Raw genomic sequence first — 72,089 nt, 5'->3', positions numbered from 1 at the left:
GCTGCAATAGGTCCATGTCGGAGCAAATTAATTCATTGGCCTGACATATCAAACATTGGCCATGACTAATGTTGGGAGCCTTAGGAACAACATTGCAAGGTTGAAGAGAAGAAAGTATTGCTATCATCCTATCAAAGTCTGTTATTACTAAAGAAGACCAAATCAAAGAACAAGTTTCAAGGAGTGAACTTGATGACCAAATGCTCAGGGAGGAACAGTACTAGCATCAACGTGCCCATGTCCATTGGCTTAGGTGTGAGATCGAAAAGAATAAGGGCTGCCTTTTTCTCCTATTTCAAAGACCTTTTCAAGTGAACTAGTCCTCTTATGATCTTTGATTGTGACCTTAGAGCTACTCCAAGCATTGTGGAAGTAGATGAGGAAATGTTAGCTGCTCCTCCATCTGATGAAGAAATAGAAAACATCTTAAGAGTCTAGTGCCTGATTGTGCACTGAGGCTTGATGGTCTTAATGCAAGGTTTATTCAGAGACTGACCTTGAAGAGAGATGTATGCACTACAGTCAACAACTTCTTCACTAGCGATGAAATGGACAATGGATTAAACAATATTATCATTGCATTAATCTCGAAGAAAGATTACTCTACTTAGGTGGGGGACTTTAAGCCAATAAGCCTTAGCAATATGGTCTATTAGGTCATTGTAGAAATGGTTGCTAGGGGATTACAACAAGGCTGCTCCCTCCCTTCCTACCTATTCATTATGAGAGCCAAAATTCTCTCTCTCTTATTAGATCAGGAGTCTTAGATCAAAAGGATCACTGTCATCAAAATTGCTAGAAGAAGTCCACTCATAACTATTTAATGTTTGTGGATGATCTACTTCTGTTTGGCAAAGCCACCCTTAGCGAGGCTACACACTTACGAACCTCAATTGATCTATACTGCTCGCTCTCTAGATAAGACATTAATTATGAAAAAGTGTCATCTTCTTTAGCAATTAGGTTGAGCCAAGCAATAAAAGTCAGATAATCTCCACTCTGAAAGTTCAGCTGCTTGAAGGTTAGGAGAAGTACCCTAGGAACCCTCTCGTGATCCCAAGATAAAAACAAGCAGAACTTACAATTTTGTTGTAGAAAAAAAAAGGTTAGCAGGCTAGAAAGCAAGATACCTTTCTCATGCGAGAAGACTAATTCTGATTAAATTAGTCTTCAATAGTATTCCTATATATTTTCTGTCAAGTGTCTCATTTCCTAGACACTTCTAATAGGGAAGCACTAAAGAAAAGCAAAGGTTGTGCCTCAAGAGATGGAAAGCTCTTTGCGAGCCAATAGAGACGAGTGGGCTTGGCATCAGGAACTCTTTGCTGGTTAACCAAACCTTGCTCCTAAAACTTGCTTGGAGGCTCTTAACAGCGGATGGAAGCATGTGGGCTGATCTACTAAAGCCAAATACTACCCAAAGACTCTCTAGCAACAACCAGAAGAGGTTCAAGTTCTTGGGTGTGGAGCTCGATCATAAAAATTAAGAGCTACTTGAGAAGAGCGGTAAAAGATATGTGATACGGAATAGACATTCGGTGTCAATTTCTGATAATCCTTTGGTTCTAGTTATCAACCTTAGTAATAGCACCATCCCTCAGAACATCCAAAGAGTAGCTGATCTCCTAAACACTTAAGAAGCCTCTTGGAATGAATAGGTATTTCAATAGATTTTATAGCACTTCCAATATCTAAAGGAAAATCTGTCATATATGTGGTGGTAGATGGATTATCCAAATTCTCTCATTTTATACCAATCTCATACATTTACAGCTGCAACCATAGCTCAAGTGTTTTTTGTGATAGAGATGCTATTTTTACAAGTAAATTTTGGAAAGAGCACTTTGAGTTGTAGGAGTCAAAATTTAACTTCTGCTCATCCCATCATCCACAAGTGGATGATCAAACTGAAGTGTTGAATCGAACCGTTGAGATTGTTAGGTTTTTAGTGTTGGCAATTGTGTACAATATATTCTAAGTATTTTTATACATGGATATGAGCATTTATACAAGTCTAGAAAATATTTGGTTTGAAGAATTGCAAGATCAAAAGAGAAAAGTTTTTGAATTCACACCACGTTTACAGCGCATTCAAACTCAAATGTTGGCGTTCGCACAGATAGAGAGCAGCGTTCACAGGTGCGTTCGAACACGAGTACAGATGTTCGCACAGACAGAGAATAATGTTCACAAGCGCATTCAAACGCGAGTGCAGGCATTCGCATAGACAGAGAATGGCATTCACAAGTGTGTTCGAATGCGAGCGTAGGTGTTCGCACATACAGTGGGTGCTGTTTCTGCACGCGTTTGAATACAGTCATGGGCCGTTCGAAAGCACCCTGCTATGTTCACAGTGCATTCACACATCCAAAGGAGTGTACTTGCCCATTCGAACGCAACTTGTGAAAATCAAGCCGCCGCGTTCGAGTGCACTTGGGCCCGTTCAAACGTACCTGAGATTAAGTCAGGTCATTCAAACACACCAGAGATCAAGTTAGGTCGTTCGAACGCACCCGGGCCGCATTCGAACACACTTACAAAGTTTGCAATTTTTGGACTTTCGTGAGTTTGGATAAGACTTGGATTTAACTCTATCTTAGAGATCATATATAAGTATTGTGATGCCCTAACTCTAGGGTGGTTGGTGAAGCAATTTGAAGGAGAATTCTTGAGGCTACATCATTTCTTCAACCAACAAGGTCCGACTCTTCTACAAGGCTTAATCTTTTATCTTAAGAGCTATCTAGATGAAAAATCAATCTCGAGGGCTACTGATGTTGGATATCAATCACGAGAAGCAGTGAATCGTGGGTTCTAGTGAGCAAAATTGAGAGGAACAAAGTCATTGGGATCGACGGGTTATTTTGTGAGTCAGTTTTATAACTGCTACTATTTTAGTGATTGGTTTTGATCCGAGTTTGGATCCGTGGTTTTTTCCGTTTTTGTTTTTCCACGTTAAAATCTTGGCATCCATCTTTATTTTTTTTAATATTTCTTCCATTTTTTACTTAAGCAAAAGATTGATATAATTGCCTAGGGTTTAGATACATACGTATGTCTAGGCGTTATTTCAATTGGTATCAAAGCAAGTTCTCTCACCTTCAGAGAGAGATAAGATATGCATGGATTTTCATAGAGATGGACAATCATCTATCATACCTCCTATTTTAGATTGATCAAATTATGGATATTGGAAAGTTAGGATGAGAGCTTACTTGAAGTCTATAGATGAGCGAGTATGGATTGCCGTAGTAAACGGTTGGAGTGCACCAATGTACATGGTGAATGATAAACTTGTTGAGAAACCGATGGAATAGCAAGGCTATAAATATAATTTTTAGTTGTGTTTCTTTGAAAGAATTTAGAAGAATTTCTACTTGTGAGATAGCAAAAGAAGCTTGGACGATCTTAGAAACTACTCACAAAGGAACCATAGCTGTAAAACTTTCGAAACTTCAAAGGTTGACTACTGGTTTTGAAACTCTACGTATGGAAGAGAATAAAATATTTAATGAGTTCTATGCAAAGCTGAGTGATATAGTCAACTCCAATTTCAACCTAGGAGAAAAAATTCCTGAAAACAGAATTATTCGTAAGATCCTTAGGTCTCTTCTAGAAAGGTTTCAGACAAAAGTTACAGCTATTGAGGAAAGTAAGGACATCGATTCTATGAAGGTTGAATAATTGGTAGGAAATCTACAAACATTTGAGTCCAGCCTTTTAAAACCTAGAAAGTCCAAAAATATGACCCTAACCACTATTGATCATAATTTAGAGGAGTCCGATGATGAAGGTAATTTAGATGTTGAGATGTTGGCCATGTTTGTTAAAATGTTAAATAATTTTTTTGGAAGCCAAACAAGTTAAATGCTGAAAAACTTGAGAAAAATAAAGCCTTTATAAAAAAAAAAGAATCCTGTGAGTTCGAATACTAGGGTGAGCAACAACAATTTGAAATAGAAAAATAAGAATTCTGATAATAAAGTTCGATGTTTTGAATATTCTGGTTTTGGACACATCGCACAAGAATGCCCTAATCATCTTAGGAGGAAGGGTAAAGCTATGAAAGTCACTTGGGATGACTCAGATGAATCTGATGAAGATTCTGAAAAAGACCAAGAGAACTTTGTAGCTTTCGTCTCCTCTCTTTTTAATACTGACTCTATTGTTGATTCTGATAGTACAGATGAACAGAATGTGTTACTAGCTAAAGAAGAAGAATTAGAAATACAAAAGGCCTATAATGTTTTGTATCTAGAGTCATTTAAACTCAAGAAAAGCAATCTTAAACTACTTCAACGACTCAATCGAACTAGAAAAAAATCAATTTAAGAAGAAGTACAAACTGGAACTTGAACGTGTCAAAAACCTTATACAAGAAAGTAAATGCAGCTACCACTAACCGTGTGTTACAATTAGTCCACATGGACTTAATGTGTCCAACAAAAATAAAAAGTCTTAGAGCTAAACGGTATATATTCTTAATGATCGATGATTACTCCAGATATACCTAGGTTATTTTTTTACGTGAGAAGTCTAAAACCTTTGAAGTTTTTAAATCAATATGCTTAAAACTGTAGAATGAAAAATCTACTACCCTAGTTAGGATCCGTTCTGATCATGGTAGAGAATTTGAAAATAAATTTTTTTTCATATTTTGTGATTCTCTTGGTATTCAGCATGAATTTTCAGCTCCTATAACTCCACAACAGAACGAGATTGTGGAGAGAAAGAACCGTGTTGTGTAGAAAATGGCTAGGGTTATGCTTCATGCTAAAATGGTCCTTCAAAGGTTTTGAGCTGAGACAGTCAATACAGCGGTACATGTGTTAAATCGTGTTTATCTAAAATTAGGTACAAAAATGACTGCATATAAAATCTGGAAAGGTAAGAAACTTAGTGTTAAATATTTTTGAGTATTTGGTAGTAAATGCTATATCTTGCGTCATCGAGAACACTTGACTAAATTTGACACTAGGAGTAGTGAGGGCATCTTCTTAGGATATTCTAATAATAGTAGAGCCTATAGAGTATTCAATCTTGACACTTCTACTATTATGGAATTTGCTAATGTTATTATAGATAAAACCACTGCTAATAAAACTAAATTTACTCCTACTTTTGTTCCTACAGATACACATGACAATGACATTGAAAATGAGCTTGGTCTATGAATTGAAAAACAAAACGAGGACAAGGTTGAAAAGAACAAAGATGACTGCAGTATACTAGAACCATCAGCCATGGTAAAACTAAATCATCCACTGTCACAAGTGATCAGAGACGTGAATGAATCAATGAAGATAAGACGACAAATCCAAAGTGAGATATCATTTACTTGTTATACATCTACTTTTAAATCTAAAAATAACAAAGAAGCATTGTTAGATGATTTTTGGGTCAATGGTATGCATGAGGAACTAGAGCAATTTTCTAGGAATGATATTTGGTATTTAATTTGGAGAATAAAAGTGATGAACATTGCAATATAGTTGGTATTTATTATGACAATATGAGTGCTATTAATATATCAAAAAATCATGTTCAACACTTGCGTACAAAACACATTGATATTCGACATCATTTTATACGGGAGCTAGTTGAAGACAAAGTAATAACACTAGAATATGTTGAGACGGAGAAACAGTTGGGAGATTTGTCACAAAATCTTTGGATGTACAAAGATTTGAGTATCTTCGTACTTCTTTAGGAATTTGTGCTTTGGACTGATTCCTTTAGGGATTTGTATTTTGGTTTGCGTGTTTTTATTTCTTTTCATTTTTTTAGGTTTTCTTTTACTCTGAATTTTGTTTTTTTGGTTTCAGTTTTAGATTTGTTGAGAGTTTCTTTTTAAAAAAAATGATGCACTTCTAGATTCAAAAATATATTCTTGACATATAAATATGATTTTTTTTCTTGATTATGAGTTATTATAGTCAATTTTGTCATCTTGTAGTATATTGTGTCATTTCTGATTTATTCACTCTCTCGACTTCTACAATAATTAAATTAGATTTAATGCACTCCTAATGGGTGTATATTCTTGAGTGAGCATGACATCATGAAATATTTTTCTTAGATAGCTCACTATTGACCTTGATTTATATAGTTTGACCTCATGCTTAGTCATAGTAATGTGTTCATAAAAGGTCAATGAAAAGGGCTACAATAAGTTAGTGCGAAAGCCATCTTGTTTAGAATCCAGTTTGACTCAGTACATTGCTTGAAAAATTTTCAAAAAAAAATGGGTGATATATGTGAATATCTATTTGCACATTATTTGATATGTACTACAAGAAAATGACTACCTACTCATGTGCGAAAGTCATCATTGCAACTATATGGTTTTAGTAAAAAAAAAATATACAGAAAAATTTTCTGTCAAGTTCTGGTGAATAAGTCGAAAAGTGCATAATTATATACTAAGTCGGTTTGACTACTGTGTTGCATCATTGTTTCATGTTGTCTATGCTCAACTTGCATATGCATATTGTTATGATCAATCAAGATTAATTTATAATTTGAGTGATGCATTAGAATTGATCATAATATACTCTTAATGATTTGATTGATCTATGCATGACTTATTTCATTTGATTATCATATTCTATGTCTTGAATCTATTTTGAATTTTTAAAAGTGCATCTCCAAAAAAAATTTTAGATTTTTTTACTGATTTAAAAAAAATTGGCGTTCGAACACAGGATTCTTGAGTTCAAACGCGGTGCCTGGCGCGTTCGAATGTGTAGACCGGTGCGTTCGAACACACTCGTGGGTTATTTAAATATTGCGTCCGAAACCAAGGGTTTTCATCTTCCTCCTTTCAAACCCTAGAAACCCTTCATTTCCTCTCTCCCAAATCTTCAAGATCTTCACGTTTTTCATCAAAATTTTCACTCCAAACTCTTTCAAAAGCTATTTCTCCTCCGGATATAAAGTCTTTTGGTCGAATCATCAAGATTTTCATCACTTTTCGCGAGGTATGATCGTGCATACAATTCTTATTTTTTATTCATATTAGCCTCTTGATCTTGGTTGATTTTGTGCGTTTTTGAGTTTTGATCACGATAGAATTTCTATCTTGATGTTTCTTGAGCGATTGAACGTGACAAATTTGCTTTTTCTAGTGGAAGATGATTTCACTTAGGGCTTTTATGGTTTATAGGATTTTTTTTGGCTTTCTTATTATTTTTTGTATGCTTTGGGCATGTGTTGAATTTTGCGATTTGTTTTTCTCTCTAGAATGCCTAAAAATACTGCAGTTTCCAAGAAGCCAAGGCCGCTTTCCTCACCATCTTTGGCTCCCAAGTTCTCATCATCAAATGTTGTACGGAGATGCAAACACAATTTTGGAACTCGTCCGATAATCTGTGAAAGGTCGATTGTTATCTTTGATTTTGTCGCCTTGGGGATAGAAAAGATGTTCACTGAGCGAGGATGGCTTCCAGTGTGTCGAATGGACGGGACAGCGTATGTGGAGGTTGTTTAGGAGTTTTTCAATAATGCCATTCTTTTGGAACAATGTATATAGTCCACCGTCCGAGGGGTATCCATGTACTTGGACTTTGAAGTCATCTGTGCTGAATTCCAACTTCCTGATAGCAAGTTCCAGTATCCCACTTCTGAGCCTCTTCTTGCTGTTCAAGATATTGCTTGTAATGTATTAATACAAGGGGAAGAGTGGATAGATAACATGATACCACATGCGAAACTGACATCGGTGGCTCACATGTTACATCTCATCTGTCTCTACAACATCACTTCGAAGACTCGGCATTCTAGTATCAGTCAAGATCGGGCCTTCCTCCTTCATATGATATTGTTAGGAGTTTCTATTGATTTGGCTGCTATAATATATGATTCTATTTTGACAGCTGCACAAAAAGAAGCTACTCGTGAGGGTTTGCCGTTTGGTATTTTCATCACCAAACTGTGCACGCAGAGTGGTGTGAGAGTGGACACCACAGAAACAGCAATTATTGCCCAAAAACTATTGGATCAGATCATAATTAAGAGGAGTCAAGCTCATGATCCACCGTCTCCTTACAAGCTGACCTACTCTTCCGCCGCTGAACGTCGATCACTCCGAGACAGTTCTGATGATAGCTCTGACGATGACTCATATCACCCTAAGGGAGAATTTCCACAGTTCTTTGAACAGTTTAATCAGTTTAGCACTTAGGTGCAAGACTTACAGTTGGCCGTGAATGACTTACGGCTAAGCAAGCTCGTCAGGGGATAGTGCTAAACTCGGTTTTGTCGATTCTCCATCGTTAGTTTCCTCCTAGTTCTTAGTCTTTGGTAATTTGTGTCAAAAATGGGGAGAGTTAGTTTAGAAGAGATCGTGTGTTTAGGGGGAGTAAGAAGTGAGTTTAGGAGTTTAGGGGGAGTTTATTGTATGATAATTTGCTTGATAACTTGAATTTGCTTGATAACTTGTGTTTTCTTGATAACTTGTGTTTGCTTGATAACTTGACATGCATTATTGTGTTTGAATTGTTTAGTGAATGTATGATCTTTCACTTCATATTATTTTCACTTGATCTTAGATTGATATATTTTTTATTTGCAGGGATTGAAGTGCTAAAACTTTTAGAATTATTGAATGCTCATTTAGGATTCTTTGTAATTATTGTAAACTAGATGTTTTGTGACAAATTGCCAAAGGGGAAGATTGTTAGGTTTTTAGTGTTGGCAATAATATACAAAATATTCTAAGTATTTTTATACATGTATATGAGCATTTATACAAATCTAGAAAGTATTTGGTTTGAAGAATTGCAAAATCAAAGGAGAAAAGTTTTTGAGTTCACAGCGCATTCACACAGACAGTAACTAGTGTTTTTAAGCGCGTTTGAACGCAAACGCTGGCATTCGCACAGATAGAGAACAGCGTTCACAAGCGCGTTCGAACGCGAGCACAGGCGTTCGCACAGATAGAGAATGGCATTCACTAGCGCGTTCAAATGCGAGTGCAAGCGTGTTTGAACGCGAGTGCAGACGTTCACACAGACAGTGAGTGCTGTTTCTACACTCATTCGAATGCAATCATGGGTCGTTTGAACGCACCTACTACGTTCACAACGCGTTCACACATCCAGAGGAGTGTACTTGCCCGTTCAAATGCAACCTGTGAAAATCAAGCCACCGCGTTCGAATGCACTTGGGCCCGTTCGAACGCACCTATGAAGTTTGCAATTTTTGGACTTTCGTGAGTTTGGATAAAACTTAGATTTGGCTCTATCTTAGAGATCATCTATAAGTATTGTGATGCCCTAACTCTAGGATGGTTGGTGAAGCAATTTGAAGGAGAATTCTTGAGGCTACATCATTTCTTCAACCAACAAGGTCCAACTCTTCTACAAGGATTAATCTTTTGTCTTAAGGGCTATCTAGACGAAAGATCAATCTCAAGGGCTACTGAGGTTGGATATCAATCACGAGAAGCGGTGAATCGTGGTTTCTAGCGAACAAGACTGAGAGGAACAAAATCGTTGGGATCGACGGGTTATTTTGTGAGTCAATCTTGTAACTGCTAGTATTCTAGTGATTGGTTTTTATTCGAGTTTGGATCCGTGGTTTTTTCCCGATTGAGTTTTTCCACGTTAAAATCTTGGCGTCCATCTTTGCTTTTAGTTTTTAATATTTCTTTCGCTTTTAACTTAAGTAAAGGAGTGATATCATTGCCTAGGGTTTAGATACATACGTATGTCTAGATATTATTTCAGAAATATATCGTAGATGTTTCACAAGTCACAAACCAAAAGAGTAGGTACGACGAATTTCATGGGCTCAGTATTGCTACAACACTAGCATACACACATCAACAAAAGCAACATTATATGAGATTGTATATGGCAAATCTGCACCAACATTGTTGTACTATATTCTTGGAACAACTCAGTTAGAAGCTATTGACTTGGAGCTGAGGAGCAGAGAGCAAGTTATGAAGCAATTGAAAGAGAACTTGGCTATGGCTCAAGCTTGTATGAAGAAATTTTATGATGCTAAAAGAATACACAAAGGTTTGAAGTATGAGATTTTGTTTTCTTGAGGTTACAACCCTATTGACAAACATCACTGTCATTTAGGAAAAATCTCAAGTTGTCACCAAGAATATATGGGCCATTTGAAATAGAGAAAGGGTGGGGAATGTAGCTCACAAATTGAAGTTACCTAAGGACAGCAAAATTCACCCAATTTTTTCATGTCTCTATGCCTAAGAAGAAGTTGGGATCCACTATGATAGCTTAAGATTCTTTACCTACAGTTTCAACAGAAGAGGGCTCAATTATCCAATTCTCCAAACTATTTTGGATCAGCATACAAGGAACAAAAGAAAAGAAATTTTAGTGCATCAACAAGGTTTATCACTAGTAGATGCAACTTGGGAAAAATATAAAGATTTGCAACTTAGATTTCTTGATATTACCCTTGAGGACAAGGGTGTTTGTTAGGTGAGAGAAATGTTATGTTAGTGGGCAGTTACCAACTTAGCATCTGGTCATGTTATTATAGTGGGTCATTTTATATTGGAATAATTCTTTTTTCACCCTATGAACTATCACCACTTTTTATTATGACCCTATGAACTCTTTTTTTAGTATATAATGACCTCTTGAATTATCAAAAATATTTTACTTAACCATTTTTGTTAGGAGGGTCATTATGTACCAAAAAAAAAGGTTCAAGGGATCATTGTAGAAAAGAGCGATAGTTTAGGAGGTGAAAAGAGAATTATCCCTTTTATATTTGCACATATAGTAGTGGGATATAATGGGTACTTAATTTGTTAAAGTATTGTTATTCTCTAGAAATGTGGGGTCTTAGTTGTAACTTATGAGTCTTGTATATATATTGTTTTAAAAACATGAATGGAGGGGACTGATGTTGGTAATGACTAATTAGGAGAATTACAGTTTCCCTCGAACCAAACCGAAGTTCTTTCAATTACTCTTAGTTTTATCTTATATTTTTCTTCATATTGTTCTTACTATATAATCACAATAGGAAACAAAGGAAGAAAGCCCAACAATCTAATCTCTCATTTATGATCCGTCTTGTTAGAAGGCTACGGCTTGCCTTATTGAAATTTAAAAATAAAAAGGACAAAAGAGAGAAATAAGAAAAGGATGGTGGTAGGGGGACTTAATACTTGTAATGTGGATCAACAAGGATGTCAAAAAGCTCTCAACCTAAGAGGCTACACATGCACATGCATGGACAACTAATTCCTAATTCCCTATAGAGACGGCTCCATAACACAATCGTAATGATAATTCAAACTAAAACCAAATGTTCTTCAATATGCTCCTATGATATATTTGCAAGCTTAGACAGAAAGAAACTAATGAAAATGCCAATATTAGCAAGAGGTGAGTAGTGCAAGTAACATTAACATATGAATTGATGGAATTATATATATATATATAGCTTTAAAATTAATCAAGTAGCTCTTATAGGCTAGCTATTTAACCTCTATTGGTACAAAACTAGACCATCTCATGTGCTTGTCCCTTAAAATTAAAATGAATATCGATCGGTAAATATTTTTTCTCCCAATCTTTTAATTCACCAAATTCACACACAATAAGTTATTTTCTCAGCATCATTTTATTTTACATGATTCAAAAAACAAACATTTTGATTGAATGAATAAGAACTAGAAGAGAATTGGCACATGAAACTGTGATCTCAATCTCCATGCTCCCTTAATCTACACTCATCCTTGCTCATGTCCATATATTTCTCTTCCTCCTCTCGACGACTCTCAGGCCAGCTCCTGCTCCTTCAGGATCGCTCTATCTCACAATCCCTTTCCTTATCCCTATCATGCTCTTTCTCTCACTCCTTACTCTTCTCTCTCTCTCCTTGTTGTCCCAAGAGGACTCCTTGTGCTCCCTCTCGCTCTTATGTTGCTCCTGCTCGCTGCGCTCCAGTGACAGCCGATGCTACAAAGAGCCATGCTCTCATCTTTTGTCACCATCATCCTCCAACCTTGACCACTTTGAGCAGTGGTCATTGTCGCAATTAGACTCGCTCTGATGCTTGGAATCACTTCCCCGTTCCTTCTCCATGATCCTATTAGACCGCGTCTTGGGATCCTCCACCGCCTACTCTAAGTACTTATACTTGTTGATGGATCATCAGAGAGAGTGAGGGAAAGAAATAGGGATGGCGTTGGAGTGTTGGAGTCATAATAGTTGTCAGAGTTGTTGGAGGACAGTGAGGGAAAGAAATGGGGATGAGATTGAGAAGTGGCAACCTGATGGTGAAGAGGGAGAGTTGAAAAATTAGGGTAAGCCAGTGGGAGAGGGTTCTTTGTTAACGGATCAGGTTGGTTTTTAAAGGTAGGATATTTGTTAGTATTGTATAGTATACGGCTAAACAGATATCCGATATCTGAATTTGTATCCAAACAAATATACTATACCCATAAAGGATATGGCCTCTACATCTCGATAGTACTTAGCACATCCTTAGCTAGGATAAAGGGTAGAGGAATTATACTATAGTATTATATAGTTGGCCTAAGCTTAAGGTCTTAGTCTATGGATCTTAAACAATCAAACACGTCGCTCATCGGGTGACGAACGAATATATTATGATTTGACAAGAATCAAACCCCTTAGGGTATTATAGTAGTGGTAAGATGGTGGGATGGTGTAGACTTAGCTGTATCTAATAACGTAGGATTAGGGATCATTAAGCAGTGGTTTATGATTTCTACTTAGGTGGTGTGAATATGTTGAGCCAAGAGCTCAGGTGGGTAACATTGAGATGCAGTGCTAACTCATTGTGATGAACCTACGAATAAGCTTCTTAGTCTGTAGTGCCGAATAATCAGTTAATTGTTTGTCAGGTAATAAGTAGTTGAGTTTGCCACTAGGATTTACTCTTCCTCTTTGGAATGTTAATTCGGGTGTAGTATGGGGTGTCAGTTGATTGCCTTAGTGTTAAAAAAGTCGGGTGAACTCATAAATGTAGTGAAGGTTAGTCTATGCAGGAGTCAAACTGTGTTAACTAAAATATAACTTGATACTTATCTTGTATCGTACATAGAGATGATTAAAAATGAGCACATCATTCATATGTTATTTGTTGAGTTGATTTTTAGCATGACTATACATATAACATAAAAATAAATTTGAGATTGTTTGGCATAATATTCTCTTTAGCTATTTCTGTACTTATCATGTTGGGTGTAAATGTATGAATTTTGCTATGCTATAAATTTTTTTATACATTATTATACACGAGATAATACCACTTGCTGAGTATTAGGCTTATTCATATTTGACATATGTTGCAAATTGGCTAACGTCTTATGAGGGCTTTTGTAGCAGTTCGTTTAGTAAGGCGTTAGGCTTATTTTATTTCTCTTGGTATAGTATTTTGTAAGGGGTTATGTTCTTTTTTCCTTATTGTATTTTGTATTAGGGAACTATACTTTTGTATTAGGGAACTATACTCATTTTTGTCTTAAGATGGACTTATTATGGCCTATGATATGTATATTGTTCTGTTATTTTTATTTTTATTTAATGATAATATGCATGTTGCTATATCTTATAGACTATACATGAGTTTTACATGTGGGCAACCTCACAAGAAGGGCATGTGGTGGCTATTATAGGGGATGTATGTAAAAAATAGTGATAGTTTAGGGAATATAAATATAATTAACCCTTCAAATATTTGCTAAACTGTTATAATTTTGCCATATAAATATCACATCAGTGAGGTAAATTATTATCCACAAAAATTGATTTATGAAAGCACTTTTCGAGACAATAATTTATATAGTAACATATCTCAAAGAGAGTTGCTTTTTGTGAAAGCATGTATTATCTAAAAAAAGAAGTTGCCCTAAGTTATTCAAAGTCATCAATTAGAGTGGCTTTATAAGAAATGAATTACTTGTCTACTTGGCAAAAATTATAATAGCTGGCTAAATTTTTTTTTGTATGTATACCCTTTAAAAATTTCTTATTTACTTATATGCCCCTTTAAAGTTAATATTTTCATGTATATCTCTCAAAATATATGTTATTTGTATAATTACCTAGCTGATTATCTTTTAAATTAAGTCTCAATAATGTGATAAAAAATAGCCATACTAAAAAAATATTATATAAAGTAGAATAAGGATATTTTCATTTTTTATATCTAAATTGTTTAAATTTTAATAATTAGTTATAATTATCCATGCAAAATATAAGAGTTTTAAAAAGTATAGATGATATGTTTTGGGGATGTACACATAAATATCAACTTTAGAGGGGTATATAAGTAAATAAGAGAATTTCAAACAATATTTATGTAAAAATATTTTTGGTAAATAGTTTCAAACCTATAGCAGACGGGAAAGAATGAACTGCGCTGAGCTCGAACACCTTGTTTTGAGAACCGTTTACCCAATTACACCCCCATTTACAACCGTTGGATAGATTGGTTGGGCCCCACGTCAGACTCCAGGTGGGCCCGGCCCAGGTTTCTGCTCGAAAAGCTTGTGTTCGGAACGACATCCGCAATCTCGGGGTCTCCGAACCTTTTCTTTTATTATATATATATATTGCAAAAAAATCATCCACGTCAAAATGGCCAACGAGATAAGGGGAGATAGGAGGAAGAAGCAAAACGGGAAGGTGAGCAGGTCACTGTGTCAGTGCTATCAATGCGATGGCATCCCATAGGTGGTCGCTGTGCCACCCTGGCACTTGCCGCACGACCAAGCCGAGCTCCCCTCCCCTCCGACCGAAGTCAATCCTCTCACCCCCCCCCTCTGTCCTAATCTTAAACCCCATCTCATGTCCTTTTCCTCCTATTTGTAAGGAAAAAAAAAGGAAAAAAAAACAACCCACAGAGAGTGAGAGGGAAAACAGAAAAGAAAGGGTATGGCTAGTTGCAGTGCTTCCCAAGAACATGGGAACTAAAACTGCCACACTCTGCTCCTTTTCTCTTCACTCCAACGCTCTCGGAGATGGAGTCTGGGACCGACGACAGCCGCATCGATCCCAGGTGGTTGATCGACCCGCGGCTGCTCTTCGTCGGCCCGATGGTCGGGGAAGGCGCGCATAGTAAGGTCTACGAGGGCAAGTACGTCGGCTTGATTCCTCATTGTGTAAAAGTTCACTTCTTTTGCCTTTAGTCTCTTCTTATTGTTTGCGTTCTGGCATGAGTAGGTATAAGGATCAGAGTGTTGCTGTTAAAATTGTGAACAGGGGGGAATACCCCGAGGAGGTGGCGAAGAGGGAGGCGATGTTTATGAGGGAGGTGAATATGCTGTCTAGATTCCAGCACAAGAACCTAGTCATGGTGATCCGTTTGGCTTTGCCACCGATTTCTTCTTAATTTCATTGCTGTACAAATGTTGGTTCTTTTGTTTGAATCTGGAGTTCTCATCCATATCTGCAGTTTATTGGGGCTTGTATGGAACCGGTGATGGTTGTGGTTACTGAACTTCTCTCAGGGGGATCCCTGCGAAAGTATATGTTAAGCATTAGGCCGCAGAGCTTGGAACCTCGTATGGCGGTTGGTTTCGCACTCGACATAGCGCAGGCCATGGAATGCTTGCACTCTCATGGAATCATTCATCGCGATCTGAAGCCTGGTAATTTTGCGTATTTATTTTCTTTATTGACATTTGCATACTCTGCAGTTGCTCTGTGTGTTGAAAGTAATGCCTTTTCTTTAAGGTGTGATCATTGTTTACACCTGCATGCAGATTTTCATTTTAGAAGTATAGAATCTGGTAAACATTAGGCGTGTGTCTGCCTGTAAATGGAAAGTAATCTATTATACATTCAAATGTTTGCGCCGGCATATGTGCTGAACAATGATGTTCACGGGGATTGTGCTTAAATATCATCTATGGTTACTCTGGATGATGGTCGCATTTAATAATCGTGTGTTTTTGTTAGTACATAAATGTAATTTGATCTAAGCCTTCATTAAAGTAGAACAGCGACAAACCAAACTCTGAGAGAGATGCAGTTCAGCTGTAAATGTGGTGTATGTAGTTTTATGGATTTTTGTTATTTAAATTGGTCATGCATATTAATGTAATAATATAAAATTGTGAACTTCCAAACAAGCCTTAGTTGATGTGAAAATGATGATTTAATATCATTATGACCACTATGTAGAAGCTATTAGAATCTCTAATTAGTCTGTAAAATCAATTGTGCCGAAGAATTTACAAAGATGCAGCACTTTAGGTGATTCTAGTTAGTCCTGTCAAATTAACATCTACATGTAATAAGCTGATTGACGAAGTTTGGATATACATTGCTTTCTTAATCTGTATGTTTCAGTACATTTAATGTTGAGAACATCCTTGGGGACAATGTCGAGGAGAACTACGAGAACAATAAAGAAATTAAATTTAAATTGACGATGTCAGAAACGACAAAATAGTCCAGATTGTATAAAGAAACAATATACTCGACGTCACATGGAGGATTAAGTGGAAAGTGCCAAGTAGAAGAAGGAAGTCAAGGAATCTCAGAAGAACCTGATAAGGAATGGTTCTACACGAACTTAAGTAGAGCCTGATATAGGGACATCTGATCGTTCTCCTTAAATTCATGTAAAAACATTCCTCAATGTTATCGTATTTCCTAGAAATGTTGTAAGAAGGTATGCCTAATCTTGAGGGCCAAGTTTGCTGATCTGTTCATAAATGCCCGAGTGCCTTAATTTTGCAAAATATGTGAACATCAGAGCTTGTAAAATACCCAATTTTGGGACGGTCCTGTAGCATTAGAATGTACAAATGATCCAAGTAATGAAATAAACTACTTCCAGTTTAATGACCTCAGAAGTTGATCTTTTCTTTGGCACTGTTAGTTTGGTATGTTTGTAGTATATAGTCTTTCTTGGTAATACCCTTAGGCCTTAAATTGGTTAATGAAATTTAGTGGAATAATTGGGCTTGCTTTTGTTATCTCACCAAGTGGTCCTACATTTTGATAGAAAAAGCGAAAAGTAGAGTTGATTCTTTCTTTAAAAAAATATACTAAAAGTGCCACATCACAAGGATATTAGGGGATAGTTCCAGCAATTATTGTGGAGGTATGTTGCCCCATCAGTTATAATTCCTTTATTTCCTAAACAGCAACTTGTATTATACTAGTTTTATTTATCTCTGTAACCATTACCGTTACCCTGATCTCCAATGATCAAAGAGTTCTTTCAAGCATCCTTGTGGCATTTCTATTTGTAGGAAATAAGAATATCAACTGTAGGTATATAATCTACCCCGACATTTATATCACCTGTTTTATAATCTTTCAAAGTCTGAGGCTAGAGTTTATCAGTTGCTGGCTTATAATCTTTGTCTCTGCCAGCTGAGTAGATTTTAATTGTGAGTTTAATTTAGCTTGAATTTGAGCCTTCTACGGTATCTTAAAGCTTTAAGTGTCATCATAAAAAAGTACTAAGCTTAACCTCAATAATATAAGACGCACACTGCACAATATAACTAGTCAGCCTGCTGCTTAGGACACGCTAAAATTTTATTCATTCTGTGTCAATTTGTCCATTCATATATTATTCTGCATTCTAACTGAGATACATCTAATTCAAGTTTCATTATTACAAGCATATGCCGGTCTTTCTTTTTCTGAAGCAAAAGCACATTGAAGCAGATAATGATCTATCATTGTATTTTATCCTTGTTAACATTAAAATCAGACTTGACAAGTTTGGCCTCATGACTTGTATAGGAAGTCAAGTTTGGTTGCAGGAAACTTTGGCAAGGAATCTGTATGCTGTTATTCAGCATTTGTAAAAACATTTGTCCTTCTATTGATTTGCGAACAAAAACTGTGGGCCAATGGTTTCTATCCCTGAAGTATTCTACTATCTTAGGATAATTAGGCACAGCCATTTTGCCATTTGATTTCTGATTTTTGTTCTCTATACCAAAGTAGGTAATTTTTACAAGGAAAATGTGAGTCATATTGTTTGCTGAAATAATGCATAAGTATGTAATATTGGCATGAAATGCCAAAGTTACTTTCCAGTCTTCCATATTTTGAAAGTTCATCTATAAAATATAGATTAAACAATTACAAATTAGTGGCTTTACATGTATATAATTCACTGCGAAGTGGTAATAGTGCAAAAATATGTTTATTATATGTGTTATCTTAATGCATCATATGTAAATATTCTGCGAGAATGCTTTCCTATATGATCCCTCTGAATTCCATCTTTGAAGTTGCAGTGGGAAACATTCGCTGAAAAGAAATGATTCAAATATATATGTGCTTCTACGTCCTACTTAATCCTGGAATTACTTTAAGCAGGTTATACTTGGATAACCAAGTTTCACTAGAAAAATAATACCCACTTGTCTTAACACTTTGGCACAAATAGAGATATGGTTGCTTTACCAATGTCATATCATGAAGAATAATCAGGGTGTCTGATTTACAAATGTTGTTGCTCGAAAGTAACACTCTTGTTCTTGTTATTTTCCTACAGAGAACTTGCTATTAACAGCAGAGCAGCGAACAGTCAAACTTGTAGACTTTGGTTTGGCAAGAGAAGAGACTATCAATGAGATGATGACTGCTGAAACAGGAACATATCGTTGGATGGCCCCAGAGGTGCATTCCTTAACTAATTCAGTGCCCCAAATTCTTAGGTGCAATTTTCCATTTCACAACCTTTAATGTAGGGTTGTTCTGGTTTGAACTGTATCTTTTCACTATTTTAAAATGCATTTCCCTGAAAATGTTCAACAGAAACTGACTATATTCCTTGGTTAACTTGTTCTTTCCCACCAAGGTACTAAATTTGCTGCTTTGACTTGATCGAAATGAAACATTTGACAATCTAACTCAAATCAAACCCAACTCATCATTGAAGCAAGTAGTGGAGTAGTGGTTGCATTTGAGAAATAAAACAGAATTTCCCTTCTTTTACTATTTCTCCTACTATCATTTAATTTAATCTGAAGAATCTTTTTCCCTTTTATGAAGTTATGCAGCTGCGCCGCATTAAAGCATGGAGAAAAGCAGCATTACAATCACAAAGTTGATGTCTATAGCTTTGGTATAGTACTATGGGAACTGCTACGCAATCGACTTCCATTTGAAGGAATGTCTAATCTTCAAGCTGCTTATGCTGCTGCTTTCAAAGTAATCTCTCACCTATGACAAGTTATTTATATAACTTGACATCATCTTTTGACATCTAACAAGATCTCAATTCGCATTTATCTCAGAACATGAGGCCAAGCACTGATGACCTTCCTGAGGAACTGGTCGCAATTTTAACTTCTTGCTGGAAAAAGGACCCCAGTTCCCGTCCAAATTTCAGCGAAATAGTGCAGATGCTTCTTCATTACCTTTCTACTATCTCACCACCTGAAGCCCCCATGGTTCCTCCTCGTGCATTTAGTTCAGAGAACATGGTCTTACAACCTGAATCTCCTGGGAGTAGTTCATTGATGACTATTTGTGATGACAACAGTGGCACCCCGAAGGCCGAGAAGGAAAACAAATCAAGGTGTTTCTGTTTCTGCTCCAACTAATGCTACCAGTGGCCACTCTGAACCTAAGTATATAACTGTTGAAGGGAATGGGAAGCAGTTCACCTTCTAATCTGGTGGTCGTCGGTAATTTTTCCATACAATAAACTTATGTTGAATAAGGAAAGGATCCAATTTTTATAGTTGGGGTTGTTACTTTGATATATAAAGGCTGCATGATACTTGACCAACATCAACATGATCAACATCATAGCTGATATTTGGTACTAATTACTTGCTTAAGGAATGGTGGAAAGGATATTCCAATTATGTTACAATTTGTGTGCATGTTGACAGGCCAGATCTATAGTGGGATTAATCTGATGTTGTTTCAGTTGTATTAGAATTTACCAGAGATAATTTATTTGGTCCTTTTTGTAGCTTGTGCTTTAGGATTTCACAAACTCAAGCTTTAGTATTACCAAGTTCATTCTTCTTCTTTTTTTCCTTATAACACAATTTTCTAAAAATTTTAAGTGGCAATGATTTGAAGAAAGAGAACAACTTGAATTTTCTGGCGATTTGTCTAATCTCTAGATTTCTTATCAATAGAGTAGTAGGAGATTACAAGCTGTAATATATAAGAAAGTGACTTTCCTGATGTTGAGGAAATGTAAGCTATGGGGATTGATACGAAGAAGATTTGCATTTGAAAATTGGTTGGTTTTCTATTTGGAGGCTGGACCATAAGGTGGTTAGGCCAACACTCAAAATGGCTGTTTGGCGACATATAATTTAAATCTATATGGCTATGCCAAAAGTCAAAAGAGCCGTTTGGCTTCTTATATTTGAAAAAAAAAATCGTATCTACTAGTACAAAAAAAAGTTATTTAGTTTATAAATCTCATTAAATATCTTTTCTAAGAACAAAAATATGCTTAGTATCTTGATATCCACTTTGATTTAACTGGATGTCAAAAGCCATTCTTTCAACCTTTAATGTGAATAAAGGATATAAAATGTACGATTGTTTTTATTTACATTGATTTCTTATTTAAAGCTATCAGATGTTGTATCTTAGAGCACATGAAACTAAATGACTCGAAACTTAAACTATAATTTGTGTGACTTAGATCTCTTATAAATTTAAGATTATATGCAATTTCCCCACAGGCATTAGTTTTAATATAAAAAAGACTAAAATTTTTTTTTTTTTTTGTTTCAATCTTTCTCACTTTTACATTTTTGATATGATTCGGACTTGATCGAATTACCATTGGAGACAGGTTCGATGGATTGAATCTATTTTTCTTATTTGACTTGTTTTGCTTATTTATCTGAGTTAGAGTCTTAGTCAATTTAGTTGTTTTCTTATTCGATCTAGTCATTTTTATATTAGCAAGTCGCATTAGGTTCTATAAATATGTGGAAGAGCAACCTAATTGAATTTGTGCAATTATTGATATTATTTTCCCAATTCCTAATCCTCTCTTTCTTCCTCCCCTTTGTTCCTCATAGCCGACGCCTCCTTATCTAAGGTTTTGGCCTCCTATCTCCTTCCACCGCTGACACCTTCTAGTCCCTAGGGCTAGCTGCTTTTTCTTTCCTCTTCACCTATGTTATTCAACCTACACCATCACCAACACACGTCTCCACTGATTAGCTACCAGTAACATCACTCTTTCACTCCCATCGATGATCACCAACTTGCGTCAGTGTGCACTCGAGGGCATCCCCAAGGGCAACTTGTGCTCGATGTGCACCATTCCCAAATCGGTGCACACCCTTTTAAGACAACAACAAGGGATCCTCCTTGATATCTCGAGTTGAACTTGTTGCGATCTTTAGCAACCCCTAAGTCGTGCCATATTAATTTTGGACATTAAAGTGTTTCAAAAGGAGATAATAAAAAAGTCATTTAACAAGTTTAACGGATGAAAAAACTAATAATTTGACATAGGTTAATACTCTAAAAAAGTTAGATGATATAAATGAAAAATTATATAATAGTTTGGATTTTGGCCTAACCATAAAGAGATAAAATTGGAAGTAAATGTATTTTACCAGTAGCTTTATGACATAGTGATAGTCGTCAAAATTATTATATACATTATTGACTAGTTACCTAACAGTTTAATTATTATTTAACAATAGTCAATCTCAAAATATTTGCTTTTTTTTTTTTTACTTTAGTGATAGCTATAGTCAATCTCTATATGATTGTAGCATCCATGACAAGAAAGAGTTTTTGTCCAAATGAGGATAAGCAAGCATGTTGAAAAAATAAACTTATGTGATATTTTTATTTCACTCCCTCTTATAACATTGAATTACTCCCTTTTGATTTCTGCTCCTAAATTTTGAGCCTTTAAAACTATGGTTAATGGAGGGTTCACAAGAATTTTTGTTCTTTTCCATGACTTTGCTCTCAAGCTTGTCGCTCATAGCACTTTTTCATTTCCTCAAAAAAATTTAATTTTTTTCACGGAAGGATCCATAATATCAATGTCTAATTCACAATCCTTATCAGATTCTTTATCTTCATTCCTAATAGTTTTTAAGGAAAGACTTTTAAACTTTTGAGGTTTATGATGAGAAAACTCGTAGTTTTATAAGTTGCTTATAAGTTATTTCACTTTCATTGAGGCTATGTCCTTACTTTCTTCATAGTAATGACTTTGACCTGAAATCTTTCAAGCAAAGACCTATGAATTTTCCTATCAATTTTATTTTCAGAAATTTTTTCACCTAAATTAAAATATGAATTCACAATGTCATTGAGCTTTGCATAAAAATTCATTAATAGACTCATTCTATTTCATGTGGACGATTTCAAAGCTTATCGTTAGCATTTGTAGTTTAGACAGCTTGATGGCAGATGTCTCCTAATGAGCAGTCTTAAATATATCTCATACATCCTTAGCTACTTCGCAAGTAGAAAATCGACAAATTTTATCAAGAGAGACATAATAAAAGATAACGTTTATTGTTTTGCTATTCCAATTAATTTTCTCATAATCAACTTTATTTCATATATCACTTGGTTTTTCAATATTTTTATTTTCTACCTCATAAGTAGCAGGACTCCAACCATTCATTATAAACAACCAAACTCTTTTATTTGCATATTTTAAATATCCACACATCTTAGCCTTATAATAATCATAGTTCCATCTAACATGGAGTGATCTAATGAAAAATGAGGATTGCCCTACAAAAAAATTCATCTCCTAAAAATCTCTCTTTAAGATTAGAGAGTCCCTGATACCAATTTAAAAAAATAAACTTACATGAATTTTTATGTATGCTATGATAGCAATTAAAAAAACATAATAAACGAATTAGGAGATATGATTTATCACATGCTTTCGATAATATTATGTGAAAACTAAAGTGTGAAAAAGAAAATCATAAACACATCTTTTTACGTGAAAAAATCTCAAACTAAGTAAAAAAACTACATATCCAAACTCGGATTGAAACTAGTCATTAAAACTCGTAAGAGTTAACAAAAAGCTTACAGATAACCTTTTGATCTCCATAATTTAATCTATACCAACTTCATTTGCTAGATCACCCGAGGCATTGCTTCCCGCTATAGGTTTCAAAACCTTAATGGCCCTCGAAACATAATTCTTACAGATCTGGTGTAGATGCGTAGAGTTGAGAATTTAGCACATTTTATCTAAAGCAAAAAAAAAAATGATCTCTAATGGCCTCCAAAAGATGATTTCAAAATATGATCAACAAGCTTACTATGATTAGATAGAGATAAGACAAATACTTCTTCAAGCTAAGGTAAGTATCTCTTAGAGATTGGGCAAAAAGATGTCCAAATAATTTTCACAAATTAGTAAATTCTATAAAGATTTGCAATCTCGTTCGAACACAAATCCATCCATCCATCCAGTTCGAACGACTTGACTTTAGTCTATATTTTTGAATGGCTTCGAACGACCGCTAAGATGCATTCGAACGACTAAAAATATTTTTCGTATCTTTAAACATTTTTCAAGTCGTTCAAATGACAGAGTAGATAATTGAATGCATAATGATCATCATGTGCTCTTGGACATATTTTTTTATACTACTTCAACCGACATGACATCATTTGAGCACTTCAACAATAATTTTAAAATCATTCGAACACTTTGACTTAAATTCAACTCTTCCTTAATGTGCTTTATATACTTTTGGGGAATAATTTCTTTAGAATATTAATGTGCTTCAAATACTTGTTGCCGAAAATCATTATTTTTTATTTTTATTAATAAGCTTATACAAATATGCCCTAACTAACTTTTTCTAAGCAATATTATATTACGTAGAAATATCTTAGAATTACAGTAAAATTTAAGGTTAATTACATCTAACCCGAAACTATAGCTCATTTTTTTTCATACACCCTTTTAGATAACAAATATCAAATAATCATTTTATCATCATCATCATTTCTCTTCTTCTTTTTTCTAAATTAAGAATAAAATATATTCTAGAGGGCCTATAATTAATCGTATAACAGTCCCTTGATAATTTTAAAATCAAGGGAGGTCAATATGTCATAAAAAAAAACAGTGTAAAATGTACAATTTATTTAATTACGATCCTTATATTTGCTTTTTTAAGAGTTACTAATAAAAGTCTTACTTAGAAAACCAAAGTGAACTTCTCTTTGTACTACAATTTTGTGATCTTGACTCGACCACTGTCACATAACAACATTTGTATAGTTTAGTAGTAGAGTTGAAAAGAAATTGACAAATATAAAAGTAGATACTCCTCGCTATCTTCGCAGGATAGTTTAAACATTTGAAGATTGGATGTACCCTGCACTATCTAGAGTTCTTGACTATTCTACATTTCCTTAAAAATATTATTTATCTAAATAGGCTACATCTTAAAATTAACACTCACAAAGACACATTTTAGCTACATTAATTGCCTTGCCACGACATTTTATGTTAAAAAAACAATGGATCGAAATATTTAACTATTAAGAAGGCATTAAATAGTTTAGCATTTTATAGAAGAATTATGTTTTATCTTTTTCATGTAGTATATTAACTACTAAGTATTTTTTACTTTAATTGAGTATTTTATATTTCAACTGCTTAATTATTTAAGAGTTTCTATTTTATATAAGTCTGTTGAAGCTGCCCATTTTGGTCAAAAACTCCATTATCTAGCCTAAGAATGCGAGTATATTATTTAACAAATTTATAAGAATGGTTTTTATATTAGAAAAAAGCTACATAGAAAGCATTTTATCGATTGAATCTTATGGTACTTTTTTTTTATTACAAAATTCGTTTTATAAGAAGACAAATTTAACACTTCTTTATGTTACCATCGTAAAAATTAAGTAACCATACTTGTATGAAATAGCAGTTTATATAAGAATTATTTAAAAATCATAAATATAAAAATTAGAAAGGAAGACAATAAATTACGTGACAGAGTAAATCCATATATTTAAGCTCATTGTGGACTTTAAAATTTTTTAAATTACTTCGTCAAATAAGATCAAATATTTTTTTTCCTAACTTTTAGATGTTAAAGTAAGGTAAAATTATATTTTATGCAAATTCATTTGTATCACTTTTAAAAAAGAAAACTATTTCGAGTATGTAAAGATATGAGAATCTTTAAATTCTACGTCTAATTTAATATAAAAAATTATGAATTTTCAAGAGGATAAAGTAACAAAGTAAACTATTAAATAATTTTTTCCTTAGAATTAAAATGTCAAATAGAAATATTTTTATACAAACTGAGGAGTCTTTTCTTTTCTTTTAAAAAAAAAACAAATTTCCTTAAAAAGGAGAGACAGCCAGCGGAGAGTCAGAAAGCCCGACAAAGATGACTTTTCTCCTAAGTAACCAAATTGAAAAGGTAATGGAAGAATGCAGCAGCTAGCTTTTTATCTGACATTCTATTCCGGAATAGAGTCAACTTATTCTACTAATTAATCCATGCACATATAATACTACTATTATATATATAACCCCGTACAACTCCCATTACTGCCGTTGCAGCCGGAACAACATAACTCTCACGTACAAGGAGACCGACGTGACCCCTGCGCTTCTCCTCCTTTCACTCCCCTTTTCCGATCGATTAGTTATTCCTATTCCCATTTTACTTTATCCATTCCTCCTCTGTCCCCCACCCTCTCCCTCTCTCCCTCTCTCCCTCTCCCTCCCCTCTTTAAATGCGACGACATCAACTTCGATTCACCTCTCGTCATTGGAGATCCGGGTGTTGGCCTCCCTTTAGCGTAAGACCAACTTCGGGAATAGTAATAATTCATGCAGAAACCACTAATTAAACAGTGTACAATACTACACTAACAGTTAAAAAAAAAAGAGTTTAAAATTGCAAGCTAGACCCTATCAATAGTGTTCCTAAACAAAGGTGGAAGGTAATTAAACCCTAATATATAGCTATCGATCTCACGCCTTGTTCAACTTGGCGGAGATTATCTCGAAGAAGTCTGGATACTGGATGATGTCCTCCAGTAATCCTTGCGGAACCATGGGGAAGTTATCCGACCCGTTGTAGAAGCTAACCGAGGTGGCGTCGAACGCCGGCGCTTCCGGGGTCACCACGGCTTGGTTGCACTGCTCGGCCGACTCGTCGTCGGCCTTGTCCTTCGCCGGGTAGAACCCGTGGATGATCTCCTCCAGCAAACCGGCACCTGGCGGCTCTGACCGCAGGAAGTCCCAGCTGTCGGTCGCTGTCTCGCACGTGTTGGCGTTAGCCATCGGCTGGTGCGGCTGCTGCAGTAGCTGCGAGGGAGAATAAGAGGACGACGGAGGAGTGGTAGGAAACGTAGCGTCGTTGGGATTGTTACAAGGAGCGAACCATGAAAGGGAAGAGCAGGAGGGGCAATTTGCAAACGATTCGTTGGGGAGAGGGCCGGGTGTGAGTAGGTTGCGGAGGAGGAGAGAGTTGAAGGAGGAGGAGGAGGAGGAGGAGGAGGAGGAGGACGAGGGGGGAGGAGGGGGGATGGGGTTGACGTGGGGATTGATTAGAGCCGGCCAGGGAGGAGGGGGAGGAGAGGAGGTCGGGTAGGGGAAGTTGGTGCGAGCTTTGAGCCCGCGCATGGCGCGGGCGGCGATGTCATAGGCGCAGGCGGCCTGCTCCGCCGTGTCGAACGTGCCGAGCCAGCGCCGCTCCTTCGACTGCGGGTCCCGGATCTCCGCCGCGTAGCGGCCCCATGGGCGCCGCCGCACGCCTCGGTACCGGGTGCCTTCCTTCGCCGGCGGAGCCGCCGATGGTAATGACTTCTTGCCGCCCCCGCTGCTACAGCTACTACTACTATTGTTTATGTTGTTGGTGGTGTTGGTGGTGGTGGTGTACTTCTTCTGGTGGTAGAGATAGGAATTGGCCTCTTCCATAGGGTGGAGATTTCTAGGGTTTTGGGAGAGTGGGGTGGTGGGGGTGAGAGATGAGAAGAGGTGAAGGGTGGGGTAGGGGTATTTATAGAGAGGAGATTTGATTGAGACACTCATGCAAAGGAGGGAGAATTGAATGAGGGTGGGAAAGGGGAAAAGAAGAAAGGAGGGAGTCATAACGGCTCGGCTTTCCCTCTCTCCAAGACTTTTAATTTTAATTTTAGTTTTAATTTTAATTTTTAATTTGGGGGTGTGTAACAGTGTAAAGTGTGTAACTTTATGTTGTACTGCACTCTTGTAGCCCTAGAGAGATAGGCTGGTTCATTTCTATATAGAAAACAAGATGTAACGTCAAGACGTGTAGCCATGTAGGATACCAATTTTTGGGAAAGCACCTTTGTGTGTTTGTTGTTATTATTGTTACTGTTCTACTATTTTGGGTGTTAATCATTAGACTTTGTGTTTTGATTTTATTTGTCTTAAAAAAAATATATTTCGATTAAAATTTAGCCCAACAGATTATTGATAGTAGTTAGCAGATTGTTTAAATATAGTTCATTTTTACTTATTTATATAGTAACTATGAGTTAAATCATTACATAAAAATTTAGGTATTTTCAAGGTAATTAATGTAAAAATATAGCAATCGAGGGAAGGCGATATGAGATATGTGTTAGTAAAATTTATCATAATAAATCAGTGGCGACTGAGTGATAATACCACGTTTCTGACTGTTACGTGTGGTAATAAGGTTATAATTTATTACGGGTGGGGAAGTTGGAGCAAAAGGGAATTAGAAGAGTGGTCTTTATTATTCAAATTACTGTTCCCATATCATCCACATTCTTTCAACTCTCTTCTACATAGTATCTCCACAAAGACAGAGATATATATATATATATATATATATATATATAAATTAATAAATTAATACATCAAACAGTAGTACTGTGGGTGGGGATCGACTTTATTATGAAGGTCCGTGCAAAATAAATAAAAAAGAAAGTAATATAAAAAGAACTACGTAAAATAAAAAATAATAATTGTGGGACAAAGGTATGATCTTGTTGTCGCCCCCTTCGCGTTTCCCCATGCATGGCTTCTTCCTCCCTTTCTCTTCTTCTTCTCCCCTTCTCTTCTTCCTCCTCCTCGCATGTAATAAAAGAACAAGGAGAAGAAGCCAAAATGCGTCATTTATTAGCAGCGACAGCAGCTGATCACCCTCTTAAACCCCCCATGCACGCTTATATGTAGTAGCTATTCTATTCTATTCTATTCTATTCTACTCTTCCTCTGAGGCGTCCGTAGATCGTATAGCCTTAGGTTTGACCTTTAAACCAAACCCCACCCCTCGATCCCATGCAATAATAATAATAATAATGATAATAATAATTTATCAAGAAAAGGAAACATTTGCATTTAACCCACTCGAACTTTTCTTCTCTTTGATAGGGTTGAAAATAGGTCGAGTTTACCGATTCGAGTTGTATGATTTTATCCATATAGAAGAATCCTTTAATTTATATATTTCACTACTTATATCTATATATCTGAAAAATGACTACAGATATACTTTGTGATTATACTTAGCAAATCTAGGTAAGACTAGGAAATGAATCTTGAGTTTTATTCAATTAATTTAATTTTTAAGAACGTATATATATTATGAAAAACTTCAAATAGCCAAATAGTTTGAGCTAGAAGGCAGGTTGTTAAATACAAATTTTTTAATAAATAATTATAGATGTATTTATATTATTAGAGAAATTTGTATTTCACACAGTGCATTTCATCTATAATTGTTTATTAGAAAATTATGTTACCCTATATAATTAAACTTAATAAAATTCATAAAAAAAATTATGAAAATATTCTTACCTAAACAAACCCTTACTCAAGCAATCTCCGAGCTAATTTTGGCTCTTTTTATTGCTTTGGAGTCTTTTATCTAAGGGAGAAGAAACAATCTTTTGCCTTAAAAGAAAGAAGAAAATAAAAGCATTTTAGTCTAACCAGTTCTCTTCTACTTGTATTAAAGTCTCTTGTCTAAGGAAGACGAAGCAATGGGAAAAAAGAGAAAGAAAGAAGAATATGGTGGAGCTAAACAAAAAAAGACAATTTAGAAAGAAAAATGATTCTAGTTGACCGAGTATTCTCTTTTATGTCATCTAATCAATTGTGTTAGTGTCAACCTATAAAAATATATTGTTTTTATTTATAAATATTAAAAATAGAGTGTCTAAACGATAAATAGGTTATAAAAGCTATTGTGAAAAATACAAATTTCCCTATTTTTATTATACACGTACGTACGTACGCAAGTACGTGTGTGGGTGTATACTACGTACTTTGTGTTATATGGTTGTAATGGCAACATAATTGGGGTAATTAAATTAAGCAGTGGAGGCCAGATCAGAGCTCTCACATCGCAGTAAATACCAGTTGGCTATTTCCGAGATTAAATGACGGTTCTCTCTCTCTCTCTCTCTCTCTCTCTCTCTGTTAACTTGGTGGTTGGCATTTGATTGATGGGCTTGGATGTGTGTGTATGGCGTGTGAGCGATGCTAATACCCAATAGACTTCCTCCTCTCATAAAAGAAGCAAGAGAGAAAGTCGATGGAGATGGTATAACATTATATATATATATATATATATATATACTCCAATATATTTGATAGGGGAGGATCTGGATGTCTATCATTTAGAATGATTACACTGGCGGCGATCAGAAGTTGTTCCCCCGGGTTCTCATGCTTTTATTAATTACTATTATTTACATTTTGTTTTATAACTATAAAAATTAATGATCTTTGATGTATATTTTTCTAAAAGCTAATAAAAATACTAGGTGTTCTTTTTCTTTATTTTTTTCATAATTTTTTTTATAATATATATTAAAAAAAAAGAGTAAGGTGGATGGAGTGGTATATACCTGCATGCAGTTTTGAAGGAATATAAAAGATAATGGAGATGAGGAGTGAGGAGTTTGGAACGTTGTTATCAGGAAAGACATTGAATTCGGCTGCTGATGGGTTTAAAGGGAGGGTTTGGAAACCAAGGATTTGTCACATGGACTTGTCTCTCTCTCTCTCTCTCTCTCTCTCTCTCTCTCTCTCTCTCTCTCTCTCTCTCGTAGTAGGTTATAGGTAGGGGAGTATATAGCGTAGGTGTGGATTGGAGAAGAGACGCATTTCTTTTCTTTATTGTACCGCACGAGTGACAGAATAAATTATTATTCTTAATACTGTCTTTTTTTTTGAATTTTTCATATAACACCCTTCCTTTTAATAAATTATAAATTACACCTTATTTAGATTTAAATTAATACTGTAAGAATATTCGATTAAATTAAAATATTTTATTTCTAAAATAATAAAATTACCTTATTATTAAAATTACTAAAATACTCTTAGTATGACTTATATAATATTTTAGTATAGTTATTTTAACTCAGAAGTTTAATTAAGTTTAACTAATAAAATTTAACAGCACATATTCGATAAATTATAGGACACGATTTAGAAATACTAAAAATACTGAGCATAAATAAATGTTTAGTTAAAATAAGATATTGTTTACAAATTTTTATTTTTTTTCCTTGAAGAAACCAAGATGAGTGGAAGTACATTTTCTAGACTTGTTGGTATTAATTAGTTTGTAATAATAGTTTATATATCTATTAGCATAATTTCATGTTAATTATTGCGGATCCTACCATGCAAATGAGGCACAGAAGCTTCAGTGAGAGATGAGATGCTAAAACTCCAGCCAAGTATACTTGTATCCTTAGATTTTTAATTTAGTAGTTTGTTAGCTTTGCGGTAATATATGTGTATATGGTTTGTTTTATAAGAATGGTATTTTCAGAAAAGAGAATGTATATCATTTGCAATTGCTTCAATGGCCTCAAATTATCAACGAGCAGTAGTTGAATATGGATGGCATCATTAGTTTATTGCATCTTTTCCAGATTTGACGATGGACGATGGACGATGGACGATGGATGACCACAACGACCAAGATCAGGCCCTTCGCCGAGCCATGCAAGCCATCAATGACATGAATCCATTGCCCATAGTCTCCTACGTATGCAAATTTGAGAAGGTTTGAACCTTGTAGCAGTAGCAGCAAAGACAAACAATTTTAGCCATTTTCTCCTCCTCGGATGAGGGGTCCAAACTCAATAGGAAACTTTTAATTGATAGTATCTTATAAATTGCACTAAGGTGCGATCCTAGCTATTTTTTTATTCGCACTCCGTCTTTGACAATTTTATAGTCCGATCTTTTATTTTTCTCTATAATTCTCGTTTAATATTTTGACGTTATTTTAACTAACTGATATCGATCAAAGTACTAAAATATACTCACTACTATTTTTTTCCCTCTCTACTTGAAGAAGTCATAGATAATTTATGTATTTATAATTATTTCATATATTATAACAAAATATTCTTTTGCTGGTACTGTTTAAATTAATAAAAGGTGTTAAACAATAATTATAAAGAAAAAAAAAAAGAGGGCCGAGTTATAAAAACCTCAAAGACGTAAGTCACAAAATAGATAAAATATAGAGTGTGATTTATAAAATTCTCTTTAATTAATAGAAAGATGGATGGAATAAGAAATTCTACAAAGAGCAAGCCCGAAAGCATAAAGTGTTTTCTACAGGAGTCATTTTAACACAATTGCGCTTTGGACATGCAATATTTTGGTGGTGTTCATGGCTTAGGACAGAGTGTACAATTTGAAGCATTAGCTTAGATGAGTTTGTTTGAGGTGATTCACACAAAGCAATTAAAGACATGGAAGAGCAGAACTCTTGAGATGGTAAAGTGACTGGAAGAGAAATCAAAGTAAAATGCTTAGATAATAATAACAAATTAGAGTAGAGAGTTCTAGTGAGATATCATATAAAAGCCCTACAAGGAGCTAATGCATTGATAATAGTAAAATGCAATAAGAGATAGCCACATCCCATGGCTGTAGTATGTGAGTTTTTCGTATTGGCTGGTCATATGCATGTGGGTATGTTTCTTGGTTTGATTTATCCGATATATTTTAGAATTAGTGTACTTATATCTTACATTGTGAATTTATTGTTACCCCCCAAATTTTCCTATTGAGAGTATTTTTCACATACATCTTGTGATTGAGCTTATTTTGATAATTTTGTTCTCTTTTGATATTTGTAGAGATTGGATCACATATGAAGTGCAAGAACACTTCAAATAGTTAGTGTTAAGTTATGCATAATAAGTGATATTAAAATGATAGTATAGTAAAATATAAGAAATAGTAGCATAACGAGGGTGGAATGAATCCCATTGATTAAAAAACTTGGATGCTAAATACAAATTTATCTTTTATTTTCTTAGGAAATGTAATATAATATCTTTTTATTAGTGTTTACAAGTATATATACATACACATATGTGCGCGCACATTGAGGTAGTTTTTACGATGAGATTAATTAAAATTGTGTTATTTGCAGAGATTTTAATAATAGTAAGATTGGACTTTTATTTTTTATATTACTAGATGCATATTTTTTTATAATAAAATACACATTTTTTCTAAGATATATCACACAAGAATCAATTTTTACTTCTTTTTTTAAAATAAAAGAATATTTTTTTTTGCAAATGCCCCTAAAAAACCTAAAGAAAAAGAAGGAGAACAGCTTGAGTTGATCTTCCTTCTTCTATTTTGCATAAATCCAAAAAATGCCCCAAATCTTGACTAGTGGAAGTAATTACAATCTCTTTTCCTTGGATCAAGTGATGAAAAAACAAAGAGAATGTAAAGATAAAAACTAAGGGAATAGTAAATTATACGTGGCAGACAGACACACGCTTCTATCAGACAAACAGAGACATCTGTAACAGTGGATGCTGTTTTACCCCTGAAACATTCAATTAATAAAAGCAACCAAGATATTGGCGGCGACCAGTAGACAGACCATCATTTATTTCACCCCATTGGGATGGCAAATGCAATCCCTCCTAAAATTCTTGCAGGAGATCATCATTTATTGATTTATATTCTACCTATACCCATATATATATTATTTTTTTGTGAACCCTAATTTATCTACTGTTTTCTTTTATAATAAAAAAAAAATAGGATTTGTCTTAGCAAAACTGGGTCCTTATGCTGGTAGTTGGGCTAAATCCTGGTTTTGGATTTGAATTTCTTTGCATAAATTAACAAAATTTACCATTAAAATAATTAATTTAAAACTTAAAACCTCAAAAATTTCTATATCATTATTTTCTTTAATATAAAAAACGACGAGGTAGGGTTTGAATCAGAAATAGTTGATAAATGTGTGGGTCCTGTGCACTACCTCCAGATGACTTCACTCGAGAAATTAAAAGGGAAGGGCAATGGGAATTTGCAAGATTTATGATGATGACCTCTCAACTCATCAACATGTCCAATCTCAAATATATTTTAATATATATATATATAGCAATAGAGAGAGAAAGAGAGAGAGAGAGAGAGAGAGAGAGAGAGAGAGAGAGAGAGAGAGAGAGAGAGAGAGATTGTTGGGGGATTCGATGTGGAATGAGGATCTTGATGCCAAGTTTCGTAGATTCAGATTTGACCCCCCATGTCCATCTTGCTCCCCTTTCTTGTCTAAAAGCCTTAAAATGGTAGTTTGCATGCGTTGGAGGAAGAAGAAGATCTTGTGAACCATGCTTAATTCCCTTTGCTTTTAAAAGCCAAACAGTACCTCGCTACCTTTTGTTTCCTAATCCCACTTCAAGTCTCTAAAATTTTAAATCAAATTTGAAATTTAGACATTACGTGGTCAAAAAACCTACATAAATTTTATATTGTCTCTAAGTCAATCTTCTACCTAAATAATCCATAGATAAAATATAAATCCAAATAACCATGGGCCAAAAAGAAAGACCTCAAATAGTATATGATACCAAGAAGGGCCAACATACTCGTCAATGTATGCCCATACATGAAATATAAGAAATTAATAACTAATTACAACAACTCCTACATGATATCAACAACGTTCTTCTCTAGTTTATAAAATATTTAACTGAAAGATGGTAAACATAAAACCCAATAAATATAATTCATGACAATCTAAAAGTAATACAATGCAGAGTAGAATATGAATAAGTGCAAAGGTGATAATATGCTCATAATAATATATAGTAAGTCATACTAAAATAAAGATTACAAATATAATTCATGATCATCAAAATAAGAACTCTGATTGTAAGCTCATACTAATTTCTCACTCATCTTTGCACAATTTTTTAGGTCACAAAGATACAGTTTAAAAAGACACCTTAATTCTACATCATTGGGTCTTGCCAAAGTTGTAATCTCTACCTTCTAGTCATGATTATTATGATTATCACATATCTAATTTTTGTACTTGACAGTGATTACTCAGGTTCATACTTGATGTACATTTTAATTAAGTATCACACAGTCTAAATGATCTCAGATATAATTAATAAATAAATAAAATATTCTGCCACTGATCTTGGTTGAGAGTGCATTAGGCACTGCGAAGAGATCTAATTGCAAGATTTATCATCATAATATCCTGGTGTATGATCAGCAAAATTAAAATCCACAATTGGCATACAACTTGAATACCATCATAGATTAAATAATGAAAGCATAATGCTGACAATATTCTACAAATATCTAAACTACTCCTAGACTACATACAGAGGGCTCACTGCCTAAATAAAATATATTGCTTTTCACGAGATTATCCTTGTGTGATAGTAAATTCGCGAAGAGAACAGCAGGACTGCGTGAGAGAGCCACGGGTTTAATAGAAGAGAAGGGATCTAAGGTTTGACTCGCCTTTGAGATGGTAGAAATCATAAAGATCGCATTAGTCTAGCAATATATACATATATATATATATATATCTTGGATGAAAAAAAACCATAATAGAGGAGAAGAGATGTACAATCTTCTCTTGTGAAACAAGGATATCAGAAGCTGAACAAATTCCAAAGCTCTAAATTCAGACAGTAATGATGTTGAACTGCTTTGTTTAGAATTGGGAAGCTGTGATTTGCAACAGGTACTCACCTGACATGAATTCCTCCTGAAACCTGCTATTAACTGTGGCAATTCCAAAGCTTCTCTCAACATTTTACTCATTGACAAAAACTATATGAATTTGCAAGCTCCTCCCCAACTTACCTCTGAAAACCACTACCTTGTCGGTGGCTTCCATCCGCGATAAAGAGTTAGCTTTCATTATAAGGCAAAGCAGAGGAAGACAGATTCCAAGATGGAAAACAAATTTAAAGCTATATATATATGTGAGAGTTTGGCTAGTTCTTAATACAACAGCACACTAGTATCCAAGTTTAGTTTCTTGGAGCAAAATTCCTACCATATCTAGTTACTTAACATTGATAGATTACTAAACAAGTAAATTTGAGAAGAAGTGCAAAATATTCAATTTCAAGTATATATGAATCCTGCATAAATGTAGTTGTCAGCGGCAAACTTTACTTAACCAAATTTGCTTCCATGTTTCACTATAAAGCTGTTCTTAAAGAGTTCACAAATCTGTTTGAAGGCTAACTCTAAAACCCCAGAGTATTATTTGCTTACAGTGGAGTTCATAGTATAGCCAGTCACTCAGTTCATCAGTCTGGGATTTGTTCAATCATTTGCTACTGTAAGGATTGGTAGTAAAATCTATACTACAACTAATGCAATGCAAATTTTCTACAGCCTTCACTAAATTCCACTCAAATTATATTCATTTATTTTATTTGTAGCAGTTATAATGAAAAACAATCATATAACACAAACAGGATGCAGAAAGCATAGCCGGATCAACATTTCTAGAAGAAAACAAATAATAGACATCTTAATTAGCTAAGTATTTATCTTCTTATTCATAAACCAGAAGCAAATACATATCTGAAATAAAATCTTAAAAAAAATGGTCTACAAACAAACTTTCAGGATCAGCCAATAGGTTATAGATAAAGGATGAATTAACTTAAGCATATGACTATTTCCATTACCAAAAGGTGTAGAATTGATCTCATTAATAATAGGCTTTTACATATAGTAGTTTCAGTAAATAATCAAAAGAAAGAAGAAATGTACCCTATATCCAAGCCCCTGGGAGCTCGGAGATCTGCTCTATTTCATCACTCTGACCAATCCTCACTCCTGATTCTTGAGCCTTGATAACCTAAAAGTACTAATACACTATCTCATCTCTAGGACAAACTCAAATAATTCTAAAAGTTTTATATAAGTGCAAGAGTTCTCTACCTTCTCTCTCTTACAGACATTGTCTCCTCATCTCTAAACAGTGACTAACTTTTGATAATTAGAAGGTACGTATGTGCACAATATTTTCATGGCCCTATTCCTTTCCAGAATTTCTCTTTGTTCTCTTTTATTTTCCTAGTGGCTCTTTTGAATTTTGGTAATTAAAAAACATGAAAATAAACCAGTTGAAGGTGTCAAAATGTCCAATAAGTTTCATCATTTCAGACTTAGATCCTCAGTGAGCACAAAGCAAGGGTACAACAAAGATACATAATGTTTCGAGTCACATTCAGGCCTAACTCTATCTACTCCAACCTAACCTGGATGACTAACTAATCAAAATACTGTAGAATTCAAGCCACCAGACTGTTCTATCGACTATCAAGCTCGACCAAAATGCATGGTTACCAAATATGTGGCCAACATTTTTTGTGATCTATGAAGCATAGACGCAAACATGGCATACGAATACAATACGATATAGATACAACCATAAAATAAACTAATAAAATAGGAAGTGATATGTCTAGGAGACGAGAATATACATAAAAAAATTAAAAGAAATAGAGATTTATCTACTAATGACCACCAATATATGTAGGGATTAAATAAATATCCTTCTATACAATATAAGCAACCCACATCACAACTTTGTTCCCTCTTCTCAACTCTCCTTTAATTGGTTATACACTTTTACACTTCTAAGAGGGGCATTACTATGTGGATTCCTGTCTATAAATATTTTCTGAAAAGAAAAATAACTATGTGGATTCAAATTGTAGCTTATTATGTAATAATACCATTGTCTAATATTAGTTTTACACATGGCTTTTAGTTGCATGCAATAGGGTTCTGGTCAAGAATGATTGTGCCACATGCCTCGTACCGATGACTTATCGGCACTTGGCACAGGTTGTGCCTTCTTGTGCTGGTGCTGCCAAAAATCCCATAACCGTCAATGGCTAGTCAAAGAGATCGGTATCACTTTACTAAAAATAAAAGTGGAAGCGGACATGATCAAACGCCCAGCCCGCCGGTGCCCGGCCCGACCCGACCCAGTTTGGACCGGGCTAAGCCCGGCCCGGATCCGGTTCAGCCCAAGCCTGAACTACCCACGGGCAGCACGGGCCAGCCTTTTGCCCGCCCGTTCTGCTACAGTAAAAACCAACTAAAATTTTGATACTGTACCATTTTACATTTTTTAAGCACGCATTTAAATTTTTTTAATTTATTATTATTTTTTTAAATAGAGGAATATAAATATTTTTTTAAAAATAAGCTAATAATAAATTTTTTTTTAAAATAACTAAAATGTGGGTTGGGCCGAATGATTGGTGGGTCGAGCCGGCCCAGCCCGACCGGCTAGCTCGATCTCTCACGGGTCGATGGGCGGTAACGAACTAGACTATTCTAACCCGACCCGAACCCGGCCCAGCCCGAGTGATTGGTGGGTCGGGCTATGAACAAATACTTAAGCCCGATTAGCCCGAAAAGCCTAGCCCGAACCCAACCCGGCCCGCCCGATGATCATGTCTAAGTGGAAGTGAAAGAAGGTGAAAGGGAGGAGAAAGAGGGGAGATTAAGGAATAATTCAAGATTTCTTCTTCAAATCCCATCAAAAGGTAAATTTTTTTCATTCTCTTTAGTTTTTTCTTGTTTTACATTTTAAAAACTAATTTAGAATGTAGAAATAATAGATCTAGATCAATTGTGCTAGATTACATATTTTTCGTATTTTGGTGCTAGATCTATTAAAAAATACTCTTTAAAACATAGGAATTAAAGCAAAATTTTATTTTCCAAAAAAATTTTCACCAAATTTTAAGGAATCCAAAATTAATATGTCAAATTCATTCGAATTAGGTCAAAATTGCTGCTAAATGAACATATTAGATCGACTCTATATGATTATATTTGAACAAAACTTTTATGCTTCTTGGCTAAAATTTCAACATTTAGTTTTTTTCCAAAATTCTCCACAAATTAAAAAATACGACGCACCTATGATACATATTCACAACTTGCATATGACTACGGTGTGCATGTATCATTCGTTTCTATGCATGTTCAATATGCATATCACATCATATGAGAATTGCAAACTCCATATTTGTATGAAAAATATGTGAAATGTTACAATACACATTAAGTATCAACCATATCTGATGTAAGATTCTCATGTTATTTTTGTGCCGGCAAATGAAGTCTTGATTCTCTTTCTCATTCTACATCCAACTAGGTTGATTTTAATTATTAAACTATTATCAATTGATGAATGTATTAAATCATATAATTTGTTGAATTATATTTCTACTTGACTACTGCTATATTTTTAATAAAATAGGTCATTTATAATATTATCTAAAGATAAAACACTCTACTATAGGTTTTAATATATATATATATATATATATATATGTAAACTAAAAATATGTCTAAATACTCTTAAAAATATATTAGAGGTGTGCTAAAGCATTCCAAGCCAGCACGCCCTATGCTGACCGACACGAAAATCATTGGCCTGGTTATACATTTTATATAATTATGATAAAGCTGATAAAAAAGGTACCCCAAGGAACCTTCTATTGATTAAAAGGAGAAGACAATCTCAAAAAATTTTAAAAGAAACAAAAGAGGACAGATAAAGCTGATATAGGATAGAGAGGGGAGGCATGAGTAGAGAGACAAAAGAGAGCAAAAAATTAAGGATAAGTGACCAAAAGCAAGTTTTTAAAGGACTTTGCTAAGCCACCGCTATCCATCACCAAAGCCACCGTTGGCCAGACTTAGGAAAGAAGAAAGAGCTAGGGAGGAAAAAATAGTAGAGTAAGGGAGGGAAGAAAGGAGAGGAGATGTGTAGTTGCAGACAGAGAAATATATAATGAGAACGAGAATACAAGGAAGAAGCTAGGGAAAAGAGGGAGATTTGTTTGAAACCTTGATTACTACTCACCATCGAAGGATACTATTCTTTTTTCCACTGCCAATTGATCCCCAGTACTCATCTCTGTCCAGTCCCTACTTTCCTTCCACTGATCATCCACGAATTCACAACCAAAAAGATGAAAAGAAAGGAATCTAGGGCAATATGTATAATGCAATACAATGATTTGAAAGGTTGTCACGGATTGTAGGCGATCACCCATCGTATAGCACCAAGATGGAAGGTGAGCGCCAAAACGATCTACGATTTTTAATATATAAAAAATAAGATACAATTATATATGATAAATAATCTTTATTAATATAGAATATATAAATATTTTAATAGTAATTTACAACCATAACAACAAGAAATAATATATGAGCCTTATCTATCAGGAAATTGCCTCAAACTAAAAAATTAAGGAATTAGCTCCCATATCAGTTGGATCAGAAGGCTGATCTTCCGGACTCTCCTAGACAATGTGAAATATCCTAAGACATTTTTCTTTGAGATATCATTTAGAAGAAAATTTGTTCTCTTAGCTGTAAAATTAAATTGCCAAAGGAAAAACCTCCATTTTCTTATGGATCAATAAAGTATTGCCACTGAACTTTATAATCCATTGTGTAATATGCAACACACAAGATATTAAACGACTACATTCAGACATACATCTGGCATTCATCACCCTGAGAAAGTAATGCACTAAATTCAAGCAACACTCTCACCTTTGATAGAACCAAAAAGCTCAGAGATGTCGGCATGCTTACGGATATGATGAGGGCATTTGAAGAGCAAATCTTGGGCCTCTGTATATCTACCTTCATTAAAAAATGATTTGAAGACATTCAGGTATGCTGTTGATGATGGGTAGTTACTCACTGTTAAAGCTTTAAAAAATACTCTAGCATCTTCAATTGTCCCAAACTTGGATATGTAGGGAGGGAAAGGATCAGCATAAGGAGGAAATTTGTGGCTCTTCATCGAACTAAGAAGCTTCAATGCCTCTTCAAGCATTTTTACACTCAGTAACTCTTTAATCAAATACTTATAAGTAGCTTGCCAAGGTCGCAACCCACCTTTCTCGACCATTTCGACAAAAAATGTATAAGCACCATCTGCCTTGTTCGCACCACACAAGCCTTTCACTAAAACATCCAAAACTTCGGCGTCTGCTTCGCAATTTTTCTCAATCATCTTTGCCAAACACTCTAAGGCCTTATCCACCTCTCCAGCTGTACAATGCCCTTGAATCAAAACAGTCCAAGTCTTGAGATCAGGAACACAGCCAGCATCTTCCATTTCATCCAAAACCTTGCAAGCCTCCTCCAGTCTCTTAGCTTTACAGAGCCCATAGACCAACTGGCTGTAAGTGATATTATCTGGTTCATATCCTTCAAGCCTCATCTTTTTCAGGATCTCCTCTGCTTCGTCGAATCTCCCCATGCTCGTCAGAGACCTATGAATACCGTCATACACAACCTTCGACAGAGAATACCCTGTGGCCTCGTACTTCCTAACGACCCTAAAGACCAAATCGAGATCGGGCGTCCCACTGAACGCGATACGCCGAAGAAGAACGCCGCAGTCCTGAATTGCCGGCTTGTAAGGCCCATCCATCATCAGCTCGTAAATTTCCACCGCCTCATTCGTCATCTTACACTTCTGGAACTGCCGGGAGAGCTTGATGTACGTGTCTATATCCATGTCATGCCCCTCCCCTTTCATCTCCTGAATCAAGCTCCAGAATTCCTCTATCGATTCTTTCCGGCCAAGAACGCGAACCATCGCATTGTACGCCACCGAACCGTGCTTATAGCCCGGCCTCCGCCCGGCCCACTGGAAGAAGTTTAAAGCCTTTAATGGGTGATCGCGGACTTCCCGAAGGACCTTAGCGACGACGATCTCCGAAAGCGGTAGCTTTACATCCGCCAACTTCTTCTCAACCCCCTCTTTCCAATCCTCCGAACCAAGAACGACATGTACGGCATCTTGGACGGCGGCATCGGACCCGGCCTTCTCCTTCGACTGGGCATAGAATTGGGAGAGCGCGGCGCACTCGGCGGTCAGCTTCTCCTTCTTGAAATTGGAAAGGAGGGTGAGGAAGGTGCCGTGGTCGACGCCGTGGCCGGTTTCGTCCATGGATTTGAGGAAGGCCCAGAAATCCTTCATCCAGTCCTTGTGGCCGAGGATTCTTAGCATGAGGTTGTAGGTGGGTGAGCCCGGCTCGAAGCTGTGTTGGGTGGTGACACAGTTGAAGAAGGACAAAGCCTTCCGGGGCTTTTGTTCGAGCTTCTTGAGGACGTAGAGGATGGATTCCTGGGTGGGTGGGGAGGTCGGGATTGGGATGTCGGAAGTTTCTGGATTGGGGGAGGAGATGAATGAGAAGGATTTGGGAGGAGGGAGTGGGGTTGAGCGGAGGAGGGAGTTGAGGAGGAGGAGGCGTACGCGGGTGGATGAAGAAGGAAGCATATTTGGTGCCTGTTAAGTGTTCGATCGAGGTTGGGACTGTGAGACTTTCGAAGGTGGAACTTGGAATTGTAGGGTTTTAGGAGGAGTTCTGAGTTCTGCTCTCTGGCTCTTTGTATACCTTAGTAGGGTTTTGGTGGGGGTGGGATGGGATGGGATGGGCCAGAATGTATAGGCTTGGGCTCTGAGCAATTTGGGTACTATGTACAAATTGGGGCCTAGTTGATGAAGCATACGATCTCACCCATACCTAGTTACCTACTACCTAGGGCTTCAACAAGTAATTGATAAGATGAAGACAAACTCGGTATAGATTATCTTTTACATTTTATATTTCACTTGTACATTTTATCTTTTTACTTTTTATTTATGTCAGCAAAGTTAGAAACTTTTATATTTAATTGCTCAGTGTTATTCCAAGTAGAGCTTATCTTTTACCTTTTAATTTGTATTATTATAAGCTACAAATGGGCACTAGTCTCTTAAGGCTTCAAGGTGAGCATAGATATAAGATGATACAAAATGGAGATGATGCTCGCGAGTTGATTTACAGGCACATTGCTACGAGTTCAACATTATTTCATACGGAATGAATTTTACTTCATTTACAAAGTTGAGGATATTTAGATTGATTGGTCACTTACCACTACTCTAATTGAGTGATGACAATGGGAGATGCACACTTATCATAATCACCAATTCGATTCAAGTAGTATTTCTACAAGCTTAATTCAATATTTTCAAACAATTTCGTTGTTTGATGGTAGATGATTTGGCAATCATATTCAACATATTTGATTGTTAGATTGCGCATGATATATTTTACTAATATAGAAATTTGAAGGATGAGACTGACATCAAATGCAACAATTTGGCTTAACGCAGGAAGTCTGAGGGAGTGCAATTAATACTGATGATGCTCTATGGAGTTATAATAGGCATAGTATAACTCATATAAATTGGACCGGACAGCACATGAGATATGTTGACATTTGAAATAGACATCACGAGCATGCCATCGAAGGTCAGCCATATATTTAATCCATGCATTATCGAGATTCATATATTATATGGTATCAAAGCATTACCCTTTTCGTGATATCATAAATAAATGATAGATAACGGTTATGCACAATGTATTATAGATATAACAGTATATTTGTTATACTATTTCTACTAATAATTCAACTACTAATTTGATTATCATTATTATCACACAATTGGTAGTAATAATTCTATTAGTAATTTAATAATAATAATAATAATAATAATAATAATTATTATTATTATTATTGTACTAAAAGTTGGGGCTTTGACACATATTCATGAACCTGCCACAATTCACTTTAATCGACCTTCTCAAAAAACATATTTATATTGAATATATAGTTTAAAATGGAAAAATAAATTTATACCATAGATTCTTATTCTATATTTATCTTGTATTGTAATTAATACAATAAATTTAGAAGCCAAAGAATGATTGATATGCAGATGATGTTTGGATTGTGCATCTTGAGTAGAAAAAATTTGGCGAGTAATCTCGATCTTATTCGTTAGATACCTTTACTTTAATTGGTATATTATGCATGTTTTTATATGCATCTTATTTTATATGATAGTATATAGAAATGTTATAAATGCACATATCATTTATATTTTATTTTCTAGGTTGGTTTTTAACACGAGTGGAGATAATTTAAGAGTGTATAACATCATATTTTCTTTGATTTTCTACCGCTTAAAATTTTAAAATGCTTATATGATCCGTAAGAGTACTAGATAACTGCATAACCTATTTATTTTGTAGAAAATAATTACGAAATCATATCGATAGGATAATTAACAGAAGACATAAATAAGAGTACAGAATATCAATTGCGTCTCCAGACACTACTGAACTTTTATGATGAATTGTAAGATTTAAAATTATATGTGTAGTATTATTTTTATCATCTAAAAGTTGGTACGCAAATCTAAATATTAGGAAATGCATTAATCTTTTTATTTTCACTCATCTAAGATTTCTTTTTTGATTAGCTCTAGTTTCATTGAAACTTAAAATATAATTAATCTTAGAAGAGATTATTCTACAGGTCTATTAGACACTAATTACAATTTAGGAATTCTAACAACTAAACCATCTACCAACAAAATAGCAAGAATCCTACGATCATCTAAACATCAACTAGTTATTTCACCGGCAAAATATCAACACCAGAACAACTATAGAAACAATGACAAACACTGTTAGATTTTTAATTGTTGGCAATTGTGTACAAAATATTCTAAGTGTATTTTTACATGTATATGAGCTTTATACAAGTCTAGAAAATCTCTGGTTTAAGGAATTGCAAGATTATTAGAGAAAAGCTATTGAGTTCACATCGCGTTCACAAACGCGTTCGAACGCGGGTACTGCGTTCACACAGACCGAGAGCTGCGTTCACAAATGCGTTTGAACACGGGTACTGCATTCACACGACCGAGAGCTGCGTTCACAAACGCGTTCGAACGCAACGTGAAGAATTCAAGCTGTCGCGTTCGAACGCACCTGAAATCAAGTCAGGCCGTTCGAACGCATCAACGAAGTTTGAAAATCTTAGACTTTCGTGAGTACAGATAAAACTTAGATTTGACTCTATCTTGGAGATCATATATAAGGATTGTGATGCCCTAACTCTAGGGGAGTTGAAGAAGCATAATTGAAGGAGACTTCTTGAGGCTACATCGGTTCTTCAACTAACAATGTTCCACTCATCTATAAAACTTAATCTTTCATCTTAAAGGCTATCTAGATGAAAAATCAATCTCGAGGGCTACTGAGATTGGACTTCAATCACGAGAAGTAGTGAATCATGGGTTCTAGCGAGCAAGACTAAGAGGAACAAACTCGTTTGGATCGACGGTTTGTTTTGTGAGTCAGTCTTGTAACTGCTACTATCATAGTGATTGATTTTGATTCGAATTTGGATCCGTGGTTTTTTTTTCCATTTGGGTTTTTTCACATTAAAATCTTGGCGTTCATCTCTGCTTTCGTTCTTAATATTTCTACAAACTTGTACTTAAGCGAACGAGTGATATCATTGCCTAGTATTTAGATACATACTTGTGTCTAGGGTTTTTCAATTGGTATAAGAGCAGGTTCTCTCACCCTTTGAAAGAGACCAGATAGGCATGGATTTTCATAGAGATGGACCATCATCTATTATACCTCCTATCCTAGATGGATCAAATTATGGATATTGGAAAGCTAGGATGAGAGCTTACTTGAAATCTATAGATGAACGAGTATGATTTGTCGTTGTGAACGGTTGGAGTCCACCAATGTATATGGTGAATGGAAAACTTATTGAGAAACCGATTGAGTCATGGGATATGACAGACTATGAAAAGGTCTGCTGGAATAGCAAAGCAATAAATACAATATTTAGTTGTGTTTTCTCGGAAGAATTTAGAAGAATTTCTACTTGTGAGATAGCAAAACGATCTTAAAAACTACTCACGAAGGAACTATGATTGTAAAACTTTCAAAACTTCAGAGATTGACTATTAGTTTTGAAACTCTACGTATGGAGGAGAATGAGACATTTGATGAGTTTTATGCAAAGCTGAGTACATGCTACAAGAAATTTCTCATCAACTTATTAATATTTTTTCTCACCCATACTAGCATATTAAAAAAATGCTAAATAATATAAAGGAATTTCACTTAGCATAGAATTAATGAGAGTGATTCTCCCACCTATAGGCATGAATTTACTTTGCCAACTAGCCAATATTTTTTTCACCTTTTCAATAATTGGCATCCAATCTTATTTTTTTAGCTTACTATTATGTAAAGGCAGCCCCAGATATTTAGTATGTAATTCCTCCACTTTGCAAGAAAGGGATCTTGACTATAGCCTTACGTTCACTGTATTACTCCTAAAATAAATCAAAAAACTTTTATCAAAATTAATTTTCAAACCTAATACTACCTCAAAGTAATAAAGTAAGAACTTTAATACCATAACGTATCTTTCCTCAGCCTGCATAGACAATAAAGTATTATTAGCATATTGAAGATTTATCACCCCCATGGGGTATCACATCACAACCCAAACCTCGGATTAAGCCTTCTTGTTTAGCTTTTTGCAATATTCTGGTCAACCCATCAAGAGCCAATACAAATAGATAATTAGATAAAGAGTCCCTCTATTTAGACCTTTTTTGCATTTAAAATACTTATTAGGTTTGCCATTGTAGATAATTAACGAATAACCCGTATTAATTATTTGCATTATTCACTCAGACCATTGTATTGTAAATCCCTTCCAATTCAAAATATCTGTCATATAATCCCCACATAAGCCTTTTCCAAATCAAGATTCAACATGATACCTTTACTTTTCTATTTTTTTATCCCAAAAGTATTGGGAATCAAATATATCATAGTATAGTTAAGCCTATTAATATTACACTTACCATTATAAAAATTATTAAACAAAGTCAATTCCTCTTTCTTTATTACTGGCCAGAAGTAATAAAAGAATCTCATATTGAACCCATCTAGGCCTAAAGCCTTATTCTTACCCATAGAAAACACAATCTTATAAATCTCATCCTCCTCAAAAGGCCTAATTAGCTCATTAGCTTGCTCCCTTGAAATCTTATTCTAGAGCTAAGCTTCCTCATTCATAATCTCCAAGTCCCCATGGAACCAAATAGGTTCTTGTAATATTTAGTTATATGTCTACTGATCTTATTAACCTCCACAATATAATCTCCCTGCATCAGTAAAGAGCAAATGTTATTCCTTCTACTTCTCCAATTTGCAATCTTGTAAAAATAAGTAGTATTCAGAATTCTTAACATTTTTGACTCCAGCCTTTAAGGCTTTTTCTAAGCCTCTTAATCTTCCCAATTCACAGTGCCATAGCAGTCGTACCATTAGTGTTTCTATCCCACCATTTCTTGACTAGAGAATCAAATTCAGGTTTGCAAAACCAAAAATGTTCTAATATTGAACATATTCTTCCTCACTTCTTTTTTACCAGTGTCCATCAATATAGGAATATAATCCGATCCTATGCGAGGCAGGGCCTTAACCATTGTCATTAAAAACTTTCCTTCCCATTCAAAAGTAGCAAGGACATGATCTAATAAAGCAAGAATTGATTTCTCCCTCATAATAGACCAAGTATATTTCCTCTCAGTTATCTTAAACTCTCTAATCTCCAACTCATTTATCACCATATTAAACATTCTCCTATCTATTACTATTTTTTTCCCTTTTTTATCAACCATATAATGGTAGGATTGAAGTCACCTCCAATCAACTAGTAGTCCCTTGCCAGCATTTTAGATCTTTTAACTCCTCCCATAGAAACACTCTTCTATTTCTAAGGATTATAAATATTAGTAATCACCCAATTTATATTGTAACGCCCTCGCCCGGCACGGGCACGTGCACGCCCACGCACCCACACGGCACGCGCGGCGCACGCAACTAGTCGGGCAGGGCCTGTTACGCACAGATACTCTCCTGTGCACATATAATCATGACATCATCAAATAAAACCTGCTAATCTATCTATGATCACATAATTCATCACTAGATAAATCATACTATTAACCAAATAAACCTGTTAACATATGAATATCCTAGTCCACAATAATATACATTAAACCACTAGATAATCTGACATGACCCACACAGGCTACAACAAACCATCAAGATACAACTAAAACAACTAATACAAGAGTACGCCATGATTCGACATGTATCATACGAATCATCTTCTAATACAAAAGAGTACAAATATTAAATACTAGTACAACTCAATTTCTATATAAACTATTATCTATACCGTCTCACATCTATAGCTTACGTCATCTTTGTTCTAAAATATCTCATCAGGGTATCTCAAGGCGGTATCACGTACCATAATATCTGTGGGGGTTAAAAAGAAAGAAAATAAAAATAGTTATGAGCAAAAGGCTTAGTGAATAGACCTTACCTTGAATTAGTGATGTCAAACAGAGAGTAAATTATGTACTGAATAATATGAACCAGCAAGAATATCATGTCATGAATGAGTATATGAATGCATCCTCAATGATATATAAATAAAAAGTAGATAATATGTCATAACTGATAAAAGTATATAATCCTCGATAATGAGTAAATAGATCTCTATGTTAAACTATTATCACAACTCTTTCACAAATATGACACATGATGCAGTCGACATTGACCATGCTATAATATCAAATGCAATCATATATGATGCATATTGATCACTCGATAATCAGGTAACCAAATGATAATGAAATCATATGCATTTCTCAACATCACAATCATCACCGACATCTCGGTATAATATCATCATACTAGACTACTGTGCACAGACAACACTCGGTACCCGATCTCAATATCATGTTCGAAGGCTTAAAGCATACTCCACCATCCGCAAGAGTATCTCAAATATAATCATACTCCGCCACCCGCTAGAGTATCAACATCCATCCAGACCGGGCACCCTTCCTAACTGATAGAAATCTCATGAGGATAACTCGCCACATATGCCCTCGCGAACGGCATGTATCCGAATGTCTATTGCGCACACAGACTAACAACTTTGGACGTAAGGCCAACCGGATCGCGACTATGTCGAGCGATCAATCATCCACCAAGCGCGTCCTAACCCTCGTGCCCACTTGGGTATCCTCACGCTTTCTATCAACTATCATATCAATCACATTTTATATTTTCCTTCTAAATAACAGATTATATGCATATATCTAGTACGATAACAAGTCAATGTATAACAAGAATTTAGGTAGAATAGGAATCAAAAGAAAATGATGCAATGTAGTCTCTAACTGTATCGTCAACACATGCATACTCATGCTAATCTATTACATGCATACTCATGCTATAGATCAACTTAGTATATAATCATAACAGTAGAATCATCTCCAATCATCTCTATATATATCATCAATGTACTTATACCCCAGATCAGCATAATTAAATGTATGATAAAATATGCTCGACTGTAATCATCTTTAGATAAAATTATATAATCATGCTGGAGGCCAAAACATACATGTACATAATATATAACATAACATAATTTGAGAAATACGTCTAGGGGATAAGACTACTCACCCTAATCAGAAGATGCAAACCACGTATCCCTTATATTCGTCAATTAACCGAGTGACACTCATCGCTGGCAAGGTCCACGGGGTCTCAAATAAAGGGTTCGGGATCTGAAAATATTCAAATAACATAAAGTTAGTTGTTTATCCCATCATAATCCGTTCGAGTAAAATATGATAATTTATTAGATTTTAGAATTTCTACTTATTTTTATAACTTGCTAGATTTTAAATTATAAATAAAAATATAAATATAGATAAAAAACCTAATTATAGTTAAATTATATCTTGATTAATTAGGGACTATGTAGTCATTACTTTATAAAATAATAAATAAATATATAAGCTGATTATTTTATTTGTTACAAAATAATAATGTATAATAAATTATTAGAATTATTTAAAATGTATCTCATACAAATATTAGTATATAAATTTGATAATTATAATTTACAAATCTATATATTAATCTAATAAAGATATAAATAAATAAATATGAGTATTACTTATATTTATACCTAATTAATCATTGATTATACAAATTATAATTAATACTAATCATATTGAAGATTATTTATTATTATTAAAATAATAAATGTCTAAATAATCTATTTGCATTAATTAAGAAGGAAAAACCTAAATAAATAACTAAATAATTAATTAAAAAAATTGTCATCAGTGCTGGGCTCAGCCCAGCACTGCCTGCTATAGTGCTGGGTTGAGCCCAGCATTGTGCAGAAAAAGGAGCATAAGCCGAGGAAGGAGAAGAAAAAGAAAGAAAGAAAGAAGAAGAAGAAGAAGAAGAAGAAGAAGAAGAAGAAGAAGAAGGGAGGAGGGGAGGGAGTTGCGTACCCGGGCCAGCGGGGAGGGCACTGGCAGCTGGTGGTCAGCTAGTTGCCGGCCTCTCGCTAGTGGCTCAGCTCCGACGGGCCCGAGCCCAAAGTAAGAAAAAGAGAAAGAGAGAGATAGTGCTAGAGAGAGAGATAGTGATAAAGAGAGAGAGAAGAAAGAAGAGGAAGAAGGAGGAGGCTCACCTGTGGCAGCACGACGATAGCGGCGGCGGGTCGGCAGTGGGAGAGAGAGAGAGAGAGAGAGAGAGAGAGGAGAATAAAAAGATAGAGAGAGAGAGGTGGTGGGGGGGAGGGGTTTGGCGGTGGCTGCGGCGGCACTGGGCCCACCGCAGCTAGTTGGCCGCAGCCGATTGGCTGCGGCGACGCGAGGGGGTGCGTGGCACCTCCCCCACGCTGCCCCATTGCATGGGCATGAGGCCGGCCACACTGTGGCTGGCCACGTCGTGCCCATGCAAAGGTTAATAATAAATTTTTTTTTTTAATTTTTAATTTTTAATTTTTTTTTAGGATAGATTGTTACATATGTCTATCTCTTTATAGTATACAGACTGAGAGAGTATGTACACCTTTTTTTTCCAAGCAACTACCTTTAACTTATCCTCTTTTGTACCTGCTAGAATACCACCAAATAATCCGATAGAAGGAACAGTGAACCACTACTTGATCCTACCCCCTACAATAGCCTATAACATCCTCTCATTTAGAGTATCATGCTTGGTTTTTTGCACACAAAGAAAATCCAAATTATCTTGGATGATAAGATCTTTTATCCCTTTTCTTTTCTTAAGTGCCCCCACACCTCTAATATTCCAAAATAATTATTTCATAACTCATCATGTTGTTCCCTTACATTGTGGATCGTCATCTTTAATGAATCAATGTATTTCTTAGCTCTGTCCCTCTCAAGGGATTTTAAAATCTGGAGATTTTCTTCTATCTCTTGTTGGGATACACCTAATTTTACTCCACAAGTATTAGTACTAGAAATTAATTTAGAATTCAAAATTTTGGAAAAACACAAGCAATTTAGAAAGGGATCTTTACCTTTGTGAGCTCTTTTCTTCCTCTCCAACTCCAAAGTTCTAGCTTGTCTATATTCCACCATCTGCTGCTGGATTGATTTATCTTAGCCTCCCAACTTGATAATGTTCCTTATACTCCTCCTTGTTGATAATTGTGGAGATTTGCTAGTTCTTTTCCTAGTGTACTTCTTAGTTGGCACTCATAGCTTAAGAAAATCATTTGTGGGATATGTAGCATTTGTATGGCTTGGCTGCATTGTATGCATCTTATGCATTACTTATAGCGCTTCTATACACTCATTCATAACATATAATGAATATATAATTTATTTTTTATTTCGCATCATTGATTTGGATAAGATATATTATTAAGTCCTTATCTCATGATTCTATTTATTACATAATCTCATAGATGTGGAACTTGATATCAAACTAAGATATGGTGCTGTTACGAATTAGATCTGGACTGATATGGACGTAAGAAAATTATGAAAATTTAGGTGGAGGTAGCCTTGTAAGTTAGGGTTCTAATGGCTCTAGCTTCACCTAAAGAGAGATGAGCATGAAAAGTTAAAAATAAAATAGTGGAGATAAGTCAGAACATGGCAAAACGGTAAATATCCGACATTGCGGCGGTCGTCAAAGGGTGGCAGACGGCCAAGGGTGGTGGTGGACAACTGTAGGATAGGGTGTCTGCTGGAGGTGATGGTGGCTATGATTTGGAGGTAGAATTAGAGTTTCTAACTTAAATCTACTCCTATAAAAATAAAGACGACCTAACGACTACGATAAAAATAGTATATGCGGTAATAAGAAAATAACTAAACTCAATTAATTCTCAATGCTTAGATTCCTAAACAAAGAAGTCGAGCCCTCTATATATAGAGGTGAGGTACAATGAGTCCTACTTGGACTAGCTCTAAAGGCTTATACAACTCGAACTAGGACTTGCTTTATACTAACCCTAAAGGCTTAAACGACTCGAACTAGGATTTACCTTAGAGGCTTACATGAATTAATTGAACTTGCCTTATTGAGTTATATTACTTAACTAGACTTGCCTTAAGTGGTTACATAATAGATAAACATAACCTAAAGATAAATATGACTTAACTAAATCAGCCTTCCTTATCCTTCTCAGATTGATTCTTTGTTCTGCCATAAATATAGTTCGAATCTGGAGAAACCGTGAATAAGAAAGTTGTAGATCAGCACGTCTTTGATCTTCTCCAAGTAATTGTATAATATTTGATCATCTGTGGGATATCCGGATGAGCATTAGTGCCCACCCGTGTCAGATGTGGGCACGAAGAGTGCAAGTAGCCGATGAGCAGATGTTAATCTTACAGGGTGACAACTACTAATAGAATAGAGAATGTTCTATTAATTTTGAAATAAAAAGAACTCAAACATCTAAATTACTCCTCGACAAAGGTTGTCTACCAAACAGAGCAATGATACTATTGCAGAGGTGAGGGGGGCAAGTTAATTTTGTGCAAGGGTATAATAGCATTATGCATATGTAGTTAATTTAACTCATTTATATAGTAATGGTTATTTCTATATATTTCTTTAAAAATTTATTTAATCTGGAGTTGATAAGTTAAATTTGAGAATACTTTAGCATCTCAAGGTCAAATTTGGTAAGTTGCAGCATATCATGCCTCCATTCAAATTTCTCTTGAATTTGAATTTCTTTATTAATTGACCATCTATAGTATTTCCATATTAGATTTATTTGTTCTACAAAGTGAATGTTTGTACTGCAGTAGTCATCAATAAAAAAACACACAGAAGAAAAAGAAATATAATTTACACCGTGGTGGATAGGTCATAATTTAAAAACTCTTAAAAACTTTCATTTATGCCATTTAAATTTTATGGAAATGTATGACGAACATTAATTTTAATATAAAAAAACTAAAATGCCTTTTCTATTTTATGATAAAAAAATAAGAAAATAATTCTTTCTAACTTTTACATTTAAGCCAATAAAAATCTTTCAAAAATAATTTAATAAATAATGATCAAAACTATAAAGATGTTATTTGATACAAATAAAAATTCGTTGAGAACTTAAAGAGGTAAAATATATTTTCCAAAGAAAAATTGAAAAATAATGATAAAATTAAAATGGTTCTCTATTTTTTTTTCCTTAAAGGAAGTTTTTGTATCTACACACGTATAAGTTGTACCTTTAAAATGACAGTTTTAGCAATTTAAAATTGAATAATATATTATAAGAGTTCATTGCTCTTCACAGTTCATAAGCTAGGAAATCTATTTTATTTACGTCAATAAATAGATCCGCGGTAACAATAATATGATTCAAATAGTGTTAGGAAATCTTATCTCATTTAATGGATCGTTGGCGGTAAATATAAATCTGATTCAAACAATCATAAAGTAATAAAAGTAATTAAATAAATTTACAAATTATAAAATATAATATTTTATATAAATTGAATATAGTATTTGACACTTTTTAATACTAATTCTTTTTTCCACCGATTACTTTTAGAACAGTGGACATCGATCTCTCATGATGTAATGATTATTTTGCACATAAAAGAAAATTACTATTTGAGTGTCTTGTTAAATTAGAACAATATAATACTCTCTCCCAATACAATAGCATAATACTTAAAATGTATGAATGAATTAAAAGTAAACATCCGCGATGAATAAGAAGATGACGCGATCTAGGTCAGATATGATCACATCATAGAGACATTGGGTTCAATGGATTGAGTCTAGTTATCTTCTTTTCTTATTTGGTTTAGTTAGAGACTTACTAGGTTAGGATTTTATTTAATTAGCTAAATCCAACGAGAAAATATTCACAAAATATTCTATAAACGTCAGAATAATGTCAAACTAGTTGGATAAGATTGCCAACATCCATATCTACAACTTTAGTATTCATGAATTCGAAATCTAGGAAGATTGATTTAGCTAGATGATTATCTCTAAGTTATATTTATCTTTAATATAAGCTAATAAGGCAAATAATAATAAAAGTCGATATAAGGTTAACCTCTATAAATATGTGGCCATAATTGATTACCATAGAATGAATATTGAGTTAAATTAAGTTAAATTTATTTACCTTACATTATTTATCGTCTTTATCTTTTATCGTAACCGTTAGATCGTCGTTATCTTTCTAGGAGTATATCATAGTCGCAGAAACTCCAATGCTTTCAAATCCTAGCCATCGTACCATACACTCGCCGCAATGTTGGATATTTATCATTCTGCCGTATTCTGATCTATCTCCACTGTTTTATTTTTAATTTTTCATCTCGACCTCTAATTTAGGTGAAATTAGAGCCATTAAAATTCTAACTCATGAGGCTACTACCACCTAAAGTATTATAATTTTCTTATGTCCGGATTAGTCCAAATTTAATTCGTAACAGAAGAAATGTATTGATTCAATATGAATAAAACTACAGCATTATATTTATATGAAAGCATGCGCGTCTAATAATTGTCCAAAAGAAAAGGGATGAAAGTAAAAGATTACCTATAGTTTTTTTTCTTTTCACAAAAGCCAAAAGTGGCTTTGTTTCATTTAAGATAGATAACGACTTGCTTGAATCTATCTAAGATAGATCCAAGCAAGTCATATAAAGTATTTACATTTGTACATACCAAATTACAAGCAACAACAACAAAATAGTGAGTAATATATCATCAAACAACTAGTACACCATTAACATGCATAAGAGAAAGCTAAAAGACTAATAGTCAACATTAAAAGCTAAAAGACACTTTATTTCCTTCGACTTGTACCAAAAGTATTTCGCTCTTTATACTTTATTTTGTATCATTAAATTACTCTAAACTTTATATTATTTTATTATCTTCGTTAATAATATTAATATCTACAGTTTAGTCAAAAGTACATAGAAGCATAATAATATGAAATAAAGTAAAAGTTTAGTGGGGTAAAATAATTTTGGTAAAAAATAAAATTGAAGGATAAAATGCACATTTTGCACGCTCTTGCATAGTCGCATCTTTCCTCGAATTTGCTTCTCCGCGGGAGGAAATTATTAACCCTGAATACCCCTCGTGAACTCCTTTCCACGTACGATTCGATTAAAAATACCAACCAAGTCGACCCCAAATTCCTCAAATTTGTCTACATAATTCCCTCTGATCGCTACCTATATCTACCCTTCTCTCTCGCTCTATTAATCACAATAATGGCTTCTTCTTCTTCTTCTTCTTCTTCTTCTTCTTCTTCTTCTTCCCTTCTATTCTTTCTCATCACCTCACTATCATTACTCATGATCACTCTTCGACTCCCACAAATCGCCGTCGCCGACTCCTCCCCTTGCAGCTTCCCTGCCATCTTCAACTTCGGGGACTCCAACTCCGACACCGGCGGCCTCTCCGCCGCCTTCGGCCCGGCGCCGCCGCCGAACGGCGAGACCTTCTTCGGCATGCCCGTGGGAAGATACTGCGATGGTCGCCTCGTCATCGACTTCATCGGTACGTGTACTGTAAATTCACCGATTTACGTACGCTATCTTTTAATATTTAGTCGGTAGAGATATGAGAATAATAATTAAATTAAAATATTGTAAAAGATTACAGTAGATGCTCATAGCGTACCATGTGATTGACTGTCTTCTATGTCGGGTTTTTTGTCTTCTATGCAATAATTTTGTTGAATTTAAATGGCGTTTAAGATGAACGTGAGCACCAAGTAGGTCGCATAATCTAAAAGTATTCAAAGGCTTTAATTGGCTTCATTCGATGCGTTTTCTTATTAGTTTTCGCGAGAACTCTTTAAGAAGAAGATATCTATCTTTGGCGAGACATTTGGTACATAATAGCATGTTAAGCTTATGTGTGGCTGAATGTTTAATTACGAAAGGGAAAAGCTTTCATGTCCAAGGTAAAGATCTACACCTAATTGACGTGATATGTTAAAATAGTTAATTACCCACTCACTTTAAAAAAATGTTGTCATATGACGCCTGAGATCTATCCACCATTAAGATTATCTAGAAAAAGCTTTCTGCCGGATGCCATGTACATCATAATGTCTGTTTTGAGTTCAAACTAATTCCTTAATAATAGAGTTTACAGGTGTCATGCATAGGGCGAAAGCAGCTTATTTTGGATAACCAACGATGTTGTTTTGCACACACCATCAATATTGGCCCCATTACCCGTATTAATAGCAGTCTCATAAAAGAGGAACGGAGAGAAGAGTGAGGGAAAAAAAAATGCTTGGAATGATAGTTGGTTAAATTGACATCTTTTAAGAATTAAAACATTAGATGGAAGAAGAGATTGAGAGAATAATAGGTATTAATAAACTAATATTAAGATAAACTATTATTTGATTATTATACTAGTATAAACATGCTTATATTAAAATAAGTTTATGCTTATTCTATGTGTAAACGAGAGTTGCGTTGATGAATGAGTGTCGATATATCAGACTTTTTTAGATTTCATCATTGTATGTGTGCGATAAATACGTTGGTGCACATTGAATAATGCATTCGAATATAAATCATCCAGCATTGAATCCACACTCCATTATGTATATTATGTAGAATGTAAATTACGTGAATGGTAACACCCTTCTCCTTAAATAATTATTATGTGTGCTTAATAAATAATCAAACATCTTATTGGCTGTCATGCTATTTTAGTACAATAATTGCCAGCATCTACCTTCCTCTATGTGAATTTAGCTTGTGATGCTCAATCTTCTTTGTTACTTTCCTTCCCAAAGAAGAGTACATTAATTATAGAAGAGAGTATGTCAGCCACTAGAAATAATTGAACCCCCTTTTAATCGATGGCTCGGAGCTGTCTACAATGAAGTTGTCTTGAACATGCGTGTGAAAAATTTATGATGTACTTCATGCTAAGTGTTTCATCTATAATGAGTAACAATGTTTGTGAATTTAAAAATATCTTTGTCTCAACATTTGTGCCACTATGATGCATGCATATGTATAAATCTACCTATCTACAGCCTAAGTGATCTACATTGAATTGGCCAGTCATCAATTTCTTTTTGTTTTCAATTCTAAATAATGGATTTTTTTTTAAACAGTTTACTTTGGGATATATCCAGTTTCACATACATCTCTCATTTATTTTCATTTAATTAGTTGTCTGTTTAATTTTTTTATTAAAAATAATATGTGATCAATTTTAAGTATTCGAGCTAAGAAAGAGAGAAGTATAGGAATAAAATGATGTCTACCGAGTTTTGCCTATATGATTAAGGGAAGGGAGATCATATAGTTGAGAGGGTCAAAATATCACAAAAAATAAATTATAAATATAATATTTTTACTCCTTATAGTTAGTTCAAATTTTAAATTATCTCTATGAACTTTCATTTGTGTTAGTTATCTCCTTGTAGTCTTAATCCATATTAATCAAACTGTTAGTTTATTCCACCAAAACTAATGGTAAAGATAACTTTCTATTAAAACTGTTAGAGATTTGATCAATTTTCGGTTTATATGATCTTGTTTTTGAGTATTTATAATGTCTAAATATAGAAAGTGAGAAAGATTGAGATTGAAGAAGCATAAGACAAAATAACTTTCACAAATTTTTGTTTTTTTTTAATTAGTTGCTGTAAGATATATAAAAGGAGCATTTTTGTTAGGTCATTGCATATTTGTTAGAATCACAAGAGAGTTAAATGACATAAAACGAAAGTTTAGAGAGACTTTAAATTTGGGCCTAAGCACATGAGTTTTTTTTTTTTATAAAAAAAACCTATTATATTTTCAATATTCTTTTCTTTAGACATTTAGAATCATGAGTAGTTTGAACATTGACTGTCATTTTGGTATGTAAATGGGTCTTCAGCCAATAGCCTCGGACTTCCTTTCCTCAATGCATATCTTGATTCAATTGGGACTAATTTCTCCCACGGAGCCAACTTTGCAACGGCGGGATCAACGATCAGGCGGCAAAACACGACACTGTTCCAGAGCGGATACAGTCCTTTCTCCTTGGATGTGCAATCCTGGCAGTTCTCACAGTTCATCTCTAGATCTCAGTTGGCTTCCCAAAAGGGTGAGAAAAATTAATCTTTTGGTTGGTTAATGAAACTTAAATAGCCATTAATTCCTTCTTTCGCCTGCAGGAGGAGTCTTCAAAGATTTATTGCCGGCGAACGAGACTTTCTCGCAGGCTCTCTACACCTTCGACATCGGCCAAAACGATCTCACTTCTGGCTATTTCAGCGGCCAGACAACTGAGGAAGTCATAGCATATATTCCTGATCTCATGGACAAATTCACTTCAATAGTAAAGGTATTACCACTTACAAGCCACTACGAGCATTAATTATCAAAAGGAAGTCCTCGATCTTCATGGTTGTTGTGCAGGATATATATTGGCTAGGAGGGAGATACTTTTGGATTCACAGCACTGGCCCTTTGGGCTGTCTTGCGTACGTGTTAGAACGCGTTCCAACAATAGCAGCGAAGAAGGATGAGGCCGGTTGCGGAGCCACCTTCAACGACGTCGCGCAGATATACAACATGAAGCTCAAAGAAACCGTGGCTCAGCTCCGAAAGGACCTCCCTCTCGCGGCTTTCACGTACGTCGACGTCTACACTGCCAAGTATGAGCTCTTTCTCCACGCCAAGAAGTATGGTAAGGCATAAAGACTTTAACCGTATATATGAATCAAACACTTGGTGCATGGATATGAATATTATTCATTTAATTGTAGGATTTGAGCATCCACTTGTGGCTTGCTGTGGACATGGAGGCGAGTACAACCACGATGTCGGTTGCGGAGGAAAGATGGTCGTGAACAATACCGAGGTTTTGGTCGGGAAATCCTGCGAAGAGCCATCGAAGAGTATATGCTGGGATGGAGTTCATTATACGGAGGCTGGTAACAAGATTGTGTTTGATCAAATAGCAGCGGGTGCGTTATCTGATCCTCCTGTACCAATAAGAATGGCATGCATGCCAAAGTAAAGCGTAATGAGCTTAGAGAATGTTGGCCTCTAGCATACTAGCATGGCTAATATTGTAAGCCCATATATTCTATGAAAGGCAATAATACACTTGATATGTTATTTCTCCATAGTGTCCTCCTATATCTCCACCTCTATGCCAATTCCTTTTAGCAATCAGGTGAGATCTATCAGAATTGTGGGAAGTTCTTAATTACTCCTCTCATCCATCCTGATCTCCCTTATCCATCGCCTCTAGCATCGCATTGTGAAAGAAATTGATTGATTTTGGAGATGGCTAAAAAGGAATAAAATTCGTAATGGCATTATCTTGTGCATTGATAAGGATGACCTTAAGGTGGAGAGAGAAACTATCAATGCTATATTTGCAAACCTCTTACATAACACATTTGTTTAATATTTTTTTGCCTAGTGGTTGTTTCTAAGGCTTAAATTCATATGGTATATGAGGAGTGAAGATATGTACAGCCTTACTCTCAATTCTGAAGAGGTTATTTCTAAGATTTTTGACAAACAGACCAGCCTTGTTGTTTCTAAGACTTAAACTAATATTGATACGGACATCACTGATAGGACTTGATGGCGTGTGTACCAGCGCAGAAGGCGCCGACAGTTGATGATCCCTCCTATAGGGATTTAGTTATAATTTTTATTTATTTGGGGTGTCTTTTATTTATTTCCTATATAGGGTAGTTTTTGCTTAATTCCATTGTAGGTCTAGACCCGTTATTTTTTTTTTGGAGGTTAATAAAAGTTTATATGATTTTGCTCTCTAGAGAATTTTAGTGTGAATCCATTTCTTAGGGTGGAGGTGTGAAACCCTATTTCTCTCTTTTTTACTTTCCTCTTTCATCTCTCTCTATCACGTTTTTCATCATTTTTGGTATCAAAGCGAAGGATCCTAGTTTATGGACGTCCCTCCTCCCGGGTTATACGCCGCTCCATATTTGTTTTTCGCACGACCAATCGCTCTACGAACACTGGAACGTCAAGAAATTCGATGCACAACAGCAAGAAACTTACTATCGACGAGGAATAAAAAGAATCCATTGTCATAGCGGAATCACCGCCACGTAAGATTCCAAGTCCTTCAAAAAATTAATTATTATTTGATACACTTAGTTATGATATTTTCTTATTGCATTAGGTGTTTATTTTCATTAAAATAAAATTCTTGTAGGTCGCGTTCGAACGCAGGTGGAGTCGCGTTCGAACGCTCTTGTGAACTCCATATGAACGCTTGTGAACGCCTTATGAATGCCTGCGTTCGAACGCCTTGTGAACGCCCGCGTTCAAACGCCTGTGTTGCATTCGCAAATCTAGAAAAGGGGCTTTTTGAGTGTGTTCGAACACGATCGATGCATGCATATTCGGGTATTTTCGCGCTGAGGACGTTACGAGTAGATATACTCGTTAGAAAGCATTGTGTACACATCCTCATCGATTCGGGGAGTACACACAACTTTCTAGATGAGAGGTTAGTGAGGAGATTGGGTTTAGATGCCGAGTAGACCATGGGATTTGACGTTGCTATTGGAGACGGCACGAAGCTTAGGGTTACAGTGGTTGGGTGCAAGGACACGACATCATTATGATACGATTCGGACTTCACCGACGTCGTCTCGAGCATGGATTCACTTTAGGAGTGTTTTATTTCATGTTTTAGTGTTTAATTTCCATTAAAATAAGTTCTCTGTAAGTCGCGTTCGAACGCGGGTGGAGTGAGTTTGAATGCGGTTTGTGAATGGGGTTGTGAACGTGGTGAAGAGAATGTACTGTGCGTTCGAACGCACTGTGCGCGTTCGCAAATACCGACAGACGCGTTCGATTGCGCGTTCGAACGCCTGCATTGCGTTCGCAAATCCAGAAGAGCGAACTCGGTGCGTTCGAACGCGGTCGGGCGAGTTCGAACACGGTCGACGAAAATTGTGTTTTTAGGGTTAATTTGAGTTGTTGGTTAGCCTATAAAAGGATGTGGTAGGCAACCAAATTGATTATTGATTATTGAAATTGAGTTTTGCCTTGCCTCCTTCGTCTTCTTCACTCCCGTTCTCTCAATCCCCGGCGATGCCACTTCTAACCTCCCTCGTCCAGCTAATCATCCTAGTCCCTTAGGGGTGGCCCTCTTCTCCCCCTTCGTCCAATCTATCCCACACTTGCCCTAATCCTTCCATCAACCACAACCCTTCCACCATCACTTTTCACCAGTGCCACCACATTAACGCCGGTACTCCACCAACCATAATTACCTAGGATCTCGTGCCTCCATCCACGAATTCAAAACAGAGCATCCTGATGTTCGTCCACTAAACGGACGGTATCTCGAGATCCACAACTCCGATTCGCCTGAAACTTGATTTGTTGGAAAGCTCTTTTCTAGGGCAAAACATATCAAAATTTCACATCGACCCAACGGCGGAATATTTCGGGATCTTATTTCAAAGTTCCATACCAGATCTAGTCCAAATCAAGAATTGGAAGAGATCGACCCTTTACCAAAAAGGCGTGATCGTATCAAGCTGGTATCAGAGCTCCATAGCCAGAGGCGTGATCGTATCACATTATAGATTTGTATCCGTTGGCGCTGTGAGGAGCGGACATTGTCCTTGGTGCTCAGTGGTTACAGAGTTTGGGACCTGTCACATTTGATTTCCGGAGTATGTGGATGAAATATAAACAAGGAAATAAAGATGTGCGGCTTGATGGTGTTCGGTCTTCGCCGATTCCTACGATGCAGCTTATGGTGGGGCTGCCTTATGCATATGATTTGGCCTATCTTCTTCAGTTAGGACCAGTAGGAGATGAGCCTCAAACGAGTTCAGATATTACCATTGAATTGTCTAATTTATTAGATAACTTTTCTAGACTATTTGAGGAGCCGTAGGAGTTGCCACCGAGGAGAGTGGGAAACCATCGCATAGAGATTGTACCCGTGCCTGCACCGGCAAACGTGAGGCCATATTGGTATCCACATGTGCAAAAAGAAATTATCTCAAAGATAGTAGCTGAGATGTTGGAGCAAAGCCTCATACAACCAAGTCATTGCTCATACTCATCCCTCGTATTTTTGGTGTGAAAAAGGACGGAACATGGCATTTTTGTGTTGACTATCGAGCACTAAATACTATTATCGTCAAGGACCAGTATTCTATTCTGATTATCGAGGAGTTGCTGGATGAGCTTGTAGGGGCGATGTGCACAAAACTGTATTTTAGACTTCGGACGGGTATTACGAATTCCGAGTGATGCCTTTTGGTCTCACCAATGCTCTAGCTACCTTCTAAGGCCTCATGAATGATGTATTTCGACCTATCTTGCGAAGGTATGTCTTGGTATTTTTTGACGATATTTTGGTGTATAGTAGGATTGAATTGGAGCATTGGCGGCATTTGGAGGGCGTGCTGAATTTGTTGGAGCAAAACCAATTGAAGATCAAGAAGTCCAAGTGCCTATGTGGAGTACCGAAGATGGAGTATTTAGGTCATATCATTTCAACGGACGGTGTAGTGGCAGATCCTCAAAAGGTTGAATGTATGACTACTTGGCCTATTCCTACTACTACCACCGGATTGAGAGGATTTTTGGGGCTGACTAGTTATTATCGTCAATTCATCACCAGATATGGCAAGATTGCTGCTCCTCTCACTTCTTTGTTGAAGATAAACTCTTTTAGATGGACGGATGAAGCCACTTTAGCCTTTGAAAAATTGAAAACAACAATGACGACGGCATCCGTTCTAGTGCTACCGGACTTCATCAAAGAATTTATTGTTGAATGTGATGCATCGGGTGTTGGCATAGAAGCTGTACTAATGCAAGAAGGATGTCCAATTGCCTATATTAGTAAGGCTTTATCGCAAAAATCTCAGTAATTATCGACTTATGAGGTATAGAAATGTTGGCAATTCTGCATACGGTGACAAAGGAGCCTTTCGTACTTTATGGGACAGCGCATACACACTCCGGCACAGCAGCGATAGATCACAAAATTACTGGGGTATGATTATGAAATTCAATACAAGAAGGGAACGAAAAATAGAGTGGCGGATGCACTATCACGCCAACTCGATACCGCCGAGCTTGTAGCCTATTCATCTCCTACCTTTCCCTTCCTTGACGAGCTGAGGTATGCATTTACATCTGACCCAGATATTTTGAGATTGTTGTAGGAGGTGATGGATGATCCAGAGCGTCATCCCGAGTTAGAGAATCGAGGCGGTTTGCTACTAGACCGCGGATGCATTCGGGTGCCCGCCAATGATAGATTGCGACAGAAATTGTTGGAGTATTTCCACCACACTCCAGAGGCTGGTCATGAGGGTGTCTTCAGAACTTATATAAGGATATCTCAGAGTTGCACGTGGCCAGGATTGAGACGGGATGTGAGGAGTTTTGTGCGTGCTTGTGAAGTTTGTCAAAGGGCTAAAGCAACCACTTTGAAACCGGCCGGATTACTACAACCTTTACCTATACTGGACCGTGTTTGGGAGCACATTTCTATGGACTTCATAGAGGGTCTTCCGCTGGTACGTGGTTATTATGTTATCTTTATGGCGGTTGACAAATTGAGCAAATATGTGCACTCTTCGGCATTGTCACATCCGTTTTCAACCAAGACGGTGGCTGGAATTTTTGTTAGAGATATTGCTCGATTACATGACATGCCACGCACGATTGTCTCGGATCGTGATCGTGTATTTATGAGCGACTTTTGGACTGAGTTTTTCAGATTGCTAGGGACTCGATTAAACTTCAGTTCAGCCTACCATCCACAGACGGACGACAAAATAGAGATGGTTAATCGAGGCATTGAGCAGTATTTGAGGTGCTTTGTTGGAGAGATGCTGAGATGATGGTTGGAATTCTTACCATGGGAGGAGTGGTCTTATAACACCGCCTACCATAGTAGCATTAACATGACTCCATTTGAGGTGGTGTATAGACGCATGGCTCCGTCGTTACGCGCTTATGATCCAGTGGCATCTGCAGATCGGATAGAGGTGGACTTAGCATTGATGGATAGAGATGCCACATTGAGGAGGTTGCGTGCTCATCTTAAACTTGCTCAAAACTGCATGAAGCAAGTTTATGATCATAGCCATAGGGAGCAGGAGTTCGACATCGGCAGTTAGGTGTTTGTGAGGGTGCAACTGTATCGATAGGTAACCTTACGTTCGATATGAAACCAAAAGTTAGCATATCGCTACTTTGGTCTGTTTCAGGTGTTGGAGCATATTGGTCCAGTTGTATATTGTTTGGAGCTATCAGAAGGGTCGAGAGTGCACCTTGTCTTTCATATTTCATTGTTGAGAGAGCACATTGGATATCATGAGATTGTTGGATCGGTTCTACTAGAGCCATTGGAGGAGATAAAGATCATAGAGCCAGTTCGAGAGACGCCGATGCCGACATGGTACCAGATTGGAGATGAAGATTCTAGTTGAGTGGCTTGGCAAGCCATCTGATGGGGCGGCATGGGAGTTGGAGACTGATATCTTGGAGTGTTTCCCTGACTTTTCACCTTGAGGGCAAGGTGGGGGAAGCGTGGTGGGCTGATACACTTAGTTAGGATCTTTTCTTATTGCATTAGGTATTTATTTTCATTAAATAAAATTTATGTAGGTCGCATTCGAATGCAGGTGGAGTCGCGTTCGAACTGCATTATTACGCCCGCATTTGAACGCCTTGTGAACGCCTACGTTCGAACGCCTATGTCGCGTTTGCAAATCCAAAGAAGGAGCTTTTTGATTCCGTTTGAATATGATCGACGGGAATCCTCTAGAATTAGGGTTTCATATTGTTTTAGGACTTGTTGGCTAGCCTCTATAAATATGTGGATAGCAACCAACTTCATTATACTATTAGATTCTTGATTTCTTGCCTTCTATCTTCTCTCTAGACTCCTCCCTCCTCCCTCTTTACCATCCTTCCACATCTACCGTTGGCAAGGTTTCTCCTTGCTTCTAATCTCCCTCGTCTGTCGAGTCACCCCTCTTCTTTGGGATCTCGACCACTTCGTTCTCTTCGTCTGTTTCACCCGTCACCACCACCATCACCCATGTTATTCCATATTTTTGCCCCTACTACAGTTCGAATCAGTGAAGGGCATAAATACGAAAGTTGTAGATTAGGAAGTTACGGATCCAACCCAGTTCGTTTCGTAATGTTCTAACTAGCAGAGAATAGCTGACGAATATTTTCTCATGGTTGCACGGACTGCTTTTTATAATAAATTCAGATTTTAAGGAATTGTTCCGTAGCCGATCTTTTGGTTCCATATCCTATCAATTTGGTATCAGAGCCTATCAATTGATATCAGGGCTTAACAATTGGTATCAGAGCCCTAACAAGTGGTATCAGAGCTTATCTTGTTGTATTATTCAGTGATCTACTGCCTAGGTCCATCTTTATTTTCATTATAGATTGAAAAAAAAGAAAAAAAAAAGAAAAAAAGAGAAAACAACACATCTATTTTGCTGTAAAAAAAAAAATCAAATTTTTAATATTTCAAAAATTCAAAATTTCCATTTTTGGCTCTTAATTTCTGTTAGAATCCTAACAAATTCCTTCTTTCCCTAAACTTCCTACCAAATTTCATTTTCTTCTCAACATCCCAACAAATCCCATCTTTCCTAAACCTATACTAAGTTGCCTTTTTTTTCTTCTCCCTTCAATATTCCTAATTTTCAAAATTTCCTCTCCTTAAATTGAAATCAACCGATTCAAATCAACTCCAAGCCCAAACCCATTAGCCACCCAACCCAAACTCACTCACACCCATTAAAACAAATACTTTCAACCTAACCCAACCCAACCCAACCCAACCTAGACATGATCATCGGGTGGGCCGGGTTGGGTTCAGGCCAGTCTTTTCGGGTCAATCAGGCTTAAGTATTTATTCACGGCCCGACCCACCAATCACTCGGGCCGGGCTGGGTTCTGGCCGGGCTAGAATAGTCTAGCCCGTTACCGCCCCTCGGCCCATGAGAGATTGGGCTAGCCGATCAGGCCGGGCCAGCTCGACCCACCAATCATTCGGCCCAACCCATATTTTAGCAAATTTTAGAATATTTTTTACTATTAGCTTATTTTTTCAAAAAATATTTATGTTCCTCCATTTAAAAATTTTTTTAAAAAATTTAAAGGTGTGCTAAAAAAATGTAAAATGGTATAGTACCAAAATTTCCATTGGTTTTTACTGTAGCAAAATGGGCAGGCTACTGTAGCAGAACAGGCGGGCCTAGTTGCGGGCCAAATGGACAGGCTTTTGGGCCAGGTCGGGCGGGCAAAGGGATGGCCCGTTCTGCCCGTGGGTAGTTCAGGCCGAGCCTAAACCGAGCTGGGTCGGGCCTGGCACGGGTGGGCTGTGTAACGCCCCCGCCCGGCACGGTACGTGCACGCCCACGTGCCCACACGGCACGCGCGACGCACGCGACAGGTCGGGTGGGGCCCGTCACGCACAGATACTTTCCTGTGCATATATAATCATGACATCATCAAATAAAACCTGTTAACCTATCCATGATCACATAATCCATCACCAAATACATTATACTATCAACCAAATAAACTTGTTAAGATGTGAATATCCAAGTACACAATAATATACACTAGACTGCTATATAATCTAGCAGGACCCACATAGGCCACAACAAACCATCAAGATACAACTAAAATAACTAATACAAGAGTACACTATGATTCGACCTGTATTATACAAATCATCGTTTAATACAAAAGAGTACAAATATTAAATACTAGTACAACTCAATTTCTATATAAACTATCATTTATACCATCTCGCATCTATAGCTCACCTCATCGTCGCTCTAAAATATCTTCTCAAGTCGCTATCACGTACCACATATCTGAGGGGGTTAGAAAAGAAATAAAGAGAGTCATGAGCAAAAGGCTTAGTGAATAGACCTTACCCCGAATTAGTGATGCCAAACAGAGAGTAAATCATGTACTGCATAATATGAATCAGAAAGCACCATTATGTCATGAATGAGTATATGAATGTATCCTCAATAATACATAAATGAAAAGTAGATAATATGTCATACTGATAAAAGTATACAATTCTCGATAATGAATAAATAAATCTCTATTTCATATGATCATCATAACTCTCTATCAAATATGACACATGATGCATGCCGACCATGGCCATGCTATGATATCAAATGCAACCATATATGATGTATATTGACCACTCAATAATCAGGTATGCCAGATAAAAATAAAATCATATGCATTTCTCAACATCACGATCATCACCGACATCTCAGTATAATATCATCATACTAGACCACTTTGCACAATCAACACCTAGTACCCGGTCTTAACATCATGCCCAAAGTCTCCGAGCATACTCTGCCATCCGCAAGGAGTATCTCAAATATAACCATACCCTGCCATCCGCTAAGGGTATCAACATCCATCTAGACTGGGCACCCCACATAGTTAATAGAAACCTCGTGAGGATAACTCACCACATATGCCCTGGCGAACGGCATGTGTCCGATTGTCTGTGCGCACAGACTCAACTGACCTCGGACATGGGCCATGAGATATCGCATATCAGCGACCATAATCATCACTCGAGGCACCCCTAATCCTGGCGCCTACTCGGGTATCCTCATGCTTTCTATCAACTAGCCTATCAATCACATTTCATGTTTTCCTTCTAAATGTCAGATCACATGCATATATCCAGTACGATAACGAGTCAATGTATAATAGAAATTTATGTGGAATAGGAATCAAGAGAAAATGATGCAATGTAGTCTCCAACTGTATCGTCAACAAATGCATACTCATGCTAATCTATTACATGCATACTCATGCTAATCTATTACATGCATACTCATGCTACAGATCAACTCGGTAAATAATCATAACAGTAGAATCATCTCTAATCATCTCTATATATATCACCAATGTACTCATATTCTAAATCAGCATAATCGAATGCATGATAAAATATGCTCGATTATAATCATCTCTAGATAAAATCATATAATCATGCTAGAGGCCAAAACATGCATGTACATAATATATAATATAACCTAATTTGAGAAAGGGATCTAGGAGATAAGACTACTCACACTGATAAGAAGATACAAACCACGTATCCCTTAGATCCGCCCATCAACCATGTGACACTTCTTGCTAGCAAGGTCCATGGGGTCTCAAATAAGGGGTTCGGGATTTAAAAATGTTTAAGTAACATAAAGTTAGTTGTTTATCCCATTATAATCCTTTCGAGTAAAATATGATGATTTATTAGATTTTAGAATTTCTATTTAATTTTATAATTGGCTAAATTTTTATTATAAATAAAATATAAATATAGATAAAAACCTAATTATAATTAAATTATATCTTGATTAATTTGGGACTATGTAGTCATTATCTTATTTGTTACAAAATAATAATGTATAATAAATTAATAGAATTACTTAAAATGTATATCATAAGAATATTAGAATATAAATCTAATAATTTTAATTTACAAATCTATCTATTAATCTAATATACATATAAGTAAATAAACAAATAAATAAATATAAGTATTACCTATATTTATGTGTAATAGTTTATAACTTAGTTAATCATCAATAAATTTTAATTAATAATAATCATAATGATGAATGTGTATTATTATTAAAATAAATAATGTGTAAATCTATTTGTATTAATTAAGATAGAAATACATAAATAAATAAATAATAAAATTAAAAGGGTAAAGGATCTCTGCTACAGTGCTGGGCTCGGGCCTAGCACTAGCCTGCTACAGTGCTGGGCAGAAAATAAGAGGAAGAGAAGCAGCTGAGGAAGAAGAAGAAGAAAGGAAGAAGAAAGAAGGAAGAAGAAGAAAAGAGAAGAGAAGAAGAGAAGAAAGAGAGGAGGGGAGGGAACTGCAGAACCGGGTCGGTGGGGAGGGCACCGGTAGCTGGTGGCCAGCCAGCTGCTGGCCTCTCCCCGGCGGCTCGGCTCCGACGAGCCCGCGCCCAAAGTAAGAAAAAGAGAAAGAGAGAAAGAGAGAGAGAGGGATAGTGAGAGGGAGAGAGAAGAAGAGAGAAGAAGAGAGAGAGAGGGAGAAAGAGCTCATCGGCGCTCGTGGAGGTCGCGACGGCGGCGACCGGCCTCGGCGAGAGAGAGAGAGAGATAGAGAGAGAGGATCGAGAGAGAGAGAGAGAGAGAGAAAAAAAGATATTTAAAGAGAGAGAGGGAAGGCGGTGGGGGGGGTCTTGGCGGTGGTTGCGGCGGCGCTGGGGCCCGCCGCGGCCAGCTGGTTGCGGCGATGCGAGGGGGGCGTGGCATGCTCCCCTCCAGCCACTGCATGGCACGAGGCCGGCCACGTCGTGCCATGCAACCAGTTATTTTTTTATTTTTTTTATTTTTGGAATTGGGTTGTTACAGGCTGGGCCGTTTGATCAAGTCTAACCCAACCCCATTAAACCCATTAAACCCATCAAACTTAAACCCAAAACCCATTAATCCAAAACCCAAAACCCAAAACCCAAAACCTAAAACCCAAAACCCAAAACCCAAAACCCAAAACCCAAAACCTACTAATCTAATCCCTCAATCCGTTAATCATCATCATCTCAACCCGTTAGCCATCTTCATCGCCAACCTCCCCTCACCTCCCACCGAGCCCTAACCCAATTCCCCATCACTACTGCCCCAATGCCATCAAGTCCCTGACAACACCGCCTCAACGATGCCTCCCTGAATCTGCCTGGCCCCGACGATGCCGCCCCGACACCGTCACTCCATTCTAACGACGCTACCTCGACTCGTTTGCTCCACCAGACAACGACGATGTCGCATCGATGCCTTCCACCGACAATGCCGCTACTAGGGCTTCTCGACAGCGATGCCCTTCTTCTTCGCCACCGACAACTTCATTCTTCACCGACGACGCCGTCCCTCTTGACGCTTGCATCCATTGCTGACGACGTCGACGTCAACGCTCGTGCCTTGATCTCCCGTCACCTTCACAGAGATTGATCGCTACTACCGGAGGGAGTGATTGCCGTGCCTTGTTCCCCACCGTAGCTGACTGTGACCATCACCGTCGGACTGTCCGATCTCTCCACTATCTCAGGCATTGCTACCGACGCTGTTGACATTGTTGTTGTGCCATTCATTGGTGTTGACAGAAGGGACCTGCACCACAAGTAATAATGGACGAAGAGAGGAGAAAGAGGAAGGGTGAAAAAAAAATTTAATTTCATTTTTTTCAAATAGTTAGGTACACGCTCTTTTCATCGTATTAAATATTTTTAGGCCATTCTTTTCTAGTATCATCTCTAAACTTAGAAGAAACCTTATATGCTTTAGTCCTGATATTAAGAGCTGAACTATGCCGAATAGAATATTAGTATTATGTTAATTTTTGGAAAGAAATTTAAAGGGCTTGGCATTTATTAAATGTGACTTTTGTTTAAAAACCATTAAACCTTGGCATTAGTCTTTGAATCTCCTGATTAGAAATTTAAATTCAATGAAGTATTCACTTTTAAGATTTTCTTGACCGCATATCATATCATATCATATCATCTAGATCAAGACATTTGCATTTAGATCAAATTTAGGGACGTCTGCATTCCATTAGGTTAGAACATTATTTAATTTATTTAAATTAGCAAGCATAAAATAAAATAAAAGCAACACAACTTATTCATTGCATATTAGTGTATGCTAACATGTAGAGGGAAGACTTATCTCCTTAGTGATTCTAGTGAGTCCAGCAGTAGCAGTATGGATCCCGAACTTAATAAGAAGCTCGACGATATTATGGGTCAACTAGGTACCTTAGCTCAACAAGTCAGAGATACTCATGATACTTTGCTTGGGTATCAATGGGTGACCGATGAACGACTATATAGGGTAGAAAGATCCCGTGAGCACACCGTTCCTCAAAATAATTACCGTATTGACTCTGAATATGGTGAATTTCCCACTCCTTTACCTCATCAACACTTTCAAGGGAATGAGCGAGATCCTAATAAGCGATACCTTCAAAGCATGAAAGTTGATGCTCTGATGTTTGATGGTCGTTTAGATCCGTAATACTTCTTGGACTGGATCAAAGACATGGACCATTACTTTAAATGGTATAATATGTCGAAAATCTAAAAGGTCAGGTTTACTGCCATGAAATTGACTGGGCAAGAAAATCAATACTAGACTAATGTTGAGACTCTTTGTAAGATTAGGAGTGAGCTTCTAATTGAAATTTGGGTTGATATGAAAAATGAGCTAAAACGTAAATATCTCACACCTTCTTATTACCCTAAACTTCTAGACAAATGGAATCGACTTACCCAAGGGAATAAGTTAGCTAAGGATTACATTGCGGCTTTTGATGAACTACTAATTTAGTGTAGTGTGATCGAATTGGAAACCCCTATGCAAATCTTGTCCAGATTTAGGGTTGGCCTGCGCGAAGATTTGAGAAGTGAACTTTTTGCCCGTAATATTGATACTTTGGAAAAAGCCTACAGCTTAGTTCAAGACTTAGAGGAGTCTAGACCTAACCATATCTCAAGAAATTACGAAACAAGACCTCAAATTCATAAATCCTCCATAGATCGTCATCAAGCCAAATATACCAATCAATCTTTTAATCGATCTAACCCTAGCCCTTCACAATCCAAGGTAGAATACAAGGGTAAGAGCGTTGAGAAAGACTTTTCTAAGATTAATCCCAAGTCAAATGCTATAAGTGTCAAGGCTATGGACATGTTGCTACAAATTGTGCAAGTCCGTATAAAATAAGCTTAATTGAGGAACCCTTCGAAGAAGACTCTGAACAAGACTTTGATGAATATGTTCAGCATGTAGACGATGAAGAAGGAGATTTTGAAGACGAAGAGGAAGAAATTACTCTAGGATGCCTGAGGCACATAGACTCCACAAGGTTACATGTCGTCAGATGTGCCCTCTCTCAACCTAAAGTCAATGATGATTGGAGGCATAGCTCCATCCTCCACATGTTCACAAAAATTGGAGGCAAAAATTGCAAAGTAATTGTGGATAGTGGGAGCTGTATAAATGCCATGTCCTCCACCATTATTTCGAAACTAAATCTGAGAGCAGTTTCCTATCCTAATCCTTATAAAGTTTTGTGGATCAATTCAACCACAGTAGAGATAAAAAAGCATTGTTTGGTTCCAATTGAATTCACAACTTATAAGGATAGAATTTGGTGCGATGTATTGACCATGGATCTTGGTCAAATTATCCTTGGAAGGCCTTGACTATTTGATAATGATGTACATATTTATGGTCGTTTAAATATCTGCATGTTTGAACACGAGGGTAAGAAAATCAAAATTCTTTCATCGCAGCCTAGAAATTGTAAGGTGGAAAAGAAGTCTGATCCCATCCACTCAGACATTAAAGTCAACTTGATTAGTGCATGAAGCATTGAACACGAGATGAGTAAATGAACTCCTATTCTAATTCTTGCTGCTCGAGAAATTCT

The 72,089-nt window shown here is 36.1% G+C and overlaps 4 protein-coding genes across 5 annotated transcripts; 2 read left to right on the top strand and 2 right to left on the bottom strand.

Moving 5' to 3' along the window:
• Positions 1–14,624: 14,624 nt before the first annotated feature.
• On the top strand, positions 14,625–19,813 carry LOC140801986 (serine/threonine-protein kinase STY13-like). Of its 2 annotated transcripts, none has more exons than XM_073157389.1 (6): positions 14,625–15,099; positions 15,186–15,318; positions 15,418–15,613; positions 18,493–18,617; positions 18,993–19,151; positions 19,238–19,813. In XM_073157389.1, exons 1-6 carry the CDS (start codon positions 14,984–14,986, stop codon positions 19,544–19,546), a joined length of 1,038 nt encoding a protein of 345 aa, XP_073013490.1. In that variant the 5' UTR covers positions 14,625–14,983; the 3' UTR covers positions 19,547–19,813. The 2 variants fall into 2 exon arrangements, with proteins under 2 accessions (XP_073013490.1, XP_073013491.1); XM_073157390.1 differs by having other exon boundaries at positions 14,831–15,099; positions 15,225–15,318.
• A 5,903-nt stretch (positions 19,814–25,716) lies between these two features.
• Positions 25,717–26,966, bottom strand: LOC140802174 (ethylene-responsive transcription factor ESR2-like). Its single transcript, XM_073157615.1, has one exon. It carries the CDS (start codon positions 26,881–26,883, stop codon positions 25,936–25,938), a length of 948 nt encoding a protein of 315 aa, XP_073013716.1. The 5' UTR covers positions 26,884–26,966; the 3' UTR covers positions 25,717–25,935.
• A 12,708-nt stretch (positions 26,967–39,674) lies between these two features.
• Positions 39,675–41,705, bottom strand: LOC140802341 (pentatricopeptide repeat-containing protein At3g48250, chloroplastic). Its single transcript, XM_073157837.1, has one exon. It carries the CDS (start codon positions 41,573–41,575, stop codon positions 39,815–39,817), a length of 1,761 nt encoding a protein of 586 aa, XP_073013938.1. The 5' UTR covers positions 41,576–41,705; the 3' UTR covers positions 39,675–39,814.
• A 12,910-nt stretch (positions 41,706–54,615) lies between these two features.
• LOC140802221 (GDSL esterase/lipase ACHE) lies at positions 54,616–58,695 on the top strand. Its single transcript, XM_073157664.1, has 5 exons — positions 54,616–55,097; positions 57,459–57,668; positions 57,739–57,908; positions 57,983–58,253; positions 58,333–58,695. Exons 1-5 carry the CDS (start codon positions 54,809–54,811, stop codon positions 58,584–58,586), a joined length of 1,194 nt encoding a protein of 397 aa, XP_073013765.1. The 5' UTR covers positions 54,616–54,808; the 3' UTR covers positions 58,587–58,695.
• Positions 58,696–72,089: the final 13,394 nt, after the last annotated feature.

Source organism: Typha latifolia, chromosome 15 (assembly GCF_019914945.1).
Source record: "Typha latifolia isolate L0001 chromosome 15, TyphaL0001v2, whole genome shotgun sequence".
NCBI lineage: Eukaryota > Viridiplantae > Streptophyta > Magnoliopsida > Poales > Typhaceae > Typha > Typha latifolia.
Note: the sequence above shows the minus strand (reverse complement) of the source record. Positions and strands in the feature narration are given on the sequence as shown.

What these genes read in the sequence shown, in the direction of transcription:
- LOC140801986 (XM_073157389.1), top strand. Translation starts at nt 14,984, where the DNA reads ATGGAGTCTGGGACCGACGACAGCCGCATCGATCCCAGGTGGTTGATC. An exon ending in ATCGTTGGATGGCCCCAGAG is followed by an intron (nt 18,618 to 18,992) that starts GTGCATTCCTTA and finishes CCTTTTATGAAG; the next exon opens with TTATGCAGCTGCGCCGCATT. An exon ending in CTTATGCTGCTGCTTTCAAA is followed by an intron (nt 19,152 to 19,237) that starts GTAATCTCTCAC and finishes CATTTATCTCAG; the next exon opens with AACATGAGGCCAAGCACTGA.
- LOC140802174 (XM_073157615.1), bottom strand. Translation starts at nt 26,883, where the DNA reads ATGGAAGAGGCCAATTCCTATCTCTACCACCAGAAGAAGTACACCACC.
- LOC140802341 (XM_073157837.1), bottom strand. Translation starts at nt 41,575, where the DNA reads ATGCTTCCTTCTTCATCCACCCGCGTACGCCTCCTCCTCCTCAACTCC.
- LOC140802221 (XM_073157664.1), top strand. Translation starts at nt 54,809, where the DNA reads ATGGCTTCTTCTTCTTCTTCTTCTTCTTCTTCTTCTTCTTCTTCTTCC. An exon ending in CCTCGTCATCGACTTCATCG is followed by an intron (nt 55,098 to 57,458) that starts GTACGTGTACTG and finishes ATGGGTCTTCAG; the next exon opens with CCAATAGCCTCGGACTTCCT. An exon ending in TCTCCACGCCAAGAAGTATG is followed by an intron (nt 58,254 to 58,332) that starts GTAAGGCATAAA and finishes ATTTAATTGTAG; the next exon opens with GATTTGAGCATCCACTTGTG.